Source organism: Anoplopoma fimbria, chromosome 20 (genome assembly GCF_027596085.1).
Source record: "Anoplopoma fimbria isolate UVic2021 breed Golden Eagle Sablefish chromosome 20, Afim_UVic_2022, whole genome shotgun sequence".
Lineage (NCBI taxonomy): Eukaryota > Metazoa > Chordata > Actinopteri > Perciformes > Anoplopomatidae > Anoplopoma > Anoplopoma fimbria.
The window spans coordinates 14,189,730-14,253,147 of NC_072468.1; the positions used below are offsets into that span (position 1 = coordinate 14,189,730).

The window sequence follows — 63,418 nt, forward strand, 5'->3', positions numbered from 1 at the left end:
ATGTCGGACATGGTGGCGTGTTGCGATGGATGGTGGTCAGAGTTCTGAGCGGTGAATTCCGAGCAGCGCAGGAAGCCGAAGAAGGCCAGCAAGAACATGGACTCCAATGCTTTGTCCATGAAGGGGGATAGGTAGCCTGAACGGAGTGTTTGGATGCAGCGAGTAAGGAGGTCCGAGGTGAGGGGCAGACGTTTAGGCGTGGGGTGTGGTTCGGCTTTACGGAGACCTTTGAGTAACATGGTGATGTGTGAGTGGGACGCAGCTGGACAAGGAGTGCCTGAGGAAAGTTTGGCGAAGAAGTTGATTCCGCTTATGTAGACCCGTATAGTGGAAGGCTTGATCTTGAGGAGTGAATGGGCGAACGTGATGAAGTTCGTGAGGGTCAGGACGTCGAGTGAGGGGAATGGAAGGCCGAGGGAAGCGTGGAAGGCTTTAAAGCTATTCCATCCGGTGAGGTATGATGAGAGTGTTCTGGGGGCGACGCTGTTGAGGATGGCGTCTTGGGAGGCAGAGATTAGGTGTTCTAGTAGCGGGGTCAGTTGAAGATGGTGGCTGAAAACGGTGGGACCGGAGTTGGCAGAGGGTCCGCGGCTGGCGCCAATCGTCTGAATTTCTGTAAAGAGAAACGAGAAAGTGAGTCGGCTATGGAGTTTTTGTGACCTGGGATGTGATAGGCTCGGATGATGAATTGTTGCTGGGCCGAAACCAAGGTGAGTCTACGCATGAACTGCATTATGTCTAGACAATGTGACCGTCCTTTGTTGATGATGTCTACGACGGCGCTGTTGTCTGAATATAAAGCGATTGTCTTTTTGGACCATTCCCGGCCCCAAAGAATGGCTGCTATGACTACCGGATACATTTCAGAGATTGCCGAAGAAGGGGTGAGGGATGAGAATTCGTGCGGCCATTCGGCTGAGAACCATTTGCTGCCGTAGAAGCCGCCGAAGCCGATGGAGGGGGCTGCGTCTGTGAACAGCTGGATGTCTTCCGGCTTGGTGATGTGGTCATCGTAAAATAAAGAGATGCCGTTCCATGAGGAGAGGAACTGGTGCCACAGTTTTAGCTCCGTTTTGCATGCTTTGTCCAGGGAGGCGTGGCCATGGAGATTTGGGACAGAGGCGGCGACTGAAAGGAGGTGGGACAAGAAGGATCGACCTTGGGGGATGATGCGAATGGCGTAGTTGAGGTGGCCTAACATTGAAAGGAGTTGGTGTTTGGTGCATTTGGGGGCCAGGAGGTAATTTGAAATGAGTAAGGAGATCCGATTGATTTTTTCGGTAGGTAGGGGCTTGGAGTGAAACTGAGTCGAGGGTGATGCCAAGGAATTCGAGGGAGGTGCTGGGGCCTACGGTTTTCTCTGGAGACAGAGGAACGCTGAGTTCCTTGAACGCTGAGGTTAAAGTGTTGAGGCCGTGTGCTGGGGGTGAGGAAGGTGGCGTGACGGTGAGGAAGTAATCTAAGAGGTGGATGACGTACGGAAGTTTATGGACGTTGGTCAGGATCCAGCAGAGAGCTTCGGATAAGCAGTCGAAGATTTTTGGGCTGCTCTTGCACCCGAAGGTCAAGCGCACTGCAAAGTAATAAGAGCCTTTCCAATGGACGCCGAAAAGATGCCAGAATTCGGGGAGGATCGGAAGAACTTTGAAGGCGCTGATGATGTCCGCTTTAGCCAACCAGGCTCCTTGACCTGCGAGGCGAATGAGGGATGCGGCGTTGGTGATTGTGGTGTACTGCATGGAGTAGTCCGGGCTCGGGATTAGGCTATTGATGCTTGGGATGGAAGAGCCGTGGGGGGATGAGAGGTCTATTATAAGTCTCTTTTTTCCTGAGTATTTCCTAGTAGCTATGCCGATGGGGCTGATTCTGAATATGGGGAAAGGTGGGCTATGGAGAGGGCCGATCATGAAAGAGTCTTTGACTTCCTGGGCCAGGAGTTTGTCGACTATGTCGGGCTCGGAAATGGCGGATTTCAAATTATGGCATGTATAGGACTGCTCTGGTTTAACCTGCAAACCTGGGTGGAAGCCGTGTGTGAACCCTTGTATTAGGAAGCTGGTGAACTGGCGGTCTGGGTGGTTCTGTAAGGCGGAAGCTAGAGCTTGGACCTTGATTGGTGTATTGAGGTACTTACAGAGGCTGTGCTTGGTGGGGTTGTGGGGACAGGTTGGTCTGGAGTGGGCACCTCCGCAGAAGGAGCAGGTGTGGAGGAAGCGGCAGCTAGAGGTGCTGCATCCTAAATCGTTGAAGTTGTTGCAGACCATTCTCCCGCCCTGGAAGAGGACTGGTCTGCCTCTCCTGTCTACCCCTTTGGGGAGAGGGCCGGTGGTTGTTGGCTGGTTGGTGGCTGGTTTTGGGATGATGGATGGTGGGGGAAATGATGGAGGCAGGCTGCGGTAACCGGTGGGGCAGGGAGGGGGAAGAGCAGAAACAGGAGGAAAGAATAGGTTTTGGCCGGTTGCTCCGCTATGGGCCCCTGCTGTTGGAACTGTCTGAGCAGCTGAGGTAGGTGGATTCATGTAGGGCGGAGCAAAGTTGGCAAAGGTAGATGATGCAGGAAAGGCAGGAGGGAGAGAAGAGGAAAGGATGTTGGGATGAAAGGATGCATGTGCATGGGTTGATAGTGCAGATTGGGGGGAAACAAGTGCAGAATGTGATGTCTCTGGGGCAGAGAGGGTTTGCTGTGATACGACCTGGCCCTCTGGGGGGCTGCTGTGGCTGACGGGGATTCCCCGGCCGTCGGATGCGTCGTGACGTCATCGGCGTAGCGGCTGACGCGGCAGCGGGAATCCGGACGTGCTCTGGAGGTTTGCTGAGTGTTGTGTTGGGAGTCCGTGAAAAGTTTGAAAAGTTTTGCTTTCCTGTCGGACTTATTGAACGGGATGTTGCGCTGGGTGAGTACGTTCTTTAGACAGGCGACTGTCCACTTGGAGATGTGGGACGTGTTGGCGCTGTTGGAGAGTCGGCGTGGTGAAGGAGGGTCGGGGCGGTTTTGCCCGTCGTTCGAGCGCCTGGATCTCGAGCGGATGGGAGAGCGGCTTCGGGGAGGGACGATGTCCTCGCGCGCCGAAGTCGAGTTCTCCCCTGGGGCTGATGGAAGGCGAGGGGCCGACGGCCTCGGAGTTGTCCGGGGATGAATGCTGGGAGCCACGAGGAACGTGGATGGTGGAACGTAGCCGAGGTTAGAGATAAGATAAGATAAGATAAGATAATCCTTTATTAGTCCCGCAGCGGGGAAATTTGCAGACTTACAACAGCGTAGAGTAAAGTGCACACAAGAGACATAGTAGAAGACAAGCTAAGAATAAAAAATAAAGAAATAAAAATAAAAATAAAATAAAACAAGTATTATAAATAAGTAATAAAAAAACAGTAGAAAAAACAAAAAACAACAATAACTGAAATATTATATTTACAGACAGAGAAAAAAACAACAACTATTTTAACTATTTTTAACTTTCTTAACTATTATTGCACGGTGTAGTGTATTGCACAGGTTATTATTGTAGTGTATTGCACAGGTTATTATTGTCATTATTGTCATGTGGTCTGCTGGGAGCAGAGCTGGTTGTGCAGCCTGACAGCAGCAGGAAGGAAGGACCTGCGGTACCTCTCCTTCACACACCGGGGTGAAGCAGCCGGTGGCTGAAGGAGCTGCACAGAGCTGCCAGGGCGTCCTGCATGGGGTGGGAGGCATTGTTCATCAGGGATGATAGCTTGGCCATCACCCTCCTGTCTCCCACCACCTCCACCGTATCCAGTGGACACCCCAGCACACTGCTGGCCTTCCTGACAAGCTTGTTCAGTCTCTTCTTGTCAGCTGCTGAGATGCTGCTGCTCCAGCAGACCACTGCATAAAAGATGGCTGATGCCACCACGGAGTTGAAAAAGGTCTTCAGGAGTGCTCCCTGCACTCCAAAAGACCTCAGTCTCCTCAGCAGATAGTCTGCTCTGACCCTTTTTATACAGTGCGTTAGTGTGATTAGTCCAGTCCAGTTTATTGTTCAAGTGAACACCCAGGTACTTATAAGATTTCACAATCTCAATGTCCTGTCCCTGGATGTTCACTGGTTCCGGAGGACAGTGTTTTCCCCGGCGGAAGTCCACCACCAGCTCTTTGGTTTTACCAGAGTTGATCTGGAGGCGGTTCCGCCGGCACCATCCTATGAAGTCCTGGTTCAGTTCTCTGTATTCCCTCTCATCGCCTGCGGAGATGAGGCCGACGATTGCAGAGTCGTCAGAGAACTTTTGCAGGTGGCAGGTATCAGAGTTATGTTTGAAGTCTGATGTGTAGGGAGAAGAGGATGGTGGGAGAAGGTTGGAGCCTCGGGACTTCGGGGGTGAGCTCGTGTTCTTCGAACAGCTCGTTGTCAGAAGGGTTGAGGAAGAGTTCCTGGTCCATGGTGCTGGGTAAGCGGTTTTGGGTTCTTGTTGTGTTGTCTCGCGATTCTGACGTCATGAGAAAACAGAGTCAAGGAGGAAGTGGATGGATTCGTCATGCTTAAATACTTTGTGCAGAGCCAATTAGGTGTTCAGGGCGTGGTCATTGTTCCCGAACTACGTTATTTAAAACTTCATTAGGTGTGGATCTGAGTGTGAATGGTTGTCTGTCTATATATGTCAGCCCTGTGATCTGAGTCTGGTGAACTGTCCAGGGTGAACCCTGCCTTCACCCAATGACAGCTGGGATCGGCTCCAGCCCCCCCGCGACCCTGAACAGGATAAGCGGTAACGGATAACGGATAATGAATGAATGAATGAATAGTTAAAAACCTGGTGACTTGAATAAGTCACAAAAGTGCAACACACACACACACACCCCATTCACTGGAGTCATGTATCACTTTTTCTAACGGCAAACATTTTTACCTGCACAGTCTCATTCTTGACACTACAATCAGATCTCATCAAAGTAAACATATTTCAATCCTATAGTATCTTTGGCATTCTAAAGTCAATTTGACAAGTTGTCATTTTTGTTGTTTTGGGAAACATGATAGAAACCCATGGCCTTTAATTTATCAAGTAGAAACAGAGCAACTTGTCTTTATTTGAAGTTGAGTTTGTGTTCACCTGAGGAATGAAAGTCCAACATTCCAACATTCACTCTCCTTTAGCTGTGGTTTGGTACAACCGACTACTAAAGAAATATGTCTGTTTAGCTGTTGATTGCTTGACTTTGTTCACCATCTCGCCGCTAACTTTTTCCACTTAAAAATAAGTGAACACTTTTATAACAAATCTGAAAATGTAAATCCCTCTGCTGAAAAACTTACTGTTGCTTCATCCTATAATACAACACACGTATTTTGAGTAATTTTTTTCTCTTTCTAACCCAGAATTATGCTGAATATTACTGTCTTTAATGCACCTGGTAGTGGATGTTGTGCAGCATGTCCACAAACACCAGGACTGCTTTACAATGTACTGAAAATCTAAATACTGTATGTAGAAAAAAAACACTACTAGTGTATATATAAATGAAAAAATACAGTTACAGTATGTTACATGGTCCATTATAAACAGATACACATTTTAACAAGAAATATTACAAATACAAACAGCCTCATAAATGTAATTTAAACCTAAAAAAATATTGATTATTGAAGCTTTTAAAAAAACAGATGGCTGTGGTTAGCCACTACAACACACCTTTCACTGATTCTACCTTCAAAACTCATCATTCAAGAAATGTCACCTAGCAGTGGAAATTATTTACAAGAGCTTTGAGAGCAGTTGGGTGCAAATTCATGAGGTTTAACCTCATAACCAACTCCGTAAAGTTGGTTATACAAAAAGTGTAAATCCTACCGCTGCATTAGTGGACAGAGTCTGTTCAGGGGAGGTAGGATGGGTACTGGATGGATTTAACAATCACCGAACCTTCTGGTGTTGGTTTTCCACGTGAAGCTTTGAGTAACGTTGTCATTTTGTCTCCTGTGTTGTTACTCACTTGAGGAGTTAGCATGGTTAGTCACTTGACTCTTTTGTCACTTGGTAGTGATCACTAGAAAGAAAAGTTTATGTCAACCACGCTCTTTTCCTACATCTAACCAAGTGGTCGACAAATACTACTAAATAGTACTGCATTGTTTAAAAAAAGGCCAGTATCTTCCTGACACATGTTCAGTATGTATATTGGTCTAACTCTAATCACCTCTGATGTGCATTAATTACCCACAATGCTTTGTGTGGAGGATGAGGGGCAGATGGGGCCCTTTAATTATCCTGTGGCACACATCAATCACGTGTCCATAGAACCTTGTGAGCCACAGAAAGGCAGACGAGACGAAAATCCGTTTGACCTGTCCAGGACTAAATTAATTATCCAATTACTCCTTTCCGAGTGACTGTGCTGCCCAGATAACTTGGGAGCTATTTACAACAGACTGCCTTGCTAAGATAACATAGGGCCAGTTGCCGTATAATCACTTCACATGGTAAACGATCAGCACAAAACTCCTGAGACTGCCAAAAACTCCCTAGAGCTCAGAGAAGTCATCAGCATATTTTACTTTTTTCTGTCAGTGACTGATGAAAGAGGGTAATGAACAAAAATAGTTAAAAAAATCTGAGAAAGTGGAAATAAGACAAACCAGAGGTGATGTAACTCAACAAAATTCACATGCTCATTTTTTCTCACTTCCATCTTGGGCCTATTCTAGCCATTTGTTTCATTACTATGCAGCCATCCATTTTGTTTTTATCTTGCCCAGAGACCTGAGGAGGAGGGGCAGGAAAAGTGTGTCTGCAGGAGCGGGTATCACTCCTGTCTAAAGCCCAATTACTCCCTTTATCCACTCATCACCTTGGCAAGAGGAGGAGTAGCTATGTTTTAATCCGGAGTTTTCACCACAGCCAAGGACAGCAGGCAGCAGAGAGATTTAACTGAGTTCAGTAACTATCTTGATGGATCAAAAGCGCTCCGCCAGATATCGCTACTCTGGAAGGGACAATACGTCTCCCCTTGTTGTCCAGGAGTAAGCAAATTTCTCTCCAGAAAACAAGAAAGGAAAGAGCTCCACAGATATTTTTGGCTGCGTGGAAACAAGTGTCAAAGGCTGCTGTCTGTTATCTTTCTTGGAGCACCGGGGATCAGTCATTTTCTTACATATGCTAATAAAATCCATGTCCTTGCTCCCTGCCTCTCTGTGTCTTTATTTCTTACTTTTTTTTTTATCTCAATTTCAAAAGAAAGGTCTGCCTCAAAGGACATTTAAGTTGTGGAAGTTTCATAAAGAATCACCAAGAAAATAATGTGCTCCACATGCTAAAGGCAGACTGATGAAAGTTAAATAACAAGCAGACAGAAATCGTATTTAAGCTGGACCTCTGCCAATTACATGGGAGGAAGGACTTTTGGCCTTAAAGGTCTTTGCAGTATGTGAATGCTCAACATGAAGCTGGAAAAAAGGGGGCTGTAAGATCAATATGGCATGTCAGTGGCCTGCAGCACTGACAGAGACATCCAGAGGCCCAGCTCCACAGATGAGGGGTGGAGGCAAGTGTGGTGGCACGAAAGAGCAACACAGCTTACTCCACGACTGGCAACATCAGAGCCAATGTCAAACAGAGGTGGAGAGAGTTCAAATACAGAAACATAATTACTGTTTTGAACCGCCAACCCCTTGAACGCTCTCCGGCACTAATGTGTATTCATGACTGCCAAGCAAAAAGAGGCAAGGCCAGGGTGTGGGAGAATCCACACACACACACACACACACACACACGCACGCACACACACACACACACATATTATAGAGTAGTTAATCTGCACTTTGATGGGTTGACCCTTTCATAGTGCTGTGAGGCAGGGGGAAAAAACACAAGGAGGGTGACCCTGATCATAACCCTGACCTCTCCTTGAGACCAGAGGCAGAGGAAGAGGAGGATCCATGCATAAAATAACAACCCAAGGCGTTTGCTCTTCCTCCCTGCCCTCATGTGTCCACACAAGATGCTTTGAGTCAAGGCTGCCACCTGGAGACACAGCTCCATCCACTGCATGGTAGACAGTCTATGATTTCATAGAAATGCTCAGGGAAGTGGTTTTGTGCTGCTCTTTTGGAGTGGTGGTTAGCAGGCAAAGTTTTTTCTCTTGTAAAACCAAAAAAATGTACTTTGAAACACTCAAAAAGCACAAATCTCACCTTTGTGTGACATTTCCAAGTGTGTTGTCGAGTGTCGAATAGACTCAATGCTGCCCCCTGTGCCAGTAGGAGGAAAACCACCAATTTCAACTCTTACCAACTGTCAGATACCAGTGGATGTTTTCCAAACTCTGGCCTGGGAAAGAGTCCATGGCTGCTTACAGGTTGAGGAGAAGAAAACATGGCACTCGAAATAGACTTGGACAAGCCAAAAGAATGTATGACGATCGACAATAGGACAATATATTAAAGAGGAGATTCATGTACAAATATGACAAATAAGATAATATGAAAATGGTAGCCCAGGTAAAGACTTTACCAATTAATTTCATGATTTTGAGAGGACTAATCAACCATATAAACTAGTTACTTAGAATAAAAACCAGCTTCAGTATTCCTATTAATATTTTCAGTTGTATCTTTAACAGCTAAGTTAGCAAACTTGGCCTACTTTTGCATCTACCAGTGAGTACTTTTACAACTTGTGCACACACAGAAGAGCGTCTTGGCTTCAAATTGCAATTGCACATTTTCACCGAGACTTTTACTGGTTTGGTAAAGCATAAAGTCTCTCAGGTCCCTTCTGCATGGGAATGACATTGGCTCAACAGGACAAACTGGGGGCAAATGAAGGGAGAGTGTGTATTAAATCGCTGGTTTGGGCTCCTGTGTACCAACCAGAGATTCTCTTTGTCTGTGAGCATGCAGACTGGCAGTGCCATTCAGACAAGCGGACACATTCGAAATATTCAGTAAGACTGACAATACTGTGTCGTGGCAAAGCCTGTTCCTCTTGTTATCTTGGAGGGCTACGACTCAACCTCCCCCTGCCTACGCCGTCCTTCTGTGAGGCCTGGCTGGCAAAGCTCTGAGTGAATTAATGAGTGAAAGCAGCTCCTGTAGCAAGGATGCCAGAGCGCGTTATGGCTGCAGCCCCATCCAGGTACGCGGAACTGAAGGCTGCAGTCTGCTTCAATGAGGAGCACTCAGGGTGGGGATCCGGAGATGAGGAGTTTGAAGGGGATAAAGACTCTACTACAGAATTCAAATCTGCTCTTAAAACCCATCTTTTCAAACTAGCATATTCATTCTAACTACTATATATATATATAGTAGAAAGGAGAAGAGATGCAGTTAGAGTAGTTAGAATGAATACGCTAGTAAACACGTCACCATTTTTCTCAGTAAATATATTCCTAAAGGTGCTATTGACATGAACTTTTCACCAGATGTCGGTAACAAACCAAGTAATCCAAACATACAAAGAAAACCAAACAAATAAGTTCAGAAATTAAGTTATAATTAATAATAATAATTAAGCCTTTATTAGTCCCACAATGGGGAAATTATGTCTCTGCATTTAACCCATCCCGGAGGAGCAGTGGGCTGCAATGAAGCACCCGGGGAGCAACTTGGGGTTAGGTGTCTTGCTCAGGGACACCTCGGCATGTTGCCGGTAGAGGGGTTTGAACCACCAACCTTGTGGTTACGGGACAAGCGCTCTACCTCATGTGCCACAGCCGCCCCACGGCTATGTATAAATGTGTAATAAAATGGAATGACACATGGAAAAAGTATTGAACACATGAAGAAAGGGAGGTGCAAAAAGGCATTGAAAGCCAAGACACCAGCTGAAATCTATCAGTAATTAGAAAGCAATCCTGCCCCTTGTCAGTGCAAATTAATATCAGCTGGTTCAGTCCCAGCTGATGTCCTATAAAAAGGTGTCTCATTACCAAGGTGTCACACAAGAAACATCTCATGATGGGTAAAAGCAAAGAGCTCTCTCAAGACCTTCACAACCTTATTGTTGCAAAACATACTGATGGCATTGGTTACAGAAGGATTTCTAAACTTCTGAATGTTCCAGTGAGCACTGTTGGGGCCATAATCCGGAAGTGGAAAGAACATAATTTCACCATAAACCGGCCACAATCAGGTGCTCCTCGCAAGATTTCTGACAGAGGAGTGAAAAGAATTATCAGAAGAGTTGTCCAAGAGCCAAGGACCACTTGTGGAGAGCTTCAGAAAGACCTGGAATTAGCAGGTACAATTGTTTCAAAGAAAACAATAAGTAATGCACTCAACCGCCGTGGCCTGTATGCACGCTCACCACGCAAGACTCCATTGCTGAAGAAAAAGCATGTTGAAGCTCGTTTAAAGTTTGCTGCACAACATTTAGACAAGCCTGTGAAATACTGGGAGAATATAGTCTGGTCAGATGAGACCAACATTGAACTCTTTGGATGCCATAATACACACCATGTTTGGAGGTCAAATGGCATTGCACATCACCCCAAAAACACCATACCAACAGTGAAGTTTGGAGGTGGGAACATCATGGTGCGGGGCTGTTTTCAGCATACGGCACTGGCAAACTTCATATAATTGAAGGAAGGATGAATGGAAAAATGTACAGAGACATTCTTGATAAAAATCTGCTGCCATCTACCAGGATGATGAAGATGAAACGAGGGTGGACATTTCAGCAAGACAATGATCCCAAACACACAGCCAAGGAAACTCTCAATTGAGAGAAAGAAAATAAAGCTGCTAGAATGGCCCAGCCAATAACCTGACTTGAATCCAATAGAAAATCAATGGAAAGAACTAAATATCAGAGTTCATAGAAGAGGCCCACAGAACCTTCAAGATTTGAAGACAAAATCACACCTGAGCAATTCTCCGACTAGTTTCTCCATACAGGAGGCGTCTTGAAGCTGTCATTAGCAACAAAGGCTTTTGTACGAAGTATTAAATAAATTTCAGTAAGTGTGTTCAATACTTTTTCCCTGTCTTATTCCATTTTATTACACATAACTTAATTTCTGAACTTATTTGTCTTGTTTTCTTTGTATGTATGGATTACTTGGGTTGTTACCAACATCTGGTGAAAATGTCATGTCAATAGCACCTTTAGAAATATATTTACTATTGTTCAGTACTTATTTTACCCGCTGTATATATATATATATATATATATATATAATAGTTATCAATGAGGAAGAGGATATAATAATAGCAGAGAAAGTTCAGAAAGGAGACAGCCTACTTAGAGTCAGTTTCCTGTGTCTGTGGGACGGTCCACTGCCCCACCACTTTAAGAGACAAGCGGCAGATCCTGAGTTGATTTAATTACACATTTTGACTGATTCTTTAACTTGATAGCCACCAAAGTAAATATTGGACCCATTTTTCACAAGCCACATAGATTCAAAACATTATGACATGTTTTTCTTCGATCCCACATATCAAGAGAAAATTTACTTTTTCTGAGACCTTTTCTCTCTCAGCAACACATTCTTGCAACAGAGGACAAGATGTCAATGTGTCCTAGCGCAATACACTTCACCCCAAATTGCTCCTGTAAGTGTATGAATGGGTATTAATGTTTGTTAATCCTGATGGGCAGGTGACTTCTTGGATGGTAGCCCCTGCCATCAGTGTATGAATGGGCGTAAACAAAATAGAAAAAAGATCCAGGAGGACAATTACAATTATTGGAAACAACAATTGGAAAACACTGTATGTAGCTCTTCAGAGTACATTGGTTCTGTCACTGTTTTGTGTTTCCCATCATGCAGTCGTGGGTTGACCCTGAGGACCCCTATGATCAATGTATGCAAAGTTAAATCAGCTGGCAGTTTCCTGCTGACTTTCTTAGTGCATCTTAGCTTTCTAAATGCTTACTAAGCTCCTATGGGTGCACGCTCCCCTGCGTCTTTCACACATAATCCAATCAAAGGTACCAAAGGGACAAGGTGAGTCCTAATGACCACTCATTCCGCTCCAGTGGGGACTGAGCTGCCTGCAGAAATAATTACCGGGCAGCTAGAGTGGGATGGTTTGAGATTTGAGACTATCAAACAATGTATGTAAATACTCTACCATTATAAAAAAGGAGAAGATTGTTGACACGAACTAACTGGTTTTGACAAAGTGATTTCATGGTTCATGATTTATAACTTTTCTTGTATCAAGTCTGTCTTAAAACACTAGTCAGGTCATAAGTGCATTGAAACAGGATGTGCTTGTTGTTATCATTCCTTCTGTCCATGCTGACCATTTACACATCTCTTCCTAATGTACTGTACAAGTGATCAGAAATAAAGATCCACAGACCTTGTTGTGTGCAAAAATACATTCCAAAATGTGTCTGGCAATCTGACTTTTTTTTTGTTTCCTTAGACAGTCTTTCTAAAGGGTGGATGGTTATTAACACAAAGATTCAGGGAATGTGTTGTCCTTGTCTCTGTCAGTTTAAAGAAAAAATAAACACATTATGCAAATATAACTCAATCTGCTTTAATCAATCCACACAGCATTGACTTCCAAACGATTTGGGGCAGTGCCCTTTCCCTCTCCCCCTGTGTGAAGGCGTCCTTGTTTCTCTCTCCCTGTGTAAATGTGTGGACAAATATTGAACCTGGGAGTTGCTTGACGTCCTCCAGGATCTAGATATGTGTACTTGTCTTTCTCTCCTACTGTTAGGTAGTTTCCTTTGTAAAGTACTCCACTATGATAAATGTGTTACAAAGCACAACACCACATTTTTAGCCTTATTGTTTTGTAAGGGGACATACGGTATGTGTACAATGAATATCTGGGGTGAAAAAGACTTCAGCATGTGTGCTGAAAATTGAGCATGTGAATGTGTGAGCTGTAAAATGAGAAAGTCAAAAGATAGGGAATGTGTTTTGTGGAATGAAACAGGGTGTTGTTGTAAACGAAAGCAGCAACCTGAGTGCGGTCTTCTGTGTGAGAGCTTTGGGTTGAACAGATATAATCAGCATCAGTGGATGCAGAGGTAATAACTCTAAAGGGGAAAAGCTGAAGTGAATCTATCTCTGTCATGAAGACATGGTGCAATCAGGAAAGTCCTCAGCCAGCAGATAAAGAAGCAAGAGTTTAGAGTTCAGGCACAGGGAGTGGATCACCTGTGTCGGATTCACAGCCAAAGAAGAGAACATAGGCGTTGGGTGCACAGTCACAATATTTGACTGTGTGTGGTCACCAAAACTCTGTTCATTAAGCTGATGGGGATTCAGCAACAGACCCACTGGGCCAGTATACCAGATATGTCTACATGGGCATTGGGAATTTTTGCCATGTACATTTTCCCCATGTAGGTTGCAAATAGGGCTTCAGGTTTCACCCATGTGAGCAATTGTCCTCAGACCCCATTAGGGCCCCTTTTGGTGCTTTGTTTGTTTCATACCTGTAGTTTGGTTCACCGGATGCAGACCAGGTTAAAAATATGAGACATTATGGTTTTAGTTCTGGTCCTTTTTGCGTAGATATTGACTTTTTACCAGAGAATAAAGATGAGGGGACTTACTTGTTGACAGATAATTGGTATTCCTCATCCTACATCATCAGAACTTAATAAACCTATGTGGAGAAATTGAGTTGGGGACTGACAGCAAATCATGCAGACAACACATGGGTTTTCATTTATTTCATTCTTATTGATCAAGGAACATTTATACACTCTTTAATCAAGGTTACCACCATCATACAATCCTGTGTTTGGTCGGCTATGCTTACAAATCCCATAAGATCCGCACCAGTTCAGTCAGAAGCAGGCCAACGCTACTTTCAAGCGGTCTGGTTATTTGAGTGGAATTCTTCTATTCAATTGGCAGCTTTTACTCCACCAGAAGCAAACCGGACCACCCATGCAAACATAACAGAGTTCATGTGAATGACATCAAACAGGTTCAGGGAGAATGCTCTGATTTGGCCATGGTATATAAGAAAACAGCAAATCTACACTCCAAGTAAAATGATATTGGACAACCAATCATTATTTACACATTGACTTGTGTAAACGGTAACCTTCAAAAAAAGTTTTACTGATAAACATTTTAATGTATTACTTTGTTTAATGTTGATTACCAATTATCGTTGATCAACAAATACCACTCTAATGACAATATGATATGGGTTTCAAATGGTTCAGTGCATGTTGAAGTGAGAGGGATGGAATTCGGGAGCGAAAGGTGGTTGAGGGATGATGGGATGTAGGGTAAGGAAAGAAAGGGTGTAGGGAAAGGATCGAGGACGGTGAAGAGCTTCATGGAATGATGTATTGAGGAGAGCAATGATGGACCGCTGATGTCCGGTGGCTGGTGGGAACTGGGGGAGTGGAGACTCTTGAGTGGGGGCTGTCTCTTTGGAAGAGCTGATTATGCAGAGTCCCTGTAATCAATTTAGAGAGAGAGTAAGGGGGAGGAGGAAATATAGAAAAAGAAGGGGGTTTGGCGGAAGGGATGTTGAAACTGAGTCAAAGGGGAAGTCAATGGGTCAGGTGAGCTTAAATACTTTGTGAGGTGGTAATGAGATATGGTCGGGCCAAGGTCCTTGTTCCGGAACTAAGTTATAAAAAATGATTTATTTCAGCATGTATTGTGTGAATGTAGTTGTTTTAGGAAAGTGCACTTGTGTGGAGGTTGGGACCTCCAACGTGAAATGCCCCAAATGACTTGAATGTGGATTTATAGTCTCAAGAAGCCTGTGGTTACGTGAGCACAATCTGGAACAGCTACATGATGTAGAGCCAAAGACCTGGACACTTATCTGAGCTTAACCACCAATGTGGTGTTTTTCTCTTAAGATTACACTTGTTTTATATTAATTGACCGTAATTATTTAATGTGTCTAGTTTTATCTAGTGTAGTAGATATTTTCTGTGATAATGCATTATCAATTGTCAATCATTGTGGTAAGTACTTTCAATGAGAAAGTACTTTTTTTACCACTTACTTTTTGGTTTCATTGCTTATATTCTATAATGTCTATATACAATGCTTTTTCAAAGTTGTAACTTTGAAAAAAGGCTGTTGAAGACAAGAGCATAGTTTTAATAGAATAAAGTACATGGGAAATGCATGGGAGGGACTGACCATGAGACAAAGCTTTATAAAACACCTTTGTGTTTTAAAAACAACCAAATGTGGTTAAAGGAAAAGGGCCAGGGATACAACAATGTGGAATAGAAACAAGCTCCACAAAAAAAAGGTGGTATTGAAGTCTATAAATGTGTGTGGTTATTTATATTCTGGATTAAGTGTGCTGCTCCATGGACCAGCCCTCGCTTTGCTGTATTATTTTTGATGCCCAGTAAATAATATTGCATTGGACACTAAATCCAGTGTGTTTCATTGACATTGAAAGGAGTGTCTATGGTAATGACAACTATTATGTCGTTCAGGACATGACTGCTTCCTGGCCTAGTTAAAGTTTTCTTCCCCAAAACCAATGGAACTCCATGCACCATTTTCTCTGGATTTTTACTGTGTATCTCCCACTATGCTGCATACCCATCACTAAAGTCATACACATGTGTTTTGGATGAGTTGAAGGGCTGCAAAGTGGAAACATAGTACATTACATTACATTACAGTCATTTAGCAGACGCTTTAATCCAAAGCGACTTACAATCAGTAGTATATTACATATCATTCACCCATTCACACACTGATGACAGGCTACCATGCATCAGACTCTAACTAACATTCATGCAACATCCAGTCCACACCGATGGCAAGCCTTCGGGAGCAACTTGGGGTTAAGTGTCTTGCCCAAGGACACATCGACTGCCGAAGCCGGGTATCGAACCACCGACCCTCTGATTGGAGAACTACCTTGCTCTCCGATGGCAAGTTAAGTGTCTTGCCCAAGGACACATTGACTGCCGAAGCCGGGTATCGAACCACCGACCCTCTGATTGGAGAACTACCTTGCTCTCCGATGGCAAGCCTTCGGGAGCAACTTGGGGTTAAGTGTCTTGCCCAAGGACACATCGACTGCCGAAGCCGGGTATCGAACCACCGACCCTCTGATTGGAGAACTACCTTGCTCTCCACTACGCCACAGCCGCCCAAAGTAAGAAGGGAAGTCTTTTGAAAGTAACGTTATGCTACTAAACAAAATAGGGATATGCTCTAAACACGACAGAACACCATACAGTAAAAATACAGTAGGTATGAACCTGAACGTGCAACATGGGGGCTTTGACATTGTGACAGACTGGCCACAAAGCCAGCTGTAAATGTCAGACCTCAGTGAGAGGCTGCTTTGTGTGTTCTGTCTTTTAAGGCCGGACCAGCAGGAAACCGTATCACTTGAAAAGCTGTGACCATGGCGATACCATACTAATGTTGTGAAGAAGTTGTTGCTAAGGCAGGCATCCTGTGTTTACAGAGAGCAGTCCATTACTGGTGGTGGTGGTGGGGGTTGCCATGGGGACCAGGTATCGGGTGAAGAATAAGATTAGATATATATTTGGTTTTGCCAGTAGAGCAGCCTTTCATTGGAAATCAAATATGTTCTGTTTGGTGAAGCCCATGTTGATTCTTGGGTTCTGTCCAAATAGGGTTAAATGTGGGGGAATTCCATTTTAGCTTTCTGAGTATGAAAGACACAGTGATATTCAAAGCATTTCAATGATACGAACAACATTATCAGGCTTAAAGATAGACTAAACCATGCTACAGCTGTTGCACAGTGGGCATATCTGGAAAACAATGATAGTTGAAAAGTTGGTGTTCTTCCCTTAAGTTCTTACTATCATTTAAGTCCCTGCAGCTATAGATAAAACCCCTTAACAATTTATTTTTTCCTAACCAGACCTACATTTTGAAATCAGGATTTGACAAACTAATTTTAGCAACCTGAATATAAGTTTTTCAAATGTTGAATATTTCAATTCCATTTGTGTACACAATGACCCATTTCAAAGAGAGAGAATCAAAATTATGACTTCAGCTAGATGAGATAATATATTTCAGTGGTTCTTAAATTCCAACATTAAGTATTCTGTAGTGGTATTTCACATTTGAATATTTAGTTGCTAATATGTTTATACTTTTTTATATATTTTTGTAAGATTTTTTGCTTCCGTAAGTGCTTTATCTTTTGTATTTATCTTATGCATTCCCTTTTTAGAGCTTTTTGATAGTACATCTAAGTGTTTTATTGCCTGGCACAGGATTACCATTTATGTAACAAAGCTTTAATAAGGCTTTTGGTTGATGTGGTATCAATACTACTCTTCAAAAAGCCATACTGGTCTGATACTAGAACTGGGTGTGAGTCAGAGGTTGCAGCCAGTGTAATATGCTGTGAGGGCAGAGCTACAGCAGATGTTAGACTCACTGAATGCTTGTTAGGGGCCATTTAGCACCAGTAGACCTGCTGCTCTGAACTGGTGACCCAACACAACACTCACGCTGCGGCCACACGTTTATCCGGGGAAACACGCAGCTCCATGGGCAAACACACCAGAGGGCTGCACATCAGCTGCTTCTACCTTCTCTTCCCTCTCAATGCCTCCTTTTTTTATCCCCGCACAAACATGAGCTATGTTACCCTCTTCAGCCGGCTGATAACATAACCAAATCACCTGGATTGTCAAAATTACTTTTATTGGATAAAATCTCAAAGCAAACATATTTGACTGGTAATATGCATAATTTGATACTATAGACATTTACAGAAATACCTATAAAGGATACATTTTTAATAAACATTAACAGCAGTTTACAAAAGCATTTGAGGCAAGTTCCTCAAAACAACACTGATAGATAATATGAAATATTAAGCCAACATGTACTCCCTTTACAAATATAAAGAAGGAAAACGTCATGGCATGGTCCTTGCCTCTTTTAGAATTAAGAGAGCAAAAATACAAACTAAAGAAGGTATTTCAAATTATTTCAGCTTTTGTCTTTTGGCACTGCGAGCCAAACATTTATCATGTAGATATATTGTATTGCCCCTCATGAAAGTCTACCAAACAAGAACAGCAAAATACTCATTTCAAAGATAAAAAAGAATTTCACATTGTAAACCACCTGCATGTGACGCTAGAGGGATGGAAGGTGTGGTCATACAGCTATTTAGACAGAACATCAGCCATACAGTCCGTCCAATACCTACAGCTGGGCCTCCTCAAGCCCAGTGGGATGAGTCCAGTTTAGATCCATTACATTCAACTCAAAATTAAATTAAAACTAGTTTTGCTAAGAAATCCATAAAAATGTATCCTGGACGTGCATTTGAATTTAATTTAATTAATTAAATTTGATTAACTTTCGGTGTCATATTTGTGTTTATGATGTCAATATTTTAGAAATACTAAGGTCCTGAATCCATCACCACCACCCAAACTCACGCTACACATATTTGATTTATACAGTGAACTGGTCATTTACACCTTTCAGCACTCACAGGACAAACTAATGGTGGGGAAATACTGAATCCTTTATTTTATTTGTTCATCTAATATAGCTCAATTTAAATACATTCATACTAGAAATACTGAAACCAAGCTGTAAAATGCCCACCATGTGTTACTAGAATAATAATAATAATAACAATAATAATAATCATTATTTGATGATTTACACATGTCCATATACTTGAGTGTACTTTTGATTTGGGTCCATTTCCCTTGGTTAGGGCTCCATAGTTCCAATTATGATCAATTTGAATACTACAACATTAAAATGATAGACACAGTTTGTGTTTGAGCCTTTCTGGTTTCAACGTATATAAAGCCAGTTCCACGTCCCTGCAGGTCTATGGTTCCAGATGACATGATCAACTACCACGCATCATGTATGTATGTAAAGCTGTCCACATACTTTTTTGTTCCATAGTGCAGTGATTTATCTGTATTTTGTAAGTTTGGCTCATTTTGATGGACAAAGTAAAAGATTTTGGTTTCTTGCATTATGGTATAAAAAAAAACAAGGTGTCATATTGGCTCCTTGGCATCTTAAACTGCTGATAATACCCAGCCCTGATGGGAAGTGCTTTTGGTAGTGGAAAAGAGCTACCAGCCCAAAATCCATGGATTGTTTAAATCTGGAGTTGACAAAAAAGAAAATCTTAAAACCAGGTGAAAATGAAATTAATTTGTTCTATTGTACCAGTTTGCTGGAATGTGGGCCTGATTAAGGCCCATTAAAGACAGCAGGGATTAGGATATGATCGCTGAGATTGATTCTATGTTTGAAACTGATCACTTCTATACTGGTTCCATATGGAAAGGCCCCTAAACAAAATCCATATTCAACATTTGATAAGCATGCATGAATATGTTTTATTGTGATCATGATTTTAAAGCAGAGGATTCGTGGTATTAATGCTGTTTTTTTTTAATTTTAATTTCATTTTCAAATTTAGAAGATATTCAAATATTATTTGCATACATTACCATATACCATCTTCAATCAAAATAATAGAAGTTGTGGCACATGTATGAAGATCCAGAACCTGTGGTCTTTATTCAGTCTGTTGTGGCTCTCCAGCAGCTCATTAATTAGGAATCTGGAATTCCCTTTTTTTGTCCAGCAAAAGCAGTGCCTGGCTACAAAAAGTGAGTCTGAGGAGGAGGGAGTGTTGCATGAGTGTGCAAACCCTCATAGCAGCAGGGAGTGATACTACGCCATGGTGTAACCATAGCTCCCACAATGCAGCGCTACCAGCAGCCGGTCTCTCAGGACCTCCTGGCTTGGATATTCTGGGAGTTTCAGCATGTTGATACTGTGGAGAGGAGAAAAAAAAAATCACCCGCTGTGGTCGTGACGACTCATCTAGCTGGTAGAGGAGTTCTGATGTCTCATACCTGTCCAAGAAAAAGACCTGCTGCGATATGAATTACCTGTTGCACATTCTGGCATAAAGACACTTCTCCCTGTTTTCACACTGCCACCAGTGTACGAGGACAATACTACACAGTCCCAACGACACTGAAGACACATACTGCCCTCTAGTGCTTAGTAATATTTGTCAAATGTCCCTCAGTAAAGGTTTGTTGGTGACTTGTACTCGGTCTTTATGTCTGTTTATTTATTCCTTCATTTTGAAGCGCAGATTTGAGTTGAGCGCTGATCATTACAATACTTAGTTTCTTCCAGTGGAGAATACAATCCCAGCTGCCTTGGCAACACAATAGGATGTATAGCACTCATGGCGGTCAAACTATTGAATAATAGTTCAATATTTTATTCAATAAAGTCAAACTGTGAGCACTTCTGAGAGCCATTCCTGACAGAGTACAGAGAGAACTAAATAGTGTTCATGTAATATTCTCCATACTATTGTTCAAAGTCAACTATGAGAGAATTCAATCAATACAGTCACTATCAGTATCAATATATAATATAGTATATATGTAAATATATAAAAGAATATCTACTTGTATCGAAATTAATCTTGTTTTTTCAGTCATCAAGATTTGAACAGTTCTTGTAAATATATAATGTATCTGATTTACTTGTCTTAGATGACATTAATACCAAACTACATCCTTTTTTTCAGAAAACTTGAAATTTCATGGCAAAGAAACACAGTGGAAAATATGCAGTACCTAAGGTCTCCATGGGGAACCAATGACTCAATAGAAAGAGACTGACAGAGGAATAGTCCTTACCAGGTACTAGAGGTAGGCAGTAGGCTGGAGGTGTATGGCACGGCAGCAACGGTGAACTTCTGTAAACCGCTGCCACCCATCAAGTAGGCAAAGCCACCGTGCGGAACCCTTGAACTGATAGAGAAGGTTACTTTATTACTTATTCATAGACATCCACAATTTTCTATTTCAAGATCTTCAGTAAAAAAAAAAAAAAAAAAAAAAAAAAAATCAGACGGACAAACCTTCCAGTGACAAACTGAAGCAGAAGAACCCGTTCCTCCTGGGACAAACTGTTCACCACCTCCCAGAACCACTGCAGAACAAATGGAGACCGGTTAGCTGAGGGTAAACATAGTTCTGCCTAACCCGTGGTAGAGAAGAACGGGTCCTTATATGTTGTAAGTTTTGCTGGGGGACAGGGAACTATTTCTCCTCAACCAACCACCTTTTGAAACATTATCCTCATCATTTTTATAAGAAAAGTTGTTATTTTCAACTTTGGGCTATTTTCCCTATAAGTTGCAAACACTTGATCACATCACTGAACACAAAAACTTCCCTCATATTTGGTTGTTTCAACTACACTCCACCATAAAATAGAATTGTCTTCATTCACTGCTCTGGAGCTTTAAGAGGAACCTGCTATGAAGGTTACTGGGCATTTGAGAATTAATAGTTATTATGCAAATTTTCGTCTCTTTAAGCCCCCATCCCGCAAAAGCCCAGTCTACTCTGATTGGTCAGCGTTTCTGGGGCTGCCTGTCAATCAATCACATAGCTTCACTTCGCAGTCAGTGTTTCAATTTATGAAGCAACCCTGATAATTGGTGAGTTTCAGCCAAATGCGTCTGTGGCTGTGGTCGTGACGACAGCTGTTGAAAACCAAAAGTAGCAGTTAGCTGATTACCTCGTAGTTTAGTTTTTCATTACAATGTCAACACTTATCCTATTTGTCTCTGGAGGCTTGTTTGAAGACACGTGTCCACTAACTCACATTATGAATGGCGGTTGTTGAAGTTGAAAACATAGAAAGAGACAATAAGGCCTCCTGTGAGTCTATCTTTAATCAAGTTTATAAGTAGGCCTTTTTGTTTCTTACTAAATGTTTGAGTAAACATGTGTCACTTAGAAGAACTATTCAGCCTTTTTAAATGAAAAAAAAATACTTATGGGATTCAAATACCAATTTTGGCATTAAGACCATTTCCGTCTTTTACTGGTTTCCAACACAAATAAGATGCCGTTTAAAACAATTTAAATAAAAAGATGATGTTTATGTTTCAAGTAATCATGTGGAAATAATTAAGTTTGGAGATCCTGCATCAGCTGCACTATAAAAAAAATGAATGATTTCCAGAAAGAAAATTCATATAGTAAGAACTCCACTGCTAACCAGCCAAGCACAGAAACGACATAATGGTCCCAAGAGCAGAAAAGGACGGTGTGCTCAGGAATTCATCTGGCTGCCTCCTCTTTCTAAGAGATGGCTGGCTGTATGTGTTGTCTTATGCTATGTCCATAAGTTAATAGTTCCCACAGTGTTATGAGTTCAAATCCCTTAGGTGTTACATTTATTTACGTTTGAAAGTGCTGTTTTCAACATCAACAATCAGATATGATTTGACATTGTAATGAAAAACAAAACGAGGCATTCACGTTTTCAACAACTACCACAGACACATGTGGCTGAGGATCACCTGAAATAGTAGTCAGTAACTAAACTGCTAAATGAACCACAGTAACCAGTTCAATGTTACATGTTACCATGACTATACTCTATATCAGACCAGCATGTCAACAGAACTGAAGCTGGAATTACTGATCGTTTATAAAATGTTTTTGCTTGTCAGACAGTTAATGCTATATTCATGCTATGAAATGTTAATTATTATTATTATTATTAAGAGAGAAAAACATTTAATTATAAACTAGATGTGCTTTAAATACCAATGAAAATAAGCTATAAACCTACATGTTTTTGAGAGGAAGAGCCCATCCCATGTTAGTGTAATGTGATTCATTCAATTAGCAGTAACAAAATGGGAATTAGACTACACTTAAATAAATGTACATGTTCGAAGAAACCGAAAAATGTAGTTTTTTTGACACTTTTACTTGTAGGCAGTCTTAGACAGTACAGACTGTGTGGTAGTGATGCATATCGCTTGTCCCCGAATGTGTGCTAAACCAAAATGTGTGCATTTATCACGGTAAAGACGGTTTTGCAATTGTAACCGTCTGAACTGGTATACCGCCCACCCTTATATGACTATGAAACAGATAAGCGAGTTGTGTTGCTCACATTCAGTATTTACTACCTGGATTTAAAAATGATAAAAACCCTCTTTAAAAGTAAAGCTCTTTATTCATAGACTGACCCTGAAATATACATTGGATGAACATAATGCAAGAAGTAGCAGATTGTATGTAACTATTCAGATCATGTGCTCCATCAGTAAAGGGTTTCTTGTTGACTAAAGTTGTGTTAGATGCTGATGGATCTCTCAGGTCAGAGGTCAGCCCGGCTCGTCTTCTGCTTGAATGATTTCTCATACTGTGATGAGAGTCTGCTGGGTTCAGGAACACCTCATCAGACAAGAGCTTCAGGACCGAGGATCACCTAGAAAACATGACAGATTCACTGTTGCATTAAACTGTCATGTAATAACATCAAGGTGAATGACAGTAAGTGTGACCGGAGGAATGTTTAGTTTACAACATCATCATCATCTTACATGTGTAGCTATGGTAACAGCTACAAACAGTCTAAAAATGATAAATCTGTTTTATCAAGTAAGAAGGAAGAAATTAATTACACAGAGCCTTTGACTGGGAGTGTAACTGGTGTTGTTTAAACCAAAAGCTGGTAAAGTCAGTTTAAGATGTAAATAGCCAGGATATAGGTGCTGCTACAGTTAGCCACTAATATTACAGTGTATCAGTGAATCACAATGATCATAGTAACTTTACCTTCTGCTCAGCTGGTCACTACAGACAGTGTTATTAGACTTATATGTTTTACTTAGCCTGAGACACGAATGAAACTGAAAAAAGTATCCACGTTGCAAAGTCTTAATCCCTCTGCGTGGTGGGTAAGCACAGAGAAGACGCTTGTTGACTTTACTGGTATTATCCGTTTGAGCTCTCACTCGCTACATTAATCCTTTAATAGCCAAGTAGCTCATACCAGGAATTTGTCATGGTGATTTGGTGGATAACAATAAACAAAGTGCAAAAGTCTGAAAACATAATATAAATTATGTTATTTTAGCTTGTCTTGTTTACCGTATCACCGGCCTGAGCAAGTAAGTGACTGGTGCTAACGAATAAAAAAGCTAACGTTACACGATCAAGCAAAGGAATTACTGCTTTTCTAAATTGGGTACAGTTTGATCATATATTTTAACATGTGTGCCTTCAGGGCAGTGTATCAATAAATAGAAAAATAGTACATCTACACACACACATACTCAAAAACACACAGAGTGGTGTTTCGGTTAATAAAGGGACCCCTGTTAACTGGTTAACTGAAGAGAATACCCATCGTGTAGATTTTCATAACATATCTCATTTGTCTTCAGAGGCTTTTTTGAAGAAACGTGTCCACTCAGTGGCTTTTTAAACAGTGCTTGTTGATGTTGGAAACAGAAAAAGAGCACATTTAACTTACTGTGAGTGTATCTCTAATAAAGTTTCTCCATGGGCCAATTTGTTTTTTGGAGAAAGTAAACGTGTCACTTAGAAGAACCATTCAGTTTTTAAAACGTTAACAAAAAATACATAGGATTCAAACTAATACCATTGTTTGAAAATAAATGAAAGTCGGGAGACTATTCTATCACCACACTATGATTCTGAGGACGGAGCATAAATAATACATACAGCAGATCAACTTGTGAACACTCTGTTCATGAAGGTGTGCTTGAGACCATTCTGTCGTCTCTGTGTTCTATTCCCCTGTAACATTACGCTTATTGGCTTTGCTTCTACCCTGGAGTCTTTGTGCTTTCTCGCCTTGCAGGTTTCAATAAATCGTGGCTGTACCTGGACTGTGGTCGTGCCTCCTGCTGTGGCCCTGCTAACACCCACTGCTACTACCATTATTATTATTAGTCACATTACTATCACTATTCCCTATATCATTATTATAATTATTCTGTAGTCATTGCTGCTTTTATTTTAAGTAGTCTTCATTTCTTTATTTTGTTACTCTGCTTACTACTCTTATTATATGAATCAGTTATGTCATATACATTGAATGTGTTGTAACTCTGTAATGTTGTTCATTCTGTACACATGACATCTATTGCAGTCTGTCCATCCTGGGAGAAGGATCCTTCCTCTGTCGCTCTCCCATAGGTTTCTTCCTTTTTTCTCCTGTTAAAGGTTATTTTAGGGGAGTTTTTCCTGTGCCGATGTGAGGGTCCCGGTACAGAGGATGTAGCATGTGTACAGATTGTAAAGCCCTCTGAGGCAAATTTGTAATTTGTGATTTTGGGCTATACAAAATAAATTAAATTGAAAAAAATCTTTTTGGGATAATAAGCAGTGGAGGGACCTCAATTCTATACAATTTTACTCTGGAAAGCGTTTTTTTTTGTTTGTTTTTTTAAATTGTGCAGCTGATGCAGGATCTTCAAACTTCATCATTTCGATTACTTAACATATCAATTCACTTCATTGATTTGCAGCAATACAATTACGCTGATTATTTGTGTTGGAAACCAGTAAAAAATACAGACAGTCACAGGTTGATCTGGCTGCCTCCTGTTGTTAAGAGATGGCTCGTTGTATGTGTTGTTTTATTTAAATAGTCTTCAGTCTATCGTTTATTCTCTCACAATGGTATGAGTTTGAATCCTGTACGTTTTCCTTTTATAAGATTACAAGGGCTGAACAGTTCTTCTATGTGACCAATGTAGAAACTTTATTAGAATAGAAAGGGAAATTTGCTCTTCCTTTTTGCAACATCAGCAACTGTGACAAAATGTGACTGAGTGGACCTGTGTGTTCAAACAAGCCTCCAGAGACAAATCAGATATGTTTTGACATTGTGATGAAAGACTAAACAATGAGGCATTCACGGGGAACGCTAAGTATTCTCTTCTAGTTTTCAACAGATGTCGTAACCTCAACAACAACGGACGCATTCGGCTAAAAGTGGCCAGTTAACAGGGTTGCTTGATAAACAGAATCACCGGTGTGGATCACCGAACAGACGGGGCCTTCATGATAACAAAGCTGCTTAGCTGCATTGCAGTGCACAGTTTCACAAAAGGCAACAAGGATAAAAACAGTTACCGACATCCAATCTACATATGAGTCCACACAGTCTCTCTCTGTATTACCTGCTACAATCGAAGCCAGCTGCATTAGCGGCGCAACATGCTAACGTTAACAGGCATACAGTCTGCTTAATAAACAGTATCTAAAACATCATAAAAAGGGCAAAACTTACCTCTACATGTTTGAAGTTGGGTCACAGACAGCCGGTCCAGATCCATCTTGAGCTTCATTTGGAGGTCAATCCTGCTGTGTAACGGTACTGACTCTCGTTGAGAAAATTGTTTTCCTGTCAAGCTGAGGATGGTTCTACTGTTCCACCAGGAAACCCACATATGACAGACAGCCCCAAATGAAAACTATTCATGACCATTTTCTGGTCCGCTCATTCTTTCACAGGTTTTTAGAAAGATAGAGCAGAAGAATAAGAGAGAGGATGGTCTTTATTGACACTTTGGGGGTCTGTAGACACATCAGCGACGCATATTTAGGCTGCTCTTTCTGGTACGCCATTTTAAAAGTCTGTGATACTCCTGCAACGCTTGGTTTATGTCACTTTCCTTCAACTATTTTCAAAGGAATGCATAAATGCAGTAATCTGGGCCAAGGTTTGGATAACCTAACTGGTAAACATCACCAACAACCAGATGATTCAAGTGAGACAGAATTGTGTAGTTATTGAGGATGGCAGAAAAAAAGCCCACCTGGATGACTGGCTCCTGAGGGTCGTAGCCACTGGTGTACTCCGTGTTCCTGCACCAATCCTGCACATCGATCTCTGGCATCCCCGACAACAGAAGCTCCTGCACACACGCGCATGCACACGCACACACACACCATTAACAAAAACTACAAATAAAAATACACGTTAGTAAGAGCATAAATCCCACAGTTTTGTAGTTAATTAACCAATACTGTCCAGCTCTGATATGAACATGTGGCAGCCAAGCCTTACCTGCATTGATTCTTAGGGATGCACAGACCTGACGTTAGCTCTCATTATCACAATATCCACAGCTCCACTTTTTGTTAGATCTTCCGCCAATGAGTAGTGATACCAGTGCTCTCTTTTTCCCCCATTTAAAATCTGTAAACCTCATTGCATACATCTTATTTAAAAAAAAAAAGTATGTAAGGTAATCGGAGGCAAGGAATGCTGTGACTGAAACTAAGAGAAGAAACACTGAATTTTTGTAATGACATTGACTAAGAAGCAGTATTTGAGGTGGGTCAGACCGCCTAAATAATACTTTTCGGTACAGATCAAAATATGCCTGTAGCACTGTGTAATGAAAACCATTTACTGAAGGCTGGTAATGAATGTCTTGTAAGGTTTTTAGCCTTATTTACTCATTCTTTGATTTGAATTGTGCCTGATTTAAAGGTGCAAAATTGGAGTAACGTAACACTCCCTCTGTGTGTACGTTGTAGTTTGAGCTTCTCTGTGCTTTGTGTACCTAGCACATTATTGTATGCAAGTCCCAATGTGCCCCACTGGCTAGCTAATGGCCACCGCGCTGTACTGCACTGATATGGCTGCTAGCGCTGATAGAGTTCTCCTTATTAGCACTTTTAGCTGCTAGCCGCAAGCTCGGCCGTGTGCATTCAAACTCTCAATCACAGATTTTGCACCTTTAAAGGTATAATATGTTACATTTATCAGTTGCTGTTTGCAATCACAGGGCATACAAAGTATCTACTCCTCCTCGGCTCAGCGAATGAGCAAGTAAGAGAGACGAAGCAGTAATGGTCGGGCAAGCTATAGAGTAAATGAAGAGAGGGAGCGGTGTTATTGAGAACAAAGCAGTGAATCAGAGAAATAAAACGTATTCTTCTTGTCTGCAGTTATTGGGGCTTAAGTGTCCAACCTTCACTGGCGGTGGTCAACATTAGCTGTCAATGATATGAGGATGCTGTTTACCCAGCCAAACCTTGTTTTGGAAGAATAATTGCCTCATATACCTCACCAGGCTGCAGCCAGAAGGACGTAAAAACTTCAACAACATTCTGAATTAAGCACATAGTTTTTCTCGGGGCTGATGACGGAAATAGCTAATGTGTGAGCCATCTCAAGAGTTGCACAGGCCTAGCATCGATCAAAAAAGGAGAGTGCTGTAGCCAATTAGATTAAGGGAAACCGCCCACCTTTTGTTGAAAGAATACCTCTTGCGAGCGAGCAAGCAGGTGAATGTTTGACAACATTAGAGCAATGGTAGTAGTTGTGCTCTGGGGGATAACAGCACGCGCTCAGGGCAAGGTTCTCCCTGCAGGCTGCAATCCTGCTCGCACAAGCACAGATATTTTGAGAGCGAGTGATGCAAAAACACTCTCAGAAGTAATGCGTGTGTGTGGCTGTTTGAGTTGCAAGCATGGCTCCTCTACATCCAGAAGCGTGGATTTTGCGCTTTTGGATTTTTTACATTGATTGCCACCATAAGTGAGCAGGATACGTTCATTGTTTGTTTGACTTTGCACATAGAATATTTGGTCGATAAAATAGATATTGATATTGATAGAATATTGCCATCCTTATCCTTTAAACTCTAGGTACACATACACTGCTGAAAGCAGATGCTGAGAGTGAAACAGCTTTGCTGTGAAAAAACAAAGCAGGCTGTTCACTTGTAGGTTTCCCTGCAATGACAGCATGGCCAACAAAACCAAGGTGAGATAATCATCATGCTACACTATTGATCCTTCCAGTGAAGTTTATGTCATATACATTGAATGTGTTGTAACTCTGTAATGTTGTTCATTCTGTACACATGACATCTATTGCATTCTGTCCATCCTGGGAGAAGGTTCCCTCCTCTGTCGCTCTCCCATAGGTTTCTTCCTTTTTTCTCCCTGTTAAAGGGTTTTTTTAGGGGAGTTTTTCCTGTGCCGATGTGAGGGTTCCGGGACAGAGGATGTTGCATGTGTACAGATTGTAAAGCCCTCTGAGGCAAATTTGTAATTTGTGATTTTGGGCTATATAAAATAAACTGAATTGAATTGAATTGAATGACTAACCAGTTCGTATTCGTCAAAGAGCTGGACGAGTGAAGGGAGGATGAAGGTGTGGAATCCTTGCAGGAAAGCGTTTATCTGAGGCTGGATGGCCCGCGTCATCCTCAGCTCTGTAACCAGCTGGACGTACTCTTCCTGAGAGGACATACAAACAGATCAAAGTCCCCAAGATATAGTGATGGACAACAGAAAGAGACAGAGCACATTCATGGTTATTCTATCGGCTCCTGTTGGATTGCAACCTGCTTTACATGACAGTGCCATCTGCAGGAACACTGCAGTACTGCACTCTCTAATTGGGACTCATCCTGGCAATTAACTAGAAGAGAAAGATCAATCGCTCATAGGAGACCAACTATGGATACATATACTAGAGAGGAACTTAAGCCAGTCATTAATGCCGCGTTCAACCACTGCTGCTGCATGACACCACAAAAATACTCAAGTCTCCACACTTAGTTTAATCATTCATCACGACACCAGGTCCAGACATACACATCCCCTAGTGTTCTGAAATGTTTAGAGTGATTTGATCTGACTTTATTCAGTCCTAAACATCATATATGTAGACGCCTCTCCAAATACTCAAAGGCATTGAAACCCAGAAAAAGGTGCAAAATCCTCCAAACTATCAGATTGGACATCAGGTCTACTTGCAGTGTACTGACCTGGTCACTGTATTCTAGACTCCACCTACCAGGAGCTTACTTGGAAACAGTGGCTTACTTCTTTGAAATTGAGTAGTGATACTTGAATCATGCCCGCACATACAAAGAGCACAATTATAACAACATTTTTCCTACAGAACAAATGTGTCTAAAATTAAATACTGTTCAAATGTTCAGTGGAAACCAACTTATTTAGACTTCAAAAGAAGCAGTTTTTTTTCATTCCCACCCTAATAAACAAGTCACGACCCCCTTTGGGGTAGCCAAGCCCCAGGATTAGAAACACTGTTTAAATGGGTTTGTTTCTGTTTTACCTAGAACTACAAACAAATTATTTTCTTTTAAGCAGGACACTTTATAAGAAAGTATCAAAGAAATATGTCAAATAAGGCATACCACCTATAACTTAAACAATTGGTTGTGTTATGTTATGTTGACACTGGGAGACATTATGCCTGTGTGTTTGTGGGGACTGACCTTGTTGTCCTGGGTGACCAGGATGCTGGTCCCTCCTGGTTTGAGCGGCACTTCCTCCATCGCCCCAAACACATCCGTCTCCACAGAGAAGGTGAGCTCCAGACCCAGGTCACTGATGTCGTTGTCTAGGATCCACTGCAGGTTCTTCGCGTACTCTGGATCAATGGATGACACATCCTGGTAGTTCACCGGGATACCTGCTCATAAATGTTATCATGTCAACAATATTGATTTATTATTTATCACTGAGTCCTGGTGCAGCATTGGATACTTTGTCCCCTAACTACTAAGGGGATTTGTAGCGGGTTGTCATCAGTGTATTTTGGGTGTGAATGGGTGAATGACGACACATAGTGTTAAAGTGCTTTGAGTGGTCAGAAGACTAGGAAGGAGTTGTGCAAGTACAGTCCATTTCCCATTTTACTCTTGTTTTAATCAAGCTAGGCTGTCTGGCTGTGGTGTAGCTATCATTTTAAATAACAACTACAAATATGTTTGTGGAATTCTAATTACATCCCCAACAAAGTCAGTCAAATTATTTCATTCGGCCTGAATGTAATGATTTGACGAGATACCTGCCTGTGCGTAATCTGCCAGTTCACTGATTGCTCATCACCGAAGTCTTCTACAAGCTGCTAGCTTGATAGCTGTGAGTACTAACAATAGCCATGTTGGTTGTTTATATTCATAATGATCATTTTAGGGGAGTGTCTTTGGAGGGAGGCCTGAAGGGACAGGCTATGAGTGTTGCTGACTTGGCGACTTTCTTGCTAGATTTAGTAATTTTTGGATCAAGCGCTGCTAGCTACTTTAATTGGAACAGAGTTGGCAACAGTGGGCTGGGTTTTAAGGTTGGATCATTTTCAATATATAGCCTACTCTTGCAAAATTCGAAAGATTACCAACCCTAGCTTAAATATTTATTCTTCTTTTGGGTTTTATTTGAAATGTCAAGCATCTGGTATAGAGAGTTTAAATCTATTGGTGCCCAAAGCGAACACTGGTTTTATTCAAGAATTTTCTGAGATTCTGTCATTTATTTTGGTCAATTATGATTGTTCCTATCCCTGGTGATTTAAATATAGATGTTTGATGTCTTTTGTTCTTTAACAGTATGTTAAAATTCCTACTCTTAATAGGGAACATACCCTTGACCTTAGGTTGTCTGATTATGTTTCTCTCAATAAAAACAAATTTCTAGACTTTAATGTATCTTATCACAATGCTGTAATGGCCCATACCTTGCTCCCGCTTCCTGCCTGCAGTTGTTAGCTGCCCCTGCCTGTGATACCCTTACTTGGGGGGGGGGTCTCTGATTTATTGGATCCATGATCTGTGGCCTATTATATTATACTATCTATTTTAGAAGTTCTCTCTCTCTCTCTCTCTCTCTCTCTCTCTCTCTCTCTCTCTCTCTCTCTCTCTCTCTCTCTCTCTCTCTCTCTCTCTCTCTCTCTCTCTCTCTCTCTCTCTCTCTCTGTGAAATTATAACATATATAAATGCCATATATATATATATATATATAAAAACACATTCTGCACTCCCATGTGAAACTTAAAACATGCATAAAAATAAACCTAAAAGATGCCAGCAAAACAACAGGCAGACGTTTTGCTGGCTTCCTTTGAAGTAATGGTAATTGCCTTCATATCAGTCCAAAATGGCAGAGGTGTAGCTCTGCTGCTAAGCACTGATGCTGAAAAAAGACAAACGCGAGGAATCTCTTAATACCTTAAAAAGCCTGATTTTGGCCAATTAGCGATCAGTAAAACAGGCCCTATTATGCTATTTTCAAGTTACAGTTACAACATGTTTACATACGTTAATGCTCATAATCCTCCTTGTTTTTCTCATCCTGGCTGTCCTGCAGCACCTCTTCTCACCCTCTCTCTGAAATGCTCCGTTGTAGCGCTTGCTCCTCCCTCCAGAAAAAGAAGTCTGCCCTAATTGGTCAGCTAGCCCACTCTGTTGTGATTGGTCAACGTTCCACATTTCAAAAAACCTTTCCGCCAGAGCTTCAGCTCAGTCTCTCTCTCTTTTGTTGTGTGAGGGCCAAACTAGCCGGAAGCCTTTTTACGGGACTTCCGTAACATTATGACCTCATAAAGTTACAGAAGTGAAGGAGATAATTCAATGGAGCCGTTTCAGACAGCTCAGGAGCAGTGATTCTAAGGGGGAGGGTAACTCCTTTTAGGCGCGGACTTCAGGTTTTACACTCTACAGACCTTTTACATGTACAAAAATATATATTTTGGACCAGTTTCAAACTGATCTTTTTTCAAAAAAAAGTCTGATGCTTCTCAGTTAATTCTGGTTGATTTGAGTTCCAGTGTTGGTATTAAGGACACTCCAGTTGCCTGGTTTCATGTCTGTCTCAGACAGATCTTTATGATTTTGAGACAAGATCCGTAGTTATAAGGACCGTCTTTTTTATATAATTTATTATTTGGCTACACAATCAACGGAAAGAGCGAGTCACACTGATTTCAGCAGTGTATGTATGATGCATGTGCGTTCCAGTTTGACTGATATGAGCAGATTTTTCTTACTGACTGCATTAAGCTTATTTTAAGAGTGAAGGGCAATTGATCCCTTATATTATATATTGTAAACCAACACACTAGTTTCACTCAAATTCACACATATGCCTGTGTTCTCTTACCCAGAATATGTTTATAGAAGGAGCGGGTGAAGTAGATGTTGACCAGCTGTCGGTGGTACAAAGCCAGACCCAGGATGTGACCTGCGAACTGGAAGTAGTTCAGATGGTCCGGGTTCACCGAGGAGTTGCTGTTGGGCTGAAAAGTTGTACCTGTAGATCACACACATTCAAACATACAACTTTATTCTACATGATTGAGATCTGCTTTTCCAGCTAAATGTTATCACAGTAAGGCAAATGTCACGTACCATCAGCTGACTGAGTGAACAGAGCGTAGTCTGGATTGATGATCTCATTGGACAGGATATCAAACCACTCCCGAACCACACCCTGGCCCTGTAACATACAGATACATTCAGCACGGCTCACTGCTGTCGGTAACATGAGACATGGCAACTCAAACAGGTGTTTCATTACTATGAACTCATGCAGTGTTATATGAATTTAGAAACCCACCATCCCCTCCTCTCCGTGGAAGCGAACAGCAATGCCCTGTTTGAGTTTCTCATTGCTGGACTTGGAAACCATCTCACAGCTACTCCTGAATATGGTATCTGTAAGTGAGATAAAAAAATAATTAGTCTACTATAGAAGTAAACATTCAAGAGATATGGAGAACCCTAAGGCCCTTGGCGTCTTTTGGACTGACATTAGCAATGCATAAAAATATCTGAGATGTCTCATAGTATTATGAAGTCATGATTTTATTACTTAAACTGGTCTTTCTTTTTAGCTTTTTATCATCTCACTCGTACACTTGTAAAATATATTTTTTTGCTTTATCAAAGACAATCACAAGTAGCCATTAAATAATAAATAACAGTACAAAGTAAACAAGACAACAAAAAAACAACTCAAATTTAACATTAAATAAACAACAATGACAATAAAATGATATAACTAAACAACCATAGAGAGACCAAGGATCAGGTAATCAATCAAATCACCAGAACAAGATTAATAAACACAAGACACTATTAATTTGGTGCGGTGGGAGATTACCCATATAATCCTTGTTGTTACTTAAACAATAAGTTATTTTCTCTAAAAATATACAACTATTTATTTCAGGGAGCCACATTCCATTTGAGATAGAGGCATCTGATTTTCATTTTAACGCAATACATTTTGTAGCAATGACCAGCAGGATTTCTGTGAGCTTTATAGTGTGGCTATTTCTAAGTTTTGATCTAGTGAAGTTACCCATTTAAGTCTCCAGGTCCAATAGAAAGTCAATACCATGAATACTGGATAGGGTATCAAAACCTCTGAAGTTTAGGGCACTGCCAAGTGCGGTGTAAAAAAAATATTTTCATTCCAGTTCATTCTACGATCTAATTCTGAATCTATCCAAATCAGGTAATAATAAAGTCGACATAAGAGCTTCATACACTCTAGAATTTTTTTTAAACAGTGGTTGGTCGGCATGACACAATTAGTGTTTCATAGGAGGTTAATTCCAATGGACTTCATGGTTAACTCTAATGAAGTCATTTAGTTGAACATATCCACCTTTGCTCATTCTGTGTTCATTTAATGTGTAAATGAAATCTTTGAATGGATTTTGGTGTGATCTTCTCACCCCTATACACTTCCTCTGTTCACGTATGAAGAGGAGCCATCGTACCTCTGTGGATGAGCAGGATGTCGTTCTCGTTGACAGGACGATGAACCATGTCTGAATCTGGCTGGCCGGCCAGCAGATGCTCATAGAACCATTCACAGCGATCCTTAAAGGGCTGAGAGAGAAAACAAAAATTCAGCCCATACCGCACAGCACTTTCCTACAGTAATTACCACTTCTCTGTGATTTCTACTATCAGACTGTGGATCTTTCAGTCTCGACCGACGGCTCAGGAAGCCCTCGGTTCTGAAAAACTTGTCTGTAATACAGAAATGAGGCTGGTTCCATTTGCATAATATATGCCTTTGTTCTCTAAGTGTTGGGGGGAGAATGAGGGATGAGCATGGAAGTGAGAGAAAGGCTTTCCCCCTGGGGCCTTACTGAGAGAGGAATCAGGAGATGAAATCAAATTCAGCAGGTTAAAGTCTGTAATTAAAACAAGGGTCTGCTCCCAGGCGAGCCATAATCCATGGGTAACAAGGCTCCACTGCTGCAGCTCAAATATGAATACTGAAGAGTAAGGGAACAGCACACAACTCAAAGCAGCACTTACAATTTATGAAGCCATATAAATGGAATTTAAGACAAGTATTATTGCCATGGTTGTAACATTGTTAAATTATCCTGAAGTGAAGACAGGACTTTCAAAGTCACTTTCCATTAAAACTCTAGACACAATCATAAAGACACAGAGGGACATCAAAGTAGAGAATGAAGTAGAAAGTTAAAATGTTGTTTATTTTACTAATAAATTATGACTGTTTTTACAAGGTCCTGACAAGAAACAGGGTGAGAAGAACCTTTAATAAAAAATGTAACATAAGACGCCTGATAAATTGGAAAAGTTAATATAAGAGTCTATATGTTAAGTTAATTCATCACAGATGCATCCTTATCAGCATACATGTTGGCCAATGAAAAACAAGAAATTGCAGAAAAGGACACTGGATTCTTAAGGCCAATAAAGATTTCATTACTTGAGTTTTTAAAGGTGCAAGATTACTCATTTTTGGCTTTCAGCTCACATTCAATGATGCATATTGCATCTTACTTTCATATGCATGATTGATCTGGTCTATGATAATTATTATATTAATTTTCTTATTGAGTTATTGTTTAGTCTATAAAATGCCCAGTATATGCAAATTAATTTTGGTTGCATTTTAGACTGCTTGAAACTAATTCAAACTAATTGTAACTATTGAAAATGTTACCTTTTGCCTCAGGAAAGCATGTAGACCATTTTAGAAAGCAAAAAGTTGCAAATATGGCCATAACCCTATAGGGTTAGAGTTACTGGAATGGGGCTTCAGCTGACATAGATGTTAAGTAGATGACTATTACTTTAGATTATGAGATCCGTACCGCCTTTATATGTACACTAAGGGGTGTGTTCACACGTGGTTCCTTTCAGCCCTCCAAACCATCAAAGCGACTTGTCAGCATTTTCCATGCGCACTGTGTATGAACACCAAAATAATTGAGACCCCTCTGAAACGAACCACTCTCTGACCACAAAGGAAGACGGAGTACGATTGGCTTTAAGTGTGCGTGCCATAAACCGTCGTTAGGGATGCCCCGTTTGATCCAAGTCAAAATATAAGATCAGGAGATGGGCATTAATGCTTTTAGTCGGCAATCCCTGATAAGGCCACACAGAACAAATCCCGTTTGCAATGGGCAGAAGCTGCCGACTGGCAGAGCTAAAGAGGACCAAATACAGAACTAATTTATTTTCCAATGAACTGACAATATGAACGTAACAATAATTAAGTCACTTTATGTTAGTTTAAAAGGTCTGAGTTTAGTTGGTTTAAAGGACAAGATGAGAAAACTTCCTAAAATCTACCTTATATTGCCATGGTTCACTGTGTAGCAGTAGTAATCAACCGTTCAACTATAAGAAGAAAACATTAAAGCAACAAAAATATGAAAAAAGGTTTTCGGAAGTTGTTTGCCACATACTTAAAGTGAACACCCTCTGACTAAATACAATGGTTACTTCCTGCTCAGAAAAGAACAGACCATGTTTTCTGGCAGACTGAAGTTAGCTTCCAAACGTATGCTTCCGTATCCAGTCCCTGGAAAACATTGAAGGAAATAATTCATCATGTCTTACCTGGGCCTTGATAATGTGCATGAAGCGTGACATCAACTCCGGACACTCCAGGAGGAAATGGAAGTGATTAAAGATGATCTTTGGATTCCTGAAAAAGAGAGGCCGAAGGATGAATGATGCAAGAAACAGGTTAGGGGGAAGTGAGAGAACAAAGAGATAACAGAAAAAAGTAGTTACTGGATCAATAGCCAGTCTCTAGGTGCTCTGCGGAGAGGTGGAGGTCTGGCATAGGGCCACATCGACTTACCTGGTAACAAAACACTTGAGCACCTCATCATGCTTGCAGACAAACTCAATAAAGCGAGGGGATGTCATTCTGGGTGAGGAAAGAAAGGGAGGTGAAGAATGAGGAAGTGAGGCAGGAGAAAAGACCGACAGCAATATCATCTCAGCAACAGCATGTGTTCTACAATTTCATTCATTTCTATCTGAAATGGCTTCTAAACTGAAAATGATGTTGGCTAATAATAGAAGAAATCACTTGCTGATGGATTTTACAACTACATCTAGATCAGAGGTTTTCAAAGTGGGAGGCAGACCTGCCCAACAGTTTCAAAAGATTGAAATGGAATAGCCTAAATGTATGTTGTTTGGTTCAAGAGATGGGAAGGTAGAAAGTGCAGAGATGATGCAGTAGTTTTGGGGAATACTACTGTTTTTCCAACATTCCCAGAGTCAGAAACTAACAAATGCCTTAGAAGCTTTCTTATGTATTTGGTGTAGTCTGGAGTTTTGCTAAACTGCAATGTTAGGCTATTGTGGCTCCATTGGAGAGTGTCTAGGGGATCAAATACCATAATCATTATCCATGAGGCATACAGGACTTGAGCAACACTAGTTAAGAAAACTGAGGGGGTTTGAGGGGAGGCCCACAGTCTCAGACTCTGAAAAGCCTTCAAGTTTACTCAATTCCTGCAACACTGAACCACACTACACAGGTTGTCAATGGGAAGTAGCAGCAGGGCACATAAATAAAGTAGTAGTAGTGATCAGTGTTCTAGTACTAGTAGCAGTTGTAGTCCAGCAGAGTTCAGCACAGAAGCCTCACAGCAGGTGGGTTCAGGGGTCAAACCTGGTGGCTGCTGGTCCTTCTGTGTGGGAGGTGCATGTTACTGTTGGTTAGGTTAATCAGTTAATCAATTGTTTTCTAGTTAGTTGCCCGTGAGTGTGAAGGCTATTACTCTCATCCTTTGTGCCGAAATAGAGCGAACACATGTGGCTGCTGAACACATGTGGCTGTTGAACACATGTGGCTGCTGAACACATGAGGCTGCTGAACACATGAGGCTGCTGAACACATCTGGCTGTGACACAGGACTGAAGCTGCTGCTGCTGCTGCTTTCACCTCATGCCCAGTGTCAACAAAGTGTTGGACTCTGAGCCCAACTATGGATGCTGGGCTGAAAATGGAGCTTATGAAAACTATGCATCAGATCGGATTGGACATATGAACTAATTTATTATGTATTTACTATTTTGCTATATATATATATACTTTTCTATACTAATGTCCCTGTCCCCTTTGCCGCATAAAGCTGCATATTTCCTGTTATGGGAGTAATAAAGGACTATCTTATCCAAATAATATCCTCTTACTAGTACCGGCAGTGTAGTGGTAGTGGTACCGGCAACAGAAGTTGTGTTAAAAGTAAAATGATCAGCAGTAGTAGTTAAAGTTGCAGTATTAGTGTCAGTACTAGTAAAGCAAAAGTGGCTGTAATAGTACAAGCAATTGTAGTTAAAGCTATAGCAGAGGTAAAAGCAGTAGTTCCAGAATAAGTGGTTGCGGCTATCACAGTAGTTGTATTTCAAAATATTTCGTAATAGCGTTAGTAGTACCAGCAGTAGAAGTTGTAGTTGTGGCTATAGCAGTAGTATGTCAGAAGTAGATTAAGAAGTAGTACCAGTTTTAGCAGTTGTAGTTTTGGCTGATGCTGTAGCAGTATGTTAAAAGTAATAGCATTAGTAGTTACTGCAGTGGTAGTAGTGGTCGTAGTTATCGCAGTATATCATGTCCGAAGTAGAAGTAGTACTACTAGTAGTAGCAGTAGAACCAGCAGTTATAGTTGTAGGTGTAGCTATAGCAGTAGTAGTACATCAAAAGTAGTAACAGTAGTTGTAACCGCTTTTGTAATTGTGGCTATTGCAGAAGTGGTACGTCATAAGTACTAGCAGAGGTAGTACCAGCATAAGAAGTGGTAGTTATACCAGCAACAGTACTTGTGGTTAGGGCAATGGCAATAGTATGTCAGAAGTAATATCAGTAGTAGTAGTAGTACCAACATTAGTTATTGTGGTTGCGGCTATAGCAGTAGTAGTAGCACTTAAGGAATAATAGGAGTAGTGTTAGCAGCAGTACTAGTTGTTGCTATAGCAGTAATAGTATGTCAATAGGTGGCAGTACCAGCAGTATTAGTTTTAGCTAGTTGTGGCTATAATAGTAGTAGAATGTCAGAAGTAAGCGAAACCACATCGGTCTTTGTAAACTGATCATTGGTGACAGCAGACAGATGAAGACTGATCACAGACCCTTGTGGCATCTGACAGGAGAAGCACATATAGAAGGCCTGGATCACTGCACTGAGCCGACTGGCTGTCATGGAGATGACGTCCTCCCCGTCGGCATACACCTCTGCTTCCATGACGGCTTCAGGGTCCAGCAGGGAGGGCACCTTCGGCTTGGAGCCGGAGTGGTCGACCTCCCGTTGTTTGAGAAGCAGAGAGGCTATCTCGCTGCTGGAGGAGGAGGAAGATGGGTTCCTCCTGTTCTTCTCCAGCTCTGTGGAGATGAGCACCAGCCACTCATCCAGGGAGTGCCACAGCAGCTCCAATGGCTGCAGAGACACAGACAGGAGGTGAGAGACACACAGAGAAAACCAAGGAAGTCCTCCATGACATTTGCTCGTTGTCTGTGTTGAGTTAAGACTAATGACCTTCATCCAAGTGAGTACAAGCCATGAAAATTTTGAGTCTACTAAAGGTCAATGTAAGGAACATTATCGGAATTTTCAAGGAGCTGAAGATACCCAGTCAGTTGCACCAGCACAGATGTTTTCTTTCAATGGGCCGGTTCATCCAAATAACAAAAATATAGATTTTATTTATGTGCTATCTCGCAACACAAAGTTGTGAATATTTTTTGTCTCTGATTGTTTTGTCTCCACGTAAATACACTGGATGTGAATTGAATTTTGTTTGTAGAGCTTATAACAGTGAAACAATTACAACTGAAAGGGTGAACAATAACATCTGGTGAAATGGTGTCCTTGTTTCTCTGCATAATCCACATTCTCTGGTCTGTAGTTTGGAACTACTTCCTATAGAAGAAATAGTCCCTATGAAAACTCATCATCGTCTCTGTATTTTTGTGGAGGCAGAAATCTGGAAGACAGGTGTGTGTCAAAACAAAATAAAACCTGAACTATCTGTGTGGCTGGATATGTTTTTCTCTGTTACTTGAAAGAAAAACCCTTTAAAGAAGTCAAACATGACTAGAATTGTTTGGGTTAATGCCACAGCAATCATTTAAGAAAGGTTTTTAATGAGCAGTAAAAATGTATTGGTTGGGCAATATTAAAATAAACACAATACTATGAAACATGTCATACTTATAGATATATTGCTATACAATCTCTACCCAAGTCACTGCCACTTTTTTTTGTGTCTGTTAGATGTGCAGCCAGTGATGCAAATCATTGAGCAGAACTGCTTTATAATGATATTACATTTACAGAATTGTATAAACTGTTATAATTACATATCATTTTAGATGGTAATATCATGATATACTGCATTGCAATTAAAAATGACAAGACAATTTTATCCATATTCCCCAAACCCACCAAAATACCACAGTGGCTATCATTTTCAAATGGAACATGAAATATATGAGAAAATCATCTTTCAGATTTCCGTTCAGTGGGAGATTAAATGTAAACACCCAGCTACCTTGACAATAGTAAGTATGATTATGGGATTGTAGGGTTCCAGAGATCATGTTTCCCAAATTTCAGCTGCAAATGATAAAAATGTCCATGGCTCACATCAAAGACAGCAGAACCTGTCCAGGAACATTCATCTTTTTGTACCGTCTCCACCTCCATCTGTCTCGCACACATCTGCAACCAATGGAGTCATTCTTATTTGGGCTGTTTTTGGTTGAAAGGACATACAGTCAAGTCAGTGTGATCAAGATAACATGTTATGAAGCGTTACCAGCTATCTTCCTATAAAAGAAGCAATTAACACAAAGTTCCACTATTGCCCCAGTGTTGTTTTTGTTACTAACACTAGGACTAACCAAAGCCAAACATTTTCAAAACCCTACACATAAGTGCTTTAAAGCTGTAGTAACCGGCTCACATGACTATGTGTTGTGTGAAAGGAGTCACTCGTAGTGACCAGCCCACAGATAACTTTCACCGACTCTGCAGCTTTATGGTGCTTTTAGCTCAGTGTTGTCGTTCACTCTCACCACTCTTATCAACCTCAAAAATAAACACCCTTAAAAGCTGAAAGTCACTACTTAAACCAGAGAGCCATTTCAATTCAATTCCCAAAGCTGGAGTAAAGCATGCATATACTGGATTTTCAGGACAATATAGTTATTGGGGAACTTTTCTTTTTTTTTTTCAAATCAACAGCAATGTCTTTCTTTCTTTGTTTTTTTAATAGTTGTCACTTAAATGTGGTTCGTAAAGATTTGTGACAAATTATTGTATTGAGCAGGACATTCTACTGTGCAAAAATAAACATGTTAGTGTTCTGACAAACTCTGCAGAAATATCAAAGAAATAAGTTAATTTAGAAACATTGTCTAAATTGCAGTGACATGTCCTGTCACTTAATCGCCGTAGATAGCATGCTGATACTGATTTATTTGTTATAAGCCATTATTGTTGGATATATTGGTCAAAGTGAGCCTCTCTCCTCAATAACATTATTCATGTCGCCTCCAAGATATTTAACAGCCCGTTTGTTGATCATATTGTTTTACTTCTCAATTGTTGTCACCTGTTGTTGTTGACCTCCAAGTTCCCTGAATGGTCAATAAAAAAACGTTATTAGAACATATTAGCATTGATATTCCTGTCCTTTGGATATGCGTACTATCCGGTCAAATATCCCAGAATTAAGCATTGACCAGATCATAATTTGAATTGGTGATCATCAGTTTTGACAAAAATAAAAAAATGTTGGTTTGGTTGGTTAAATCTCACACTTCTGCGAATAACATAAAGTTTACTTCCATTCCAGCAGCCTACCCAGTGGTTCTTACAGAACCTGCAGAGTACAATATACCATATGTACAGCTCCTACTTACCTTAAAGACCTGGCTGCGAGGTGTCTTGTTGCCATTGTAGCCCATGTCGTTGCCATTGTTGGGTGATGAAGGCCCCAGGCGGAACACATGGCAGAGAATACGAACGATTCTCAGCAGACTCTTCATTTGGGCTTCATAACTGCTGGACAGGCTGAGGATGACCAGAGGACAAACGAGGAATAATGTTCAGAATGTTGTATAAAGATCTTCCAGACCTGCAATAATTGAAATGGCCATCAGGGGGCGACTCCTCTGGTTGTATAGAAGTCTATGAGAAAATGACTCTACTTCTCTCTTGATTTATTCCCTCAGTAAACATGAGTTTATGGTCTCAATCTCTAGTTTAAAGTCTTCTTCAATACAGCATGATGTTCATTTAAATTATGGTCCATCAAATAGACCATAAAGCAGGGTATGCTTTAGGGCGGGGTTACATTGTGATTGACAGGTTTTTACCACGGCGTTGTAAATTCTGGTTGTTGTCCATGTTTTTCGTCTTAGAACTTCGACCCTTTCACGGTGCCTTTTTAGTTCATTTAAGTTAAATGTAACAATTTGGCCAATTTAAATATCAGGGTTCAATTGTAACTCCACCCTCCAAATATTGAGAAGGCACCGGCCAAATGCTGAACTTAAGGCTACAAAACGTAGTCCACAAACAAATGGGTGACGTCACAGTGACTATGGCCACTTCTTATTTACAGTCTATGATGTAATAAGATGATTGAAACCACAAATTGCTCTATTTACAGTTTGGTTTTAAGAAATGAGATACATACTTTGGAAAGAGCCAGCAAGCTGTTTCCTCCTACTTACAGTCTTTATGCTTGCAATAATGTGAACGTCTCACTTAAAAAGAAAGTGAACTCCAAAAAATGTTGATTGATTCCTAACTATTAATTATAAATCAATAAAAAAAAAGGTAATGTATAAAAATATTAATATGTACACAACATCAAATAAATAAGGAAAAGAAAGCAAATATGTGAATCAAATATGTACAATTATACCTGAGAAGCTTGTGTCCATTAGTGGTAGCCACTTCAGCAAGACTTGTCAAGATCCTCTGGTAATGACTGTCACTCTGCTGAGATACATGTTCCAGAACCTGCCGGAGCTGCACAGACACACGTGTCAGTGTTTTCACAGGGCTTATCGATGAATGAGGACACAAACTGGTCATACCATGTTCTCTTTCATTTCATCATTTTGTGTCATCTGGATGAGGGTCTGGAAAAGCCGGCCGTGGTGCTGGATGAGGATCTCGCAGGTCTCCCCATATCCACCCTGAACACACGAAAGGTGGGACAGTAACCACAAGAACTGCACAACACTGAGAGGAAAAGGTGGTTTAAAAAACCTCACCTGCACACAGAGATCCAGAGGAGTGATCCCATTCTTGTCAGCAAGGTATTTGGCACCTCGAGAGAGTAGGATCTGTGCTGTGTCTCTTTGGCCATGGCTACAGAATAAAACAGTAATGGAAGGTCATATACTCGTTCTTCAATGGTTCTTTTAGAAGATTTTTATCCAAAATATTCTGGGTTACATTAGTATTCTGACACCAGAATTAATGAGTCTGACAGTTACGGAAGTGTACGTGCATCAGTGCATGTCTACTCCTGAAAAGTTAAAAGGAAGTGTTAAAGTGAAGGCCTTTATACACCGTTTGAAACACGTAACAAAAACATGGCCTGCGAATATTTCACCTTAAACTACTGATACCAACAGCGATGTGTATTTGCGCCAGTTGCAAAGAATGTTCATTAAAAGTTTCTAATAGATTCGCGGAGGCAGAGGACCAACTTATGGATCCTACTGACTCAGAGCAAATATTGCTTGGACTAGGCTTCTGTAAGATATTTTATTGAGTTTACTTTGAGCCAAATTAAGCAGTTACATATTAATATATATTCCACTGGAAGTAATTAGTGGATGTATATATTAAAAGTGCAAAAGTTAAGAAAAATCTATCTTGTGCCTTAAAATGACACTTAAAATTTGCATTCTCTTTGAAAGTTTACGTGCAAATCAATGACAGGACAAAAAAAAAATTCCCCCCGTGCCTTAAGAGAGGTTGAGAGCACACTATGAATCTACAACATCACAATGAGATCACCTGCAAGCAAAGTAAAGAGGCGTGGCTCCAGAGACGTTGGGCCGGTTGATGTCAGCTCCACTGTCCAGAAGACACAACACCGTCTAAAGAAACACAACAAGTTGACTTGTGTTGGAGGCCCGAGCTTGGACAGTAGCTCCATCCACACACCCTCTGCTGCGGCTGGCTCATGCTACGGTCACAGTAGATAGCTCAACCAAAAGCCTGTATGGTTACGACACTGTGACACATATGACTGTAATGGTTGTTACACTGACTCACATGCAGGTTCAGAGAATGGACAGCGATCTGTTGGCTTAGCATGATGGGCAAGCTATTCCTGAACACACACATCTGTCTAAGCTGATGGTATCAGGTTCACATCCTGGCAGGAAAACCAGGCCTTACAACACTGTATTCTCAGCCAACTTTATAATATTTGGGAAACCAAAATTTGGAAGGGGAAGAGCGAATGAACAAGCAACCAGTGGCTTGCTGGATACACTTTTGAGGGATCTGTGTAGAGCACAGCTGCACTACTATTATTTTGGGCCAGGAGTTGAGGGCGGACATGTTACCTATTAAGAATTGAGCACTAAATTCTATCAGATAAAACACAAACTACAAAAATGTTGCTCTGTTACTGTAAAAAGACTTATGTATACATAGGTATTGTCATATATACATCATTAAGTTGACATATAACTTATCTAACATTCACAATACAAGGGTACTAGAAATAGCAACCATATTTTCAGCTTCGGCAACCAAAAGTCTGGCACCCACTTTTAAATTCAGTGTTAAATTCAGGACTTAAAACCTAACATGAAGCCTTCAGAAGCCATACTGCTCCTGATGTCCACTATCATGAATATCAGCTTTATTGATCATACATACAGCGGGTAAAATAAGTATTGAACACGTTACCATTTTTCTCAGTAAATATATTTCTAAAGGTGCTATTGACATGAAATTTTCACCAGATGTCGGTAACAACCCAAGTAATCCATACATACAAAGAAAACAAAACAAATAAGTTCAGAAATGAAGTTATGTGTAATAAAATGGAAAAACACAGGGAAAAAGTATTGAACACGCTTACTGAAATGGGTGATGATGATTTAAAACTTCATACAAAAGCCTTTGTTGGTAATGACAGCTTCAACACGCCTCCTGTATGGAGAAACTAGTCGCATGCATTGCTCAGGTGTGATTTTGGCCCATTCTTCCACACAAACAGTCTTCAAATCTTGAAGGTTCCGTGGGCCTCTTCTATGAACTTCTTTCCATTGATTTTCTATTGGATTCAAGTCAGGTGATTGGCTGGGCCATTTTAGCAGCTTTATTTTCTTTCTCTGAAACCAATTGAGAATTTCCTTGGCTTCGGTTTGGGATCATTGTCTTGCTGAAATGTCCACCCTCGTTTCATCTTCATCATCCTGGTAGATGGCAGCAGATTTTTATCCTTCCTTCAATTATATGAAGTTTGCCAGTGACGTAGCTGAAATACAGCCCCACACCATGATGTTCCCACCTCCAAACTTCACTGTTGTTATGGTGTTTTTGGGGTGATGTGCAGTGCCATTTGACCTCTATTTGTTTGGTTTTCTTTGTATGTATGGATTACTTGGGTTGTTACCGACATCTGGTGAAAATTTCATGTCAATAGCACCTTTAGAAATATATTTAGTGAGAAAAATGGTGACATGTTCAATACTTATTTTACCCGCTGTACATTGTTACATATATACACAAAATTTCCCTTCTGCATTTAACCCATCCCTGAGGAGCAGTGGGCTGCTAAGAAGCGCCCGGGGAGCAACTTGGGGTTAGGTGTCTCACTCAAGGACACCTCGGCATGTTGACTGTAGAGGCCAGGGTTCGAACCACCAACCCTGTGGTGGTCCAATGCTATAAATATAGCATAGGAATCTTTTAACTCTGTCTTCCAATGAAAGAGATATTTCAAATTGGCTCACAGTTTTGTGTCCATTCTGACAGGCTACATGTAGAGCTGTCTGTCCCATGGCGTCCTCCACATCCACGTTGGACACGTGCTGGACCAGATCATGGAGGAGCTCCGTCCTCCCGTTCACTGCCAACCAGTGGATCTGCAACAGAGGTTCACATTCATAATCACTATCCTGACTACAGTACTTAATTACCCACCATTCACAGAGATAACACTGCAATATTGTATTTAACAATTAGGATTCTAATGATTTTAAGGCATTCAATACAACAGAGGATTAAAATCAACTCACAGCAGTCAGTCCCTCGTTGTTGCAGATGTTGACATCAGCATTATATTCCAGTAGTCTGCCCATACACTTCTTCTGTCTGAGGCAACAGTGAAAGCAAGTGTAAGTAGCAGTGTTATCACACATTCACTCACTTGTTTTCACACATCTTAACGCCAAGACTTCCCTTAAGGTCCAGTGACTACTAGTGACTACATGCAAACAACGTCTAGAAGTCTAATAAGCATATTAGGAAAATCAGAGTAATGGATGCATTCAGGGACATTTAATCTCTATGGTAACAGTAGAATCAAGCAGCAAAAACTCCAGGAAAGATGTGAATGGTGAGCCTTCCCAATAATGCTGATATTTGTGTCTATTCAGTCGCTGGATGGTTGGGTGATTTAAGACAGCTAATGTGTACACATCAATAGCATACTGGTTGGAGGTCGTCTCGGATGGTACATATTACTGGAATAATCAGGGAGAGACCAAATGTAGGACAAAAATAAAAATCTGGTCACCCACTCATCCCACTGGGAGAATTCCTAAAGGAGAGTTCAAGGTATCCAGCAGTGTTTTATTTTTCTTCTACCTTTAGTAGTGCTGTTGAGCCTTTTTTTAGGATTTGGTCCCCATTTTGTTTGTCTCGTGCACATGCATGAAGATACACATGCTTGCACAGGTTTCACACTTGGCGGTAATGTGCCACGGAAGACAGCAATGTCCCACCAAAAGGCAGGGAAGACGGCTGCACAATAGTGATTGCAGATTTAAACAATGCAGTATTTTAAATACATTAAAATTTGGCTTTGCAAAAGATTCATAAGGTAGGAAATGCATTCAACATGTTTGCTGGACCTCAAGGAATCACATGATGTGTTCATGAAATCCACAAATAACAAAAGAAGTGTGTAACTGTGTACTCACTGGAGCAAGTGTCACCAGACCTACTATAGAATAAAAACTGTGCACAACACAAACATGTGAAAAGAGTTTTAGTGTGTGGCTCGTACCCATTCCTAGCAGCCAGGTGCAGAGGGGTACAGCCGGAGATGTCCTGGTAGTTTGGGTTGGCTCCTCTCTTTAGCAGCAGAACCAGACACTCCACTGAGCCACAGCTGTACAGAGAGCAACATTGGCTACATTCAGACTGCAGGCAAATCCTGCACATTACTATTATTATTCGCTGTACTATTACGCTTATTGACTTGCTTCTACCCTGGAGTCTTCGTGCTTTCTCGCTTCGCAGGCTTCTATAAATCGTGGCTGTACCTGGACTGTGGTCGTGCATCCTGCTACGGCCCTGCTGACACCGACTGCTATTTTAGCTTTACTTCCACCCTGAAGCCATTTTTGCTTTCTCGCTCTGCAGGTTTCCATGAATCGTTGTGGTACCTGGACCGTAGTCGTGCCTCCTGCTGTGAGCCGACTGACACCCACTGCTACTTCGATTATTATTATTAATCACATTACTATCCCTATTTCATAATTATAATTCTACTATAATAATTGCTGCTGTTATTATAAGTAGTCTTATTATATGAAATATTTATGTCATATACATTGAATGTGTTGTATCTCTGCTATGCTGTTCATTCTGTACACATGACATCTATTGCATTCTGTCCATCCTGGGAGAAGGATCCCTCCTCTGTCGCTCTCTCATAGGTTTCTTCCTTTTTTCTCCCTGTTAAAGAGGTTTTTTAGGGGAGTTTTTCCTGTGCCGATGTGAGGGAAGGACAGAGGATGTCGCATGTGTACAGATTGTAAAGCCCTCAGAGGCTAATTTGTGATTCTGGGCTATACAAAATAAACTGAATTGAATTGAATTGAATTGAAATCCCATCAGCTTCTTAAATAACATCTATAAGAGAGACTGTCCGCAGGGATTTGTGTGTCCAGGCATCATGTTGCTGATGCGGCTTTCCAACGTGGAACCATGACAAATGAAGCTCTATCATTTCGTCATCCAATCGTGCGGTCAGGTCGCGGTTGCACCAGTCAAATTCAGCAAGGGAGGAGGCTGGTGTACATTGGTATGTTCCATGCTACAGTCATGGCGGGCATCACTGTGCACTGTGCAACCTACTCCCCCATCTTTGTTGACATTGTGATTTAATACTCCAGACAGGGAGGAAGGACCTGGTAGAACTCAAGGGTATGCACACTCTTGAACGAGAACAGAGTGAACAATGTCTTACTTGGCAGCGATGTGAAGTAGACTTCTCTTCACCCGTCCAAAGGCGTAGTTCACATCAAACTTGGAGTTGAGCAGCAGCTCTGACACTGATCTTTTAGAGACAGGATGGAAAAAGTAAATTTTTCTCTGTAGACAACAACTCAAATTCAGTCTACCTCAGTTCTAACAGATGTGAGAAGAAAGACTACTAGCAAAAGCAGAAGATTGCCACAATACATGCATTCTTCATTGTGCCATGACACACTAAGCACGCTTTCCTGTCATGTGTGATGCTTACCTGTGCTGGTCAGCCATGACCATTGGCATCAGTGTGTACACTGCAGTCTCATTGTCTGTGGAAGGAGCAATAAGATATAATATACAACTATTAGACTTAAAGAGCATCACAGAGAACCTGACATGGTAATTTCCACCCTGGTTATGAAAGAAATGCCTCCAAAATGGCTGTATTTCTTAAGAAGGCAAAGTTCCCCTGCCAAGTTTTTGTTAACTTTTACAGAGGAGCACCAGAAAGCTTCCTGATTGCAAACATTACAAACAGGCATGGGATGTGCACAGCTCATCTACCGAGCATCAGTAATATCTGTGAGGAGAGGTGCCCGCGCTGCCTATGTTGTAGAATGACAATGAACAAACCCTGAAGGAGAACACATTGTGGTGGAACAGTCAACAATTTTGCCAGTATCAGTAGGGCATGATTAGTTAACAATTATGATACACGATTAATCATATTGGTTGTTGTCAAGAAAAAATGGGAAAACATTTGTTAGTTCTAGCTTTTCAAAAATTAGGAATTGCTTCTTTCCCTGGTTTTATATTATTTTAAATGTCTTCTGGTTGTGAACTGTTGATTGAAAAAAAACAAGACATTAAAGGTGACTTCTTGGGCTCTAAGAAATTGTGAAAGGTGTTTTATAAATCAAAAAATTATCGATGAGTTTGTTTTTCTCCGGAGGTATGGGGGGTGAGGCGGGGGGCCTTAGACCCAGCACAGCTGCTGGTCTCCAGCCCACTGTTCAACTCATCTTCTGTAACAAGTGGCTGGGAAAAAGTAAAGTACACTCACATAGACGCCTAATGGCAAAACTCAACAGCACTCCTCTTCACTATTACACATGGTATCACAAAAAGTATCACACACCATCACCATCTTTTTCACCAGTACCTGGACTTCAAAGACCTCATACAATTGATCAGAGACACGAGACTCTAGAAAACGTACAACTTAAATAATAGCCACAAAACCCACTTGAACCTGTAATATTAATGACATACATCAATTGGCAAATTTAAACAAACAAATCTCAAAACTCTAAAATAAGTATAGATAATTCTGTGACAGTTCCAGCAACTAGCAAATCTAACAATTTCTCCCTCCATGTCTTCTGGATAGGAATAAAGAGTAACATATCAAATGAACATAATGGGACAGGAGGACAGACACCACAGGGCGTGGTCTGGTAGGTCCCTGTTCTGTACCAGGTGGCATCATTAGCAACTCTACAGAGTCAACTTTTCCAACATGCGACAATAAGGGGGAAAAAATATCTATTTTACTCTGTGGACGATACGTGTGGATGAGTGTGTGCACTTTACTCTACGCTGTTGTAAGTCTGCAAATTTCCCCGCTGCGGGACTAATAAAGGATTATCTTATCTTATCTTATCTTATAATACCAGGGTGGGTTGAGTTTTGCTTTTGTAACGTCACAACAGGAGGTGAGGGCCAAATCGAGTGCTCTGACATCTATTCCCCAGTGCTTCTGCTGTTAAGTCAAAAGCTATGCTTTCTAGGGTTACAGTAAGCTACACTGCATTCATTAACAACATTAATTGATTATATGGAATGATGCCGTTATGTATGATGTCATATTCACAACATCAATTGATTAATAAACATAGCCATATGTAAGATGCAATACAATTCCCACACATTAATGTTACACAAACTAACATGGGTTACCCTATGTTTATATTAATCAATTTCAGCTTCACATTTGTGACTACAGGTCTGGTATTCCTAGTTCCTAGTATTAAATTAGATATAATATCACACATAAACATATTTGCAAACATCTAAAACACATTGTGCAGGCCGGCTGTCTGCTTTGTCATAAAAATCACAGTGAAGAGAATGTCATGACGGACAGGATAACAGAACCCTGGTCCTCCCTCCGGAGGTCTGCTCCTCTATGCTAGGCTGTCAGAGCTAGCATACACCGGCTATAGAATAGAACCTATCACTATGGCTGACAGGGATAATGACGGGGTAGGATGCTACATGACTCTACCTCCAGCCTATAGAATAAAGTCACACTGTGGTTGACAGTCCTGGGTCCGAGGCAGGTGCTGTGTGACCCCTCCGTATGACTGCCCACGGACCCCATCGGTTACACGGCTATCCTGAGCCGTTTTAACCTCAGCCTCTAGCATTATGTGCGCTTACCTTCCGGGAGTTCAACGGTCCTGGCCCGGCGGAGGGAACGGGTCAGCCGACTGAGCTGTACGTTAAGCTGCTCCATCGCCCGTTCCATCATAGGGTGAACGGTCCACCGAGATGAGAACCGAGGGAACAAAGCCTCGTCCGTCGAATTTATTTCTTCCTTATAGGGGTGTGTTGTTCCTGGGCGTCGTCCATGGGCGCCGGCAGAAGGGGAACCGTTTCCCTCGTAGACACACTGAACTACCGCAGTGTTACTCACTTGTTCTTGCCACACCGACAGCGTTACGGCACAGCCTCAGACACTTCCTGTTGTGATGACGTTCAAGCGCTGTGCAGTGTGGGTGATGTTGTCGTTATTTTAGGCCTTTCGTATAGCCTATGCTTATATCCCAGTTTGAACATCCTCGATTCATTTCCTTGACTCCTCGCCTCGCGTCTTAGGGTACATCCCAAGTCTCTTATTTGCATCCCCGTTTCCCTCACTTGCGTCTTTTCCTTGCGTCTCAGTTCCTCCCACCAGGGATGCATGGAGACCAATGCGAGGAGAGAGGAAACGAGGAAATGTGTTTTAAGAGACATGAGACGTCCTTTCCTCTGTAGCGTCACTTGAAGCGACGTCCGTTTCTGATGGTCAGTCGGCTTTAACAGCTGGAGAGACTTTTGATTTTGTGTCTGCACACATGATCACTGTACTAATATTAATAATGAAACAAAGTTATCATCACTGTACTAATATTAATAATGAAACAAAATTGTCATCACTGCCAGAGTAGAAAATGTATTTCTCTCTGCAGCCTGTTACCTGTTTAACAACCTGCAAACAAACGCATTTCGTCGGTAGAAATCGGTCCTGCGCTTATGAGCAGGACACAGAACACAGTAAAAAATTACTAAGAACATAGTATAAAGACTTCATATATTTAACTCTGTGAAGCACGACAAATGTTTGTAGGAGAAGTAGGCCTACTATACAAATTAAGAATACATGTATTAAATATGACTAATTGATCTATTTTATGTACAAACAAACTAATCCTGTCTTTCTATATGACAACATAAAATACAGTTAATTAGCGCTGAATTTAAGGGAATGTTCTATTGACATAATCATTTGAAGCACTTGCAAACATCATGTCAGGATTATAGCAGTTGAATTGGATGGAGCCTACATTCAGTATAATAATATAAGTATCAGGTGAATGTCATTAGGAATGTGGTTTGAACAAAGCCTTATCAGGAGCTACACAAACTGTGAACGTTTGATCACGAATCTATAAGCATCTTGGATAAATACAATTTATGAATACAAATATGATCGTTACAGTTGTAGATTCCAGCCGTTGTTTGAGATCATTACAGCTGTGTGGCACCCCGCTTTTATTTGTTTACGGGTGCCAAAAACACTTGAGGAAAGGATACACCGGTGTTTCCCCGCTCATAGCTCCTCCGGCAAGCCTCCTCCATCCTCCTCCATCCTCCATCCTTGATCCTCGCTCCTCAAGATACATTTTAGGAATTGGGATGTTCTTCAAGACAGAGCGCTGAGATTTCCTGGTCACAAACCCGAGGATCAAGGAGTGAGGAATAGAGGAGGCACAAAATCTGGAAATGAGAAAGACCCCTTTGAATAAACTTTTTGTTTTCAATGTTCTTCTCATGATAAACTGTAGTCACTTGTGTTATAACAGGTGGGAGAAAACAGGCATGTAGGTTTACCATTGGACCTGAATGTCATGGGATTGGGCTAGGCTTTGCCTACATTTCCAGACCTATGCAGAAACTCTACAGGGTTCCCTAACATCATGGAAACTGTTCACAAATACTCCGATCCTTGAAAAATAAGATATATGGAAAAGAAGAAAATGTAAATTGAAAAATGTCCTGGAAATGTGTGTGGCCTTGAAAATAATTTCAACATTCTCTTATTTTCCTTTCTTGAGGATGACCTACTTTGCTCCCTATCAGAACTTTCCATTGCCATCTAAGTTATGCTCAGAATCATATTGACATTTAAGTGGAAGTTAAGGGCCAGTATATTTTGGTTATGTTGTGGAAATGCTGTGGACACACCCCAAGTCACATCACATGGTAGCACATGCATGTCTGATGACTTTACATAACGTTGCTTTCTCCCAACTTGTTTCAAATGGTTGATTCATTTTAAAATGGTTAGTATGTTTGGTTAATTTGCTTCAGTTGAAGTGCTTGCTAGCTTGTTTTGCCTGCAAAGGTTAATGATTTGTGAATCAACTCCAGTTAGTAGCAATGGTTTCGAATTCCCCATCATCTGCAAATAAAGATCTCCCAGTGCTTTGTCCAATATTAGCATACACGTCATCAATAATTATTGAAAACAGCAAAGGACTAATTAAACTTCCTTGTGGCATTTCATTGTCCACCAAATGACTGGCCGAAAAACACCTTCCTACTCTCACTTCTATAGAGCGTCCACACAAAAAATCCTTTACCCATCTGAACATTTTACCCGATATTCCTAATCTTTTGATTTTGATTAATAATCCCTCTTTCCACATTAAATCATATGCTTTTTCAATATCAAAAAATATTGCTACCACTAACTCCTTATTCACTTGTGCCTTTCTTACCTCTGACTAGGCATACTATGGGATCCATTGTTCCCCTCCTTTTCTTAATCCACTTCGATGTTTTGACCTTAGATTCCTTGTTTCCAAATAATATGTTAGTCTTTCTGTGATCATACGCTCCATTACTTTTCACATGCGTGAAGTCAGTGCTATTGGTCTATAGTTAGATGGATTGGTGGGATCTTTTTCTGGTTTCCTGATGGGTACTATAACTGCTTGTTTCCAACTTTCTGGTAATTTTCCTTCCTGCCAAACTTTGTTATATAAATGCAAAATCATCTCTAATGCTACATCAGACAGATGGTTCAACATTGTGTAGCAAATCTGATCTTTACCTGGAGCAGTTAGACGTGATTTAAATATTGATAGCTTTATTTCGTCCAAAGTGAATGGAGCATTAATTGTGTCTTCCCTCTCTTCATCTGTTTCCAACAATTCTTTATTTGCTTCACTTGTTCTATGTCTTCCGCTGAAAGCCTCTTCTGACATATTCCGAGAGCTATGGACCTCAACCAATGCTTTAGCTAATATTTGTTTTATTTATTTGCCATTGTTTCACCATCATTAGCCTACACCCCGCCATATTCCAATACTGGGTACCCCAACTCCAGCTTTGCCCCTCATTTTCTTTATCATTCCCCAAACTTGGTTAATTAAAGTGCTTCTCCCTATAGTATTACAAAATTAACTCCAATACTTCCTTTTAGCTTCTTTGATAGTTTTTCACACTACTGCTTGCATTCTTTTGTACTGTATGAAATTTTAGAAATTGCGGGTGTTTCTTAATACCTTAAAGCCTTATTCCGTTTCTTTATTACCTCACTGCTCTCATCATTCCACAATAGAAATAACTTCCGCCTCTTTGTACCAGTTTTCCCTATAATTGTCTGATTGGCAGCCCCAATTATATGCTCATAGTACTCTCTGGGGAGGGGAAAACTGCCATCTTTTCCTCATGGGGGTAAAGTTATTGCTGAGGAAACCGCACCACATCCATCTTGTGATGATTTATCCCCATTTTCAGGTATGTTGTGGATTTTATATCATGTTGGTATGAATCTGCTAACATGACACAAGTTTCATGAATTTGTTGTTCCATTTTGGGAACTTAAGAGTTGAGTTTTGCCAAGAGTACTGACATGTTTGTGTACATGAGTTCCCCAGTGTTAATAGTGTAGTTGTAGCTGTGTCAAGTGTAGCTGCCATTTTGTGAATTCACATGTACGCAGATAGTAATATTTAGTAGTAATATTTTATGTCCTTTAGCTGTATAATACGTTTTATGCACTTTAAATGAGTTCTGAAGAGTTTCAAATGTTAAATGGACTGTACTTGTATAAAGCTTTTCTAGTCTTCTGACCACTCAAAGCACTTTAACACTACATGTCATCATTCACCCATTCACACCCATTCATACACTGATGACAGTGGATACTATGGTGCCACCTGCCCATCAGGACTAACTAACATTCATACCCATTCATACACCAATGGCACAGCCTACAGGAGCAATTTGGGGTTAAGTGTTTTGCCCAAGGACACATTAACATGAACTAGCGAGATGGGGATTGAATAGCCTATCCTGTGATTGAAGGACGACCCTGCTCTACCACTGAGCCGCAGTCGTTATGTGAAAGCTTGAGATTAATCTATGTTGTCAGGAGTCTAGAAAAGCGCTATACAAGTACAGATAATTTTACAAATTTAAGTTTAGCTTTTTTCCTTAATAAAAAAGATTACTGAAAACTAGCGTTCTGAAGAGATGCACAGCTGACCATTGTGCTTGATAGTAACGATATCTCAGTTAATACTCTGAATACTGTTTTAATGTAAATAAGTTATGCACTCTCTTCTCTCCAGCAGATCTCTTCCTGTGTCAATTGCTGGGATTTCTACCAATTCATTGGGATTATTTATCCCTATTTTCAGCGGCATAACACCATCAGTGTATGAATGGGTGAATGATGACATGTGAAAGTGCTTTGAGTTGTCGGGAGTCTAGAAAAGCGCTATACAAGTACAGATAATTTACAAATTTAAGTTTAGCTTTTTTTCCTTAATAAAAAAAAGATTACTGAAAACTAGTGACACTGTTCTGCAGTTCTTAAACGCTAGTTGATGTTTTACTCCACAGCTGACCATGAGTGTCGTAGTCCGGCTCTCTCCTCTGCGCTGAAGAGAGCAGACAGTGCTGATGAAATATTAAGCGCAGTTTGATTTTAAAGGTTTGAGTTGGTTTGTATCTTTTACAATTGAAATGTGCTTATGGAAGACTTATGGCTCACTTGTACAAGCACATATGACACTGCTTGTTTCAATGTTTATGATAAATTGAATCTATAAAAGCAAAATAATATCGGATATGAACAGGGTGTTAGGTTTCTATACTGTGTTTGGGATTATTCAAAAGTGTAAACAAACAAATGATCAGTACAAATTGAGATTTTTAATTCTATCCTGGATTTCACAGGGAGCCAGTGCAGAGGAGCTAATATGGGAAAAATATGAGCTCTTTTCTTAGTTTTTGTCAGTTCAGGTGCTACAGCATTCTGGATCAAATAGAGTCTTAAGAGTCTTATACTTGGGCCATTCTAGGCCAGTTTGGAGTTCAGGCTATCTGTTATCATTAACCAGCACAAGTTGTGCTGCATTACATGCATTTTCTTCTTCTCCTTCTAATGGACTACACACTTTGGTACACCACAGAAATGAGCTGAATCAGGCTTTTGTTTGTGTCCACTTATGTAGGATCAGTATCTCTGTTGTACGATATACAACAGTTAACTGATAAATAAAAAATCTGTGCACACACCCACATAAAACAACTAATAATTCATTCATATGAATGCCATCACACTATGTGTCCATAACTTGCGCAAAGAAGGTAAACAAAGCAGGTCTAATACAAGAACAAAAGACTAGTCTCTCCAGCTAACCTCAGTAGTTATAACTAATGATGTCATAATCATTAAGCCTATGGAGGCTTTACATGAAGTTGATTGCAGTATAAATAATTATGGGCCATAATGTCTGACACTTTATCAGCTGTTCTTTTACACTTGAAAATCTTATTTTAATTTTGCACTTACGTTTTTAATTATATGGAAAAATACTCAGTACTTTTCATTTGTCAAGTATTTATGAATAAATAAATCATCATAAAATCATATGGACTATTAATGTAATTGTGATATATATTGTTATCCATCCATCCATCACCCGTAACACTTAGCCTATTCAGGGTCATGGGGGGGCTGGAGCCGATCCCTGCTGTCATTGGGTGATTAAGGCAGGGTTTTATGATATATAATATATTCATATATATATATAATATTTCTCCAAATATGAAATACCTAAATATGAAATTACCTTAGTCAATTCAATTCAATTCAATTCAGTTTATTTTGTATAGCCCAGAATCACAAATTACAAATTTGCCTCAGAGGGCTTTACAATCTGTGCACATGCGACATCCTCTGTCCTTCCCTCACATCGGCACAGGAAAAACTCCCCTAAAAAACCCCTTTAACAGGGAGAAAAAAGGAAGAAACCTATGGGAGAACGACAGAGGAGGGATCCTTCTCCCAGGATGGACAGAATGCAATAGATGTCATGTGTACAGAATGAGCAGCATAACAGAGATACAACACATTCAATGTATATGACATAAATGATTCATATAATAAGACTACTTATAATAACAGCAGCAATTATTATTATATATATAAGAATTATAGCCATGAAAATAGGGATAGTAATGTGACTAATAATAATAATCGAAGTAGCAGTGGGTGTCAGTCGGCTCACAGCAGGAGGCACGACTACGGTCCAGGTACCACAACGATTCATGGAAACCTGCAGAACGAGAAAGCAAAAGGGCTTCAGGGTGGAAGTAAAGCTAAAATGCTTAATGGTACAGGTAATAGTAATAGTAATGTGACTAGTAAATAATAATAATGGTGGTAGCAGTCGGTGTCAGCAGGGCCGTAGCAGGATGCACGTCCACGGTCCAGGTACAGCCACGATTTATAGAAGCCTGTGAAGCGAGAAAGCACAAAGACTCCAGGGTACAAGCAAGTCAATAAGCGTAATAGTACAGGCAATAATAATAGTAATGTGACTAATAATGATAGTGGTAGTAGTAGTGGGTGTCAGCAGGGCCTCAGTAGGTGGCACGATGACAGTCCAAATATAACCCCGATTGGGAACCTGCGAGGCGAGAAAGCACAAGAACTCCGGGGAAGAAGCAAAATCAGTAATGTGCATAAATAGGAGATTAATACATTAAGAAGGAGGGAGAGAAGAGGAGAGAGGAGCTCAGCGTATCCTAGGTAGTCCCCCGGCTGTCTAGGCATATAGCAGCATGTCTAGGGGCTGGACCAAGGCGAACCTGAACCAGCCCTAACTATAAGCGCTATCAAAAAGGAAGGTCTTAAGCCTGCTCTTGAAAGTGGTGAGTGTGTCTGCCCCCGGACTGAAACTGGAACCTGGTTCCCAGAGGTTAAATTGGGCCGGGGCTGTCCGGGCGGAGCCCCGGCACATAAGCGGCCGGGTCTGGAGTTCTGCGCAGCAGATCAGCTCCAGCCGATTTTGGCAGTCTGCCTAGTCCATCACGAGCAATGTTGTCCTACTCATTTACAACTTTTCCATTGCAAATCTATGTTGTTTTAAAACACAATTCTAAATAATGGAGTAGGGATAGGCTGGCCTAGACATCTGGAGCAAGTTTGAGAAGTAGGCATATCGCGCACGAAACTTGCGCAGCAGCTCCTCCTCCCCCCAGATCAGACAACACAACGTCAAATCATTCTAACGGTCATCATCAGACATAATTATCGTAGTAGACAGGTGAATGGCGAGGTAAGAGAAACTAAATTAAAGGTGCACGGTATTTTGAAAGAGGTCGATCATCACCAATAGGCTAATATCATTAGATATGGGCTTGCATTTTCATTAAGCAGGAAAAATTAACCTTAGACATGCAGGGATAGCCTGCTACTGGTATGTCAAATGGCAAGCGCTAGTTAAAAAGAACAATGCTGCTAATTCTAAATGATTTAGCAAGTAGTCTATGCGATCTCCGAATCACATTTCTCATTCCTAGCTGGATGAATTTCAAACTTATTTGTATCTATGAATTGCAGTGCATTGCCTAGGCTATTTATTTGTGAGTACAGTAGGTCCTGTGATTTAATGTTTGCATATAGGCTACACAGCAGGTTAGATTTAAAAGCCCGCGTTAACATGATGGTGACGTAGCCTATCGGCTAGCCTTTAAGAAAAAGATAGCTTCATTCATTCATTCATTCATTCAAAAGTGTTTTATTTAAAGAACGTTTGATTACATCATTATATAATATGAACCATTTTAAAAGACATTCTATCTACTTCTTAACTTAGGGTGAAAGTCAACAAGTGAACATTTCAGAGATAAAAGGTAAACATGAGTGGAACAAAAAGGAGGAAGCTTACAGATTTCTTCAAAAGGTGGGCAGCTGCTATCCAAGACATAATTTTGAAATAATTAAGCTAGGCCCGTGTGCAGAAGTCACTGTAACCAAGCTGTGATTTGTTGCTAGATCTTTTCATCCTGATAGTGTGTCTGTCATGTCTTAAGTGCTGTCTCTTCCTCCACTAAACTAAAAATGCAGAGTTGAACAGAACAGGGATGAGGATGGAGCTGAGGGCAGAGGAGATGAGGCTGGACAGGGCAGAGGAGCTGAGGATGGACCGGGCAGAGGAGCTGAGGATGGACAGGGCAGAGGAGCTGAGGATGGACAGGGCAGAGATGAGGACACTGAGGGCAGAGGAGGTGAGGCGGGACAGGGCAGAGGAGCTGAGGATGGACAGGGCAGAGATGAGGACACTGAGGGCAGAGGAGGTGAGGCGGGACAGGGCAGAGGAGCTGAGGATGGACCGGGCAGAGGAGCTGAGGATGGACAGGGCAGAGGAGCTGAGGATGGACAGGGCAGAGATGAGGACACTGAGGGCAGAGGAGGTGAGGCGGGACAGGGCAGAGGAGCTGAGGATGGACAGGGCAGAGATGAGGACACTGAGGGCAGAGGAGCTGAGGATGGACAGGGCAGAGATGAGGACACTGAGGGCAGAGGAGCTGAGGATGGACAGGGCAGAGATGAGGACACTGAGGGCAGAGGAGCAGGATGGACCGGGAGGGACAGGTGCAGATGAGCATGTAACTGACAACTTCCCTGACTGCTGGAAGAGACAGCAATATGATTATTTTAAAAAAAAACCTACCCATTTCTTGTGGCAAAAAATAAAAAATTGGGATGTGAAACATGCAGTGCGGCATCATCACTTGGGGCAGAGAGAACAGGTAAACTCAGATACACATTTTTTTTTTTTTTTTTTTGCAACCTTAATTTTGGCTCTGCGTACTCTGCGTATGGGGAGCGGCGGCCCCTCCGGATCAGAGCCCCCCCCACATAGAAAATCCCAATTTAACCACTGCTGGTTCCACAGAAGAGGAGCCTGATAACTGAAGGCTCTGGCTCCCATCCTACTTTTATATACTCTAGGAACCACAAGTAACCCTGCATTGATTGAGCGCAGCTCTCTAGTTGGGTAATATGGAACTATAAGTTCCTTAAGATAAGACGGTGCCTGACCAGTTAGAGCTTTGTAGGTAAGTAAAATAATTTTAAATTCTATTCTTGATTTAACAGGGAGCCAGTGCAGAGAAGCTAATACTGGAGTAATATGATCTCTTTTCTCAGTTTTTGTTAGAACACGTGCTGCAGCATTCTGGATCAACTGTAAAGATCCAAGAGACCTATTAGAGCAGCCTGATAATAAGGAGTTACAGTAATCTAGTCTAGAGGTAACAAATGCATGAACTAGTTTTTCTGCATCGCTTTGAGACAGGATTTGCCTGATTTTCGCAATGTTACGTAAATGAAAAAAGGCTGTCCTTGAGATCTGTTTTATATAAGAGTTAAAAGACAGATCCTGGTCAAAGATAACTCCAAGGTTCTTAACGGTAGTGCTGGATGCTAGAGCAATGCCATCTAGAGAAACTATATCGTTAGATAATTGAATTCGAAGGTGATCTGGGCCTAGTAGGATAACTTCTGTTTTTTCAGAGTTTAACATTAAAAAGTTACAGGTCATCCAGGTTTTTATGTCCGTAAGACATACTTGAAGTTTAGAGAACTGGTTAGTTTCGTCTGGCTTAATTGATAGATATAACTGGGTATCATCTGCATAACAATGAAAGTTTACTGAGTGTTTTCTGATAATATTCCCCAAGTCGATTCTACATAAGTGTATTTTCAATAAGTTCTCCTGCAATTTGGAATAATTTCTCTGCATCGTTTTGAGACAGGATGTGCCTAACGTTTGCAATGTTCCATAGATGGAAAAAAAAAAGGTTGTTTTATGTGGGAGTTAAAGGACATACCCTGATCAAAGATAACTCAGTTTCTTTTTTCAGTGGTGCTGTAAAATAACTTCAGTGTTGTCTGAGTTTTCATATCCTTAAGACTGCTTGGAGTTTAGCTAACTGGTTGGTTTCATCTGGTTTGATTGATAGATATAACTGGGTATCATCTGCATAACACAATAAGTGTTTTTATGATAATAGCATGTATAAGATGAATAGATTTGGTCCAAGCACAGAACCTTGTGGAACACCAGCTTAGTGCTGTTCCCTTAATGCCGATTAAATGTTCCAGTCTCTGTAATAAGATGTGATGGTCAGTTGTGTAAAATGCAGCACCAAAACCATGTAAAAGGTCCGTAGAGTGTAAAACCTAAAGTCCACGCCTAAAAGCAGTTACCCTCCCCTTCAGAAATACTGCTCCGGAGCTGTCTGAAACGGCTCGATAGAATTCTCACTTCCGTAACTTTATTAGGTCACAATGTTACAGAAGTGACGTAAAACTCCTCCCGGCTAGTTTGGTCCTCAAACAACAAAAGAGACTTTTTTGCGGCCATCATGTCGAGAAGTCGCTGTGCTCTGCTCTGCGAGGGGAAATGTCCTTTGTTTGGCCTTCCGAAGGCAGATGAAATGAAGAAAAAGTGGCTACATTTAATTTTTAACACTTTGCCAGAGCAGTACAACGAAAACTTCATGTTGTGTTCGCTGCATTTCGCCGATGACTGCTTCAACAGTGTTTGAACCGCTCTGGAAGAGGGGGCTGAATTCTGTTTCTAAGGGGCGGGACATTTCCGACGCATGCAAAACGTTGACCAGTCACAACAGAGCGGGCTTACTGACCAATCAGGGCAGACTTTGCTTTCTGGAGGGAGGAGCAAGCGCTAAAACGGAGCATTCCAGAGAGGGGCGAGACGATGTGCTGCAGGACCGCCATGATGAGAAAAACAAGGCGGATTATGAGCATTAACGCATGTAAACATGTTGTAACTGTAACTTCAGATAAAAATATGCACCCGGAAAATAGCATCATAGGGCCTGTTTAAGACTCTCTCGCCATACAACAGAGATTCTTCCAAACACCATATCCTTTGATGTTTGCTTTAATTCTTGGGTTTGAGGGTTATACCATGGAGCGAACCTCCTTTGTTTTATTATCTTCTTTTTTTACAGGGGCAATAGCGTCTTTTGTCATTCTCAGTGAGAATGTAGTACTAGCAACAAGATGATCAATCTAAGAAGGACTAAAGCTAGTGTAGGAGTCCTCTGTTATAGTGAGAAATGGTATTGAATTAAATGCAGATGGAATCACTTCTTTAGATTCAGCTACAGCACTATCAGAGAGACACCTAGTGTAAAAACTTTGCCTTATGGTGTAAAGTCCAATAGCAAGAATTCAAATTTTATTAAATTCATCCATATTTTTAATTTTGATGGTCACTGTGACCTCATAAAATTGGCCATTACTCAAAAATGAATTAGCTAATTATGACATTTCACACTATTGTCTAAGAGGATAAAGGATGACATTTTGGATAGGCATGGATGTAAACTGCAACTTGACTAGTTGTGAGGGCATACTGGAATGGACCCCTAAGTCTATCTTGATGTACCATGTATGGCCGTTACAAATGGGGAACATGTTTATGTTTATTTTCCTTTGCATATTTAAAGTGCTGTACTTTTAAATGTTATCAGTGGCCTGTAATGGTAACATAGGTTATGAATTGGATCTTTTATTATTGTTACTATTATTTTTGTTCACCTCACTTGTATAAAATGGGGCAAGGGGGAAGTGACGTGACAGAGAGTATGGAGCGCACAGATGGGGGAAGCGGTCAGCGTTTAGTGGGCACAAAGAGCAGGATTTCCAGGCGAAGGATTGGGATCCAACTTCGGGAAACTTCACTGGACTACTGCAAGACAAGACCCAGCAGCTAAAGGGACTGTGATGAGATAGTGTGGGTTCTACACTTATTGAACATTGGCATCTTGCCAAGTTTCCAACTGTTAACATTATTATTTTGGCCTTGGGGATTTATTTATCATGGGACTTTTTTTCATTTGAATGAAGGAACTTTGGGACTAATGTGAATCTGGCTTTGGGGTATAATTTCGGAATTTTAAGCTTGTTTATTGTGTTGGAATATTAAGGTTCGCCTCGTGGCTTTTGTTTGCTGTATGCCCACAGGGTCAGACATGAACTAATTTGATTTACGTTATATATGGCGTTATATGCAACAAACAGTGTGTCTTTCATTTATATATGATTTTTTTTTAGACATTATAGTGAGGAAGAGGAAGAGCCTTTCAGCGTACTTTCATAGTTTTTAAACATATTAGGAAGGAAATTTAAAGAAACTCTATGCTTTTACAAATAAGGGAAATAGTCAGATGTCATGATTGTGCTTTATTTCAAACATAGACAAAAATCTTTTTAAGAAATAAATATATTAAATATAAAAATGACCAAATATACCAACCCAATCTCAACATGTTCAGTTATGTACAACCTATTCTATGTCTTAGCTAAGTAATTATACTGCTTTATCTTAATTCTGACCCAACTTTAATAAAAATTAAGAATACGATAGATTTGTGCTACTACTAAAATATAATTTGCATACATCATCATGGACAACAGATTAATCTTTACACATATACGTATATATATACATATACACACACAGCGG

The 63,418-nt window shown here is 40.9% G+C and overlaps 2 protein-coding genes across 4 annotated transcripts; both read right to left on the bottom strand.

Moving 5' to 3' along the window:
- Window positions 1-528: 528 nt before the first annotated feature.
- On the bottom strand, window positions 529-2,519 carry LOC129109271 (uncharacterized). The gene is given in 2 exon segments (XM_054621302.1): window positions 529-1,289; window positions 1,291-2,519. Coding segments are annotated over 2 exon segments (1,983 nt in total). The 3' UTR covers window positions 529-535.
- Window positions 2,520-17,588: 15,069 nt separating this feature from the next.
- hace1 (HECT domain and ankyrin repeat containing E3 ubiquitin protein ligase 1) lies at window positions 17,589-51,249 on the bottom strand. Of its 3 annotated transcripts, XM_054622448.1 has the most exons (25): window positions 50,727-51,249; window positions 48,559-48,613; window positions 48,283-48,372; window positions 47,095-47,199; window positions 46,103-46,178; window positions 45,818-45,949; window positions 43,860-43,942; window positions 43,106-43,202; window positions 42,926-43,027; window positions 42,751-42,857; window positions 41,741-41,891; window positions 40,461-40,535; window positions 38,947-39,251; window positions 36,665-36,733; window positions 36,418-36,505; window positions 34,302-34,413; window positions 33,131-33,228; window positions 32,923-33,010; window positions 32,675-32,824; window positions 30,012-30,208; window positions 28,870-29,001; window positions 26,562-26,660; window positions 20,817-20,887; window positions 20,593-20,706; window positions 17,589-19,703 (listed from the first exon to the last, which is right to left on the bottom strand). In XM_054622448.1, the coding sequence occupies exons 1-25, from the start codon at window positions 50,815-50,817 to the stop codon at window positions 19,601-19,603; spliced, it is 2,790 nt and encodes a 929-aa protein (XP_054478423.1). In that variant the 5' UTR covers window positions 50,818-51,249; the 3' UTR covers window positions 17,589-19,600. The 3 variants fall into 3 exon arrangements, 2 of the variants coding, with proteins under 2 accessions (XP_054478423.1, XP_054478424.1); XM_054622449.1 differs by lacking the exon at window positions 40,461-40,535; XR_008532160.1 differs by lacking the exons at window positions 17,589-19,703; window positions 20,593-20,706; window positions 20,817-20,887 and adding an exon at window positions 22,938-23,194 and having other exon boundaries at window positions 26,033-26,660.
- Window positions 51,250-63,418: the final 12,169 nt, after the last annotated feature.

What these genes read in the sequence shown, in the direction of transcription:
- hace1 (XM_054622448.1), bottom strand. Translation starts at nt 50,817, where the DNA reads ATGATGGAACGGGCGATGGAGCAGCTTAACGTACAGCTCAGTCGGCTG. An exon ending in GTCATGGCTGACCAGCACAG is followed by an intron (nt 48,373 to 48,558) that starts GTAAGCATCACA and finishes TGTCTCTAAAAG; the next exon opens with ATCAGTGTCAGAGCTGCTGC. An exon ending in CTCGCAGCCAGGTCTTTAAG is followed by an intron (nt 40,536 to 41,740) that starts GTAAGTAGGAGC and finishes CATTGGTTGCAG; the next exon opens with ATGTGTGCGAGACAGATGGA.